This window comes from Zingiber officinale, chromosome 11B, assembly GCF_018446385.1.
Source record: "Zingiber officinale cultivar Zhangliang chromosome 11B, Zo_v1.1, whole genome shotgun sequence".
NCBI classification, from domain to species: domain Eukaryota; kingdom Viridiplantae; phylum Streptophyta; class Magnoliopsida; order Zingiberales; family Zingiberaceae; genus Zingiber; species Zingiber officinale.
The window spans coordinates 12,037,239-12,109,327 of NC_056007.1; the positions used below are offsets into that span (position 1 = coordinate 12,037,239).

At 39.2% G+C, this 72,089-nt stretch overlaps 2 protein-coding genes and 1 long non-coding RNA gene across 3 annotated transcripts; 1 reads left to right on the forward strand and 2 right to left on the reverse strand.

Annotated features, from left to right (window-relative positions):
* The first annotated feature begins 30,147 nt into the window (after window positions 1-30,147).
* On the forward strand, window positions 30,148-31,458 carry LOC122033784 (probable aspartic protease At2g35615). Its single transcript, XM_042592945.1, has one exon. It carries the CDS (start codon window positions 30,148-30,150, stop codon window positions 31,456-31,458), a length of 1,311 nt encoding a protein of 436 aa, XP_042448879.1.
* A 4,519-nt stretch (window positions 31,459-35,977) lies between these two features.
* On the reverse strand, window positions 35,978-36,933 carry LOC122033785. Its single transcript, XM_042592946.1, has 2 exons — window positions 36,432-36,933; window positions 35,978-36,381 (listed from the first exon to the last, which is right to left on the reverse strand). The coding sequence occupies exons 1-2, from the start codon at window positions 36,931-36,933 to the stop codon at window positions 35,978-35,980; spliced, it is 906 nt and encodes a 301-aa protein (XP_042448880.1).
* Window positions 36,934-41,512: 4,579 nt separating this feature from the next.
* LOC122033543 lies at window positions 41,513-48,826 on the reverse strand. Its single transcript, XR_006126576.1, has 3 exons — window positions 47,987-48,826; window positions 47,807-47,906; window positions 41,513-41,839 (listed from the first exon to the last, which is right to left on the reverse strand). It is a non-coding gene; the product is annotated as an uncharacterized LOC122033543 (long non-coding RNA).
* Window positions 48,827-72,089: the final 23,263 nt, after the last annotated feature.

Consider the following 72,089-nt stretch of genomic DNA (forward strand, 5'->3'; position numbering starts at 1 on the left):
TTTTTCTTGATTAATTTATGCCACTTAACATTAAGTATATCCTCAAATATTGGCATATTTCATATTTCCTCAAGAATAGCACCTTTTTAATTAAGGCCTAGATTGTCTTAAATTCCTAAGAGAGTACCAAGACCCCAACTTAGTATTTCTCTAGGTTTTCCTAACTTGTGCCAATAAAGATTAAAGTCGATATAATTTTTTTTTTAAAATATGGCACAATTTACTCTTCAAGGAGTAAATATTAATGATTATTCCATTTCATTTTCAAAGGTTCACAAAACCTTAAAAATGCTCCTTGAGTGTCAATTTCCTCAAAGTTGGGTTAACTACCCTTCTAATCGGAGTTGACACTCTCTAACCCATCTATGGGGTAGAGAAGATGCTCCTAGGAACCCAATACCTATTTGAGCTCATTGGGTTCACTAAATATTCACTAGGGATAACTTCCCTAGCAACCCTCCTAATGACCCTCCTAGGCTTTAAAGCCTTGGTCATTTGGGACTCATCAAGATCAACTCTAGGGGTGACTCCCCTTGTGACCTTGGCGGTGGTCTTCCTAGCCCTAGTTTTTGTTCCATAATCGAATGGAACATTATGATAGGTGGGCTTGACCATTTGGGACTTAGGTTTGTGACCCAAACCTTTCTTGTCCTTGGGCTTTGAAATTTGACCCTTAGACCCTAGAGTTGACTTCTCTAAATTCTTTAGGGCCTTTTCTAGAGTGTTAAGTCTTGACCTCAAGACTTGATTTTCTTTCTCTAAAACCTCAAGTTTTAATTTATCATTCTTTCTTGAGGTGTTCCTAGGCATATGTCTAGTTGTCTTGGGGTTTCTACCTAGGTTCTCCTTAGCCTTAGATGAGTTAATCCTAGGGTTGGCCTTCCTAGTATTGTTCTTATCTAGGCTAAGATGTTTAGCACCTAAGCACACATGTTGATTTCTATGATTATCATGCTTATCATTCTTGACAATTGCAATAAGACTACTAGCATATATCTTATTAGAAGTGCAAGAATGAACCTTAGAGGATACCTTAGGGTTTGCCTTCGCTCCCCCTTTACACGTGCTTGGTCTTTTGTCCTTGTGAGATTGCCTCCCCCTTGGACATTAACTCCTATAGTGTCCCCGTTGCTTGCATTGGAAGCACACCACGTGCTCCTTGCCCTTGCGTTTTGGGACTCCGACTTCCTTGATCTTTGGCGTCGGTGGAGTCTTCTTAGTCTTCTTTGGACATTTATTCTTGTAATGTCCAAATTCCCTACACTCAAAATATATTATATGCAATTTACTTGAACTTAAAGTGTTTGAGTTACCTAGGGTTGAGGATGGATGGATGCTCTCTTCTTCATCCCTCCCGGAGGTTGAATCTTCGTGCTCCGATCTTGAAGAAGAACTCACCTCCTCTTATTCTTTAGATGTTGAGTATCCCTCAACTTCTAATTCCTCACCTCCACGATGTGAGCTACTTGGCTCACTAGGCTCCTCTTCATGGCTTGAAGTGGGGCTCTCCTCATGGAGTTTGGCCAAGTTGTTCCACAACTCCTTGGCATTATTGTATCCTCCTATCTTACACAAAATATCATTAGGTAAAGAAAATTCAATGATTTTCATTACCTCATCATTGATGGTTGATTGGTGGATTTGCTCCTTGGTCCACTCCTTGTTCTCTAGGGTTTCTCCTTTCTTGTCCATCGGAGGCTTGAAACCTAATTGAACACAACTCCAATTTTCAAGGTTAGTCATAAGAAAATACCTCATTCTTACCTTCCAATACGCGAAGTCGCAGCACTTGTAGAAGGGTGGAAACGTGATGTCTTCTCCGAGTCGATCCATTCTCAAGCTTGTGCTCCTCCGGGTGTTAATCCGACAAAGAGCAACCTTGCTCTGATACCACTTGTTAGGATCCTTCGTACGGAGGCTAGAGAGGGGGGTGTGAATAGCCGACCCCAAATTCGCTTTCTTTCTACAAATCGAGTTAGCAGCAGAAATAAAACAGTAGAAAGGAAACGGTGAGAAGATCAAACCTCAAACTCGATGGATGTAACGAGATTCGGAGATGAACTCCTACTCCTCGGCGTGTCCGTAAGGTGGACGAAGCCTACCAATCCGTCGGTGGATGAGTCCCCGGAGAACCGGCTAATACAATATACTCCTTCTGGGTGGAGAAACCTCGCCATAATGTTTCTTGCACAAGCAAGATAGGAGTACAACAGATACAAGAAAGCAAAAAACAATATGAAACACTTGCTTGCCTTTCTTGTTGACTGGAGTGATGAAGCAGCAGCTGACGAGAATCCAATCGAGAAGCTCACGCGAAGCTTCAGCTGCGAGGAGCTCAGCAAAGCTCTGATAGCAGGTAAGAGCAGAAGCTCTAGAGCACAAGAACGAAGTTCTAAGGAGGAAGCAGAGCGAACGAAGCCTAGCTTCTTTTATACCGCCAAGAAAACACGGCGAATATAGCCGCGCGGCAGTGCCCTGATCGGTCCACGCCGATCGAGTGTGCCCGATCGGTCCATAGATCGATCCGCTCCCGAACTCCGCTAGCTCGATCGTGCTCGATCGGTCGTGGGGACCAATCAGAGTGGCCGATCGGTGGCGACCGATCGGGCTTATTGATCGGTTCCTCGCACTCAAGATCGTCACCGATCGGTCGGCACCGATCAGATACTCGATCGGTCTTGCGCATCGATCATGCCGATCGGTCCCCGCACCATCGAAGCTCCGTAATCGATCGTGTCTTCGTTGTTATCGATCGGTCACCGCACCGATCGATATAACGACATCGATCGGCGGCATCGATCGAGCTTGGTTTTGCCCAAACCAAGTCCCAAACCTTCCAAACCAATATCCGTCAACCTTGACCTATTGGTACATCATGCTTAGCATCCGGTCACTCCCTTGACCTGCTAAGACTCCCCACCAAGTGTTCGGTCAATCCCTTTGACCCACTTGGACTTTCCTCTTCGTGCCAAGTATCCGATCACTCCCTTGATCTACTTGGACTTCCCAACACCAGATGTCCGATCACCCTTGATCCATCTGGATTTTCCCTTGCTCGGCTTAACTCACCAGGACTTCCAAACTGCCTAGCTTCACTCACTAGGACTTTTACCTGACTTCACTCACCAGGGTTTTCCCTTTCACCTAGCTTCACTCACTAGGATTTTCACCTGGCTTCACTCACCAGGATTTTCCTCCTGCCTTCACTCACCGTGACTTCTCCGACCGCCTGGCTTCACTCACCAGGACTTTTCCCCGTGCCAAACTCCCTGTTTGGACTTTCCGCGTGCCAAGCTACCTGCTTGGACTTTTCCCCGTGCCAAGTTTCCGTACTTGGACTTTTCCAGTGCCAAGTCTCCATACTTGGACTTTTCGCGTGCAAAGCTCCCTGCTTGGACTTTTCCCGAATCAGGTCAACCAGGTCAACCTTAACCTAAGGTTGTACCTACAATCTCCCAAACACTTATTCTTGTCAAACATCGTCAAACATCAAAACACAACTCGAGTCAGGTCAACTCGAGTCAGGTCAACCAGGTCAACCTTGACCTAAGGTTGCACCAACACTTTTAACTAGTCGGGCATTCATATAGAGACCTGCGAGCCTTAAGGAGGCTAATCTATACCTTGACCATACTTATGGCTAATTGATTAGGAGATGGGTCTAACATTCCATCCGGCTTCTAAGGTCAAGCTCCCCAAGACCCGGTTAGCTATTAGATAACCGAACATGTTACCTTTTCTGTAAAGTACTAGATTCTTATGCTTGACCAACTTAAGGATTAGTCGACCTTTGATCGCGTGGCTTGTAATCTAGCCAGGCTGAACCCTAGAGGCCTAATGTTAGGTGGGGCATGCCTTCTTCCCCTATCTTTGGCTGCTATGTTATTTTGACTTTGACCGCCCTATCACCGTGACTTTGACTGCCACATCATCTGGTCCACTCGCTACATCCTGAATCACTAGCCTTTCCTTCAAGTCTAGTTGAAGGAGGTGTAGCTGACTGACTAGACTCAAGTCTTACTTTCACACGTTCATCCCCTTTTACTACGGTCGTCGACAATTCACACTCTCCTTTATGCCTTGAGGACTTAGTGATTTTTTCAAATAGGGTGTTTTGAGGGAGGCTTAAAAGGAAATATAGGTGCATTTTCTCAACTTTTCAACATGTTTTCAACATGATGATTTACTCTAAATTTCTAGTATATTTCTTTCTCTAATTACGTTGAAATACCTAGGTCCATGAACATTGTATTGTGTGTGTATACCATTTGCAGGGTACAGTTCAAATTGGTGGTTATGTTGGGTTTAGTAATGGACTCAAGTTGTGCCCATGAGATTTAGGGGCTATTTGGAGTTAAAAGGCATAAGTAGTTCATTTTGGGAGTCCATGAATGGATTCATGATTTTCTGTGAATTTGATAAAGTGAATTCTGTTGAAATTGATGGTTCAATTTCGGTAAGTAATGGGATGCTGACTTAACCCAATTTAGTGGATTTGGAGTGATTTCGGGTTTAAAATACAAGGTAGTGCATTTTTAGTTGTCTCCAAATTAGTGGATTTAGGGGTCAATTTAGGTTTGAAATGCGACAGAATTGCATTTTATGTCATGTGTTAAGCATTGAGCATCAACTTGGATTTGATCTTTTTGCTCCCTGACTTGAGTTCACTTTTTGAGCTTTCATTCCGATCTTAGGCCCCGGAGCACTTACTAAGTACTAGGCGGGACAGCAGTCCACTATATGTGAAGCACTATTGGGCAGAGCTTTTTCAATTAATTGGAATTCAAGAACGTGATCTTCTCATGTACATTCAGATATTCGATCTTATCTTTATATAACATGAAAAAAATATGAGACTGTGAAGATTCAGATTCAGATGATTCAATTCTATATACCACTAATCTTCAAATGAAGATGATTCTATTCGAGTAACTACAGAATTTGAGCGATGTGGAGAAGCAGGTAGTTTGTTTTTCTTACCTTATCTTCTGCTTAATTATATTTAGGATCTAAACATAGCTATGTTTTATTTCATACCCTTACGATTCAACTATGATTCCCCTTTCATTCTTCTCCTATGAACCCTAGAGGGGCTGACTAAACCCATCTCTAGTGGTACCTTGCTTTACTAGCAGAGACCATGTTTATAACACGACACCATTTGATTAATGAAAATTATATAAGTTTTCAAAAGTTACCGACTTTTGGAGCAGCTGATATTGAGAGTCTCCCCGAGCGAACAGTCATCCCTCTGCTATTAGATATGCACAAACTTTTTCATGTAATTTGTGCGCTTCTATTATTTGCCCTTGACTTGCCCGTCTCAACATGGCTAGAATGATAATAATAATAATCGCTCGGCCCTCAAAAAGAGACTTCCCCTATTGGGTAACTACTTAAATTAAAGGAAAGCTCAGGACTGCTACTGGATCTCTAGATAGCTAGGGCTAGGAAGGAGAAAAGAGTGATAGGAATTGATAGAGTGGAATCCAATCCGGAGTGCTGCTACAGAAGCAGCCAAGGATCAAAGCTACTCCAATTCAAGCAATAGAAGGAAACCGACTTTCCTTAACCCGAGAAGGGTGTAGGAGGAACTAGATCTATGGCTGATAGATGAGGAACTACCAACCTTCACAGGAGCCTCTAGCTCTCTAATCAAATCCAGTCCCCTCGAGAAGGGATGCAAATCAAGGTACTCTAATATAAGTAGAACTATCAAGCAAATAGCCACGACAACCAATAGAGAAGCACCTAAGAATCAAAATCTTGTTGCTTGGGTTCTTTGAAACAGAATCACTTTTCTTAGGTCTTTTATGATCCATGGGTCGCATTCAAAACAAGATCGATGGAGCTTTCATCTATTATTACTCTCTCTACATTGACAATATTGAAATAACTTAAACAGCCTAGTGGTACCAAAACAAACGAACGCTAAGACTTTCTAGTAGAGTATTAGGATCTCCTTCTCCTCGACGGTCTTCTCTTTGGTTGTGTTCTAAGCTGCCTACATTCACTAAGAAAGGAAATTCCATTGTTGCGTGATTTGTCCGATTGAACCTCCTTCAGTCGGAAGGCAGGCCTGTAGTATGTCTTACAGTCTTAAAAGTGTATCGACATTTCGAGCACCAAGTCATTCTTCTTTATATTGTTCTAGACCCATGATCAAATGAAGGCATCCCTCTAAACATATCCTGTAAAGTACCAGAATAGTAAATTCATCATAATGAATGACCAAACCCAACATAACCAGTAGCATCACAAACAAGAAGTTAATAGAAAGAACAGGGAGGCACTAATACAACTCATACAATAAAAAGGGCACATAAGGACATAAGCCTTCCCAACACTCCAAGACGTCCAGATAGTGTGTCGTGCATCCATCTCGTCCCCTCATCTACTCCATCCGCATTCCCCCTATCATCTCCTAGGAGGTATCTCCCTGACCTATAACATAAGAATCGTGAGTTTACGAACCTAGCAAGTACAATCCAATATGAAAGATATGATATCCATGAAGCAGCTGGAACAATAACTAGTAGAGACAGATCATAAACTCAATTACAGCATAAGTAAGGGAAATATGGTATGTAAAAGTGCCTACATAGCTAATAAGATGGATATGACACAATTGGTAACCATAATTTGAACCAGTCATTCAGTCCATAATCATGACCCTAAAGGTACCTCCTACAGAACATGCAATCATATACCCAAAACTAACATAAATAAATTATCAGTCACATTTAGGTCCTCCCCGGAGCTCATCCCGGGGTACCCAACCCGTACTGTCACCACAAATGCCCATACTCATCTAATTAGCCACCTAAGAAAACGTAATCTATCCACATTATACTTATATCAATAGTTCATTCCATAGGTATATACATTCTTTACATCTATCTGAAGTATACAGTAAAGTAGCCATGTTTAACAGTCTTGTATAATGAACCACCATCAATAAGCAAAAAGCCTTGATCATACATAGACAATTTTGAGAGGCAGATCACAGAAATTGACGCAAACATGGAAACCTCAAATCCTATAGAATTCCTACTACACTACCCAATATTACAAACCACCAAAAAGCCAAGACAAAAACCCATTCAACCACAAAGTTTGCAGTGGAAATCTGAAACCAAACCAAAATACCCACATAGAAGATAGAGACACTACAAGGAAATCCAAAGGAGCAGGAACCACATTGAAATTAATTCACAATCTACTAAATCTATCCACAAAAATTTGCAGCTGACTCGTAAGGAAACCAAGATCACTATCAAATCAAGCTCCAATTAGCCCCCTCTACATTGAGATTTATATCACCAAAAAGGGGCATGAACCCACAAATAGAAGATTGTATTAAAGTCTTCCAATTCTGTTCTCAATATACCCAATTAATTAAGAAACAAAATGAAGAAACCACATCCATTCATAGAAACAAAAATAGCATCAGATTATTCCCACACAAAATCGCAATAATTCACAGAAGCCGAGTAATCTTGAGTTGAATCCACACAAGGTTCATGGCAATTCCACAACAGAATACATCAAACATTTTCGAAGACACAGGTAAAACATCTTTGATCCATCCTTAGAACACCGACAAACTATCCAAACTTTCGGAAGCAATCAACAAGGTAAAACTCCTTCAGAAAACCAACCGAATCCATCAAGAACATCGTCTAGAACTCAAAACCATCCGAAAGAAACTGAACAAATCCAAATCCAATCTCAAACACCCAAATCCATTGGAAAGGAATAAAAACCTCAGTGTAGCAAGAACATCGTGGAAACCAGAATCGCGACTCTTTCAACCATTCAGCATCACTGACAAGCAATTTGTATCATCCTAGCTACCTATCCCGTACCTCTCAGATTCCATAGCAACATATGTGAGCGTACTTGCCTTTCACTTCTTGTGCCTCCGCCAGCCATCCTCGCCCTGGCTGTTGCACCGACGATGAGCTTCACCCGATCAAGATGTTCTTCATGGTATCGACTACGGGTTGTGAAGCTTGGCCCGAGCTCATGTCACGGTGCGGTGCTCCGTCGATGTGGCGGAGAGGATATGAGGTGTGAAATCGGCGATTTCGGGAAAGGAAAGAGTGAAGAGTCAGCGATTTAGGGCTGTGAGGAGGAGGCGTAAGTGACATCTCTTATACTTAGGTTACTTTAGCATTAGTTTAGGGTAATTAAAGTTAATCAACCCTTAGCTTAATTGAGTTTCATATGCTTCCATCAAGCTGCGTACCACTATCCCCTCGAAACGTGTCTCAAACAATTTCTAAAATTTATAAAATAGTTTTATGAGCTATTCTCTTAAAGTCCTTAATATATATATTTATATTTTTTACGTTTAAAGTTAATTCCTTAGGTAACGCTTGTGAGACCTTACAATTCTCCCCACCTAAAAAAAATCGTCTTCAAAATTTAATTTACAAAACAATCCAGGGTACCGGTTGCGCATATCCAGTTCAGTCTCCTACGTAGCTTCCTCCATCAGCTGATTTCCCCATAGGACCTTCACCATTTTGATTTTCTTGTTCCTCAACTTCCGGACTTTGCGATCAAGGATCTGTTTCGGCACCTCCTCGTAGGAAAGATTTGGCATCCACTGCACGGACTCATGACCAATCAAATGAGAAGGGTTAGAAATATGCCTCCTAAGCATAGATATGTGGAACACATTATGAACTCCTGACAGGTTCGGTGGTAGGGCTACTCGGTATGTTCGTGTTCCATTCTGGTCCAAAATCTCAAAAGACCCAATATACCTTGGACTGAGCTTCCCCTTCTTTCCAAACCTCAGCACCCCTTTCATTGGTGACATTTTGAGAAATACATGGTTCCCAACTGCAAACTCCAAATCTCTTCATTATTGGTCGGCATAACTCTTCTGGCGACTTTGCAATGTTTGCATTCTATCTCTAATCTCAGCCATCAAATTCACCGTATGGGTCACAATGTCCAGACCCAAAACTACCCTCTCTCCTATCTCACCCAAATGCAATGCTGTCCTGCACTATCTTCCATACAACACTTTATACGGTGTCATACCAATAGTGGTTTGATAGCTATTGTTGTACGTAAACTCTATTACGGGCAACTTCGACTCGCAATTTCCTTTGAAGTCTATCATACATGCTTGCAGTAGATCCTCTAAAATTTGAATCACCCATTTGGATTGACCATCAGTCTATAGATGAAAAGCAGTACTAAAGGTGAGTTTTGTACCTAATTCACAATGCAAACTTTCCCAGAATCCGGATGTAAATTTTGGATCTTTATCTGATACAATCTGATATGGTATTTCGTGTAACCATACCACCTCTCGTATATACAGCTCTGCATATTGCGTCATTGTAAAGGTGGTTTTAATTGACAACAAATGTGCTAACTTCGTCAATCGATCTACAATAACCCATACTGCATTTGATCTCTTGGGTGAGTTTTGCAATCCCACCACGAAATTCATGGAAATATCTTCCCACTTCCAAATAGGAATTAGAAGCAGTTCCAATAGTCCCGCTGGCTTTTGATGTTCTGCCTTCACCTTCTGGCAAGTAAGGCACTCGTGAACTACTTTAACTATGTCTCTCTTCATACCCGACCATTAATATAGTTGATGCATATCCTTGTACATCTTTGTACTTCTAGGGTGAGCAGAGTATGGAGTGGTATGTGCTTCAATCATGAGGTCCTCTCTGAGTGAGTCAACCTTGGGCACCCAAATGCGGCCCTTGTATCATACAATTCCATCAACCATTGAGTAGATAGTGCTACCCTTTGTTTCATCTCTATATATTTCCATTCTATTAACTGCTGATCTGATGTCTGTCCCATCCGGATCTATTCTAGTAGGTTTGATTTAATGGTCAGTGTTGATAAGCTAATCTACTCATTTGGTGCTATCACTTCCAAGTTCATCTATTGGAATTCTGCTATTAACTGTTATTGGGTGGTTAACTGCGACAGTGTCGCGGACTTGTGACACAGAGCGTCTGTCACCACATTAACTTTACTCGGATGATAATTAATGTTGCAGTCATAGTCCTTCACCAACTTCAACCATCGTCTTTGCCTCATATTTAGTTCCTTCTATGTGAAAAAATATTTCAAGCTCTTATGGTCTGTGTATATCTCATAACATTCCCCATAAAAGTAATGCCTCCAAATTTTTAGAGCAAAAATAACTGCCGCTAATTCCGGGTCATGTTTGGGATAGTTTTGCTCATGCACCTTCAACTGACATGAAACATAGGCAATAACCTTCCCATTCTGCATCAGCACAACCCCTAAACTCTTGTTCTCACATTCTAGAATAAAATGACTCTACTGAGAGAAAACATAGACATATAGTTAAAACTGCCTTAGATCTTCTTCATCATGCCTCAATTCCACATAAATTTTGGCATGAAACTGTTAGCACTACTATATATCTTATAAATCCACTTCCTACTCCATTGCTCAATCATAAATGTCCTTTTGAAAACTTTATAATCAAACTCCTAATTATACTTTTCTTTAATTTTTTGGTTGCGCATGTTATCCATAGTTACAGCCCTACTCTAAACATAAATTTGACTCTCGTTCACTACAATATGTTTTCCTTAGTTATAGTACTTTGAACCATGGTTATCGTTGTTTGCATATGCCAATAGGAGGAATTTATATTTTATGACATGTTGCTCCTATAACATAGGCATCGTGAATCCACGAACCTAGCAAGGATAATTCAATATGAAAGATATGTCATCTATGAGGTAGCAGAAACAATAACTAGTAGGCATAGATCATAAACTCAATTACAACTTAAGAAAGGGAAATTTGAAAAGTAAAAGTGCCTACATAGCTAATAAGGGCGAATATGTCACACTGTGGTAATCATAATTTGAGTCAGTCATTCAGTCTATATTCATGACCCAAGAGGTACCTCCTAGAGAACATGTAGTCATATAGCTGAAGTTAACATAAATTACAGTATCAATCATAAATTATAATATCAGTCATGTTTGGAAGGACCCTCCTCAGAGCTCATCCCGGGGCACCCATCCCGTACTATCACCACATATGCTAATACTCATCTAATTAGCCATATAGGAATTATAACCTATCCCCACTATACTTATATCAATAGCACATTCCATTCATTCTATAAGCATACCAATTCACAAGAACCTTTTCATATCTAAATCATGCATAACATAAGATCAGTGAATAGGTACCTAAATCATACGTAACAAAATAAAAGATCAGTGAATAGCTCATAAGAATTGAACTAGCATGGAAACATGAATCTGGTTATATGAATCAATACCACAAAACTACAATGATTCACACCCAATCTAGCAAATCTAACCCAATGAGTCTCTATTCCCCTTTTCAGTAGCTTCTTCGATCTCTCCTCCAAATATAGGTGACAACTTCTTGATGCCACCTACTATTGTAAGAAGTGATGGCATTCTAGGTTCTGCTCCAGAATTCTCTAATAACTCCCATATACCATTAGAATCATCTCAAGCTATTGATCCAATCTCTGAAGCTTCACCATTCGAAGATAATACAAGTCTATCATCAAAATCATCATGTCAGGCTACATCTTCATCGTCATCAACAAGTGATTCAGATGATAATACTCCTCGTCGCATGCTTCCATTAAGTGACATCTATGTATGTTGTTCACCAATGACAACTCGACATCCCCTTCCACGAGCTCTAGTGGTCTCTTCAAAATCTATTGAACTAACTTGTTTTACACAAGAAAATAAGGATCTATAGAATTTGATGCCCTTCTTCGTAATGGAACATGGAGACTAGTTCCATGATCACCCTCCATGAATATTGTGGGATCTAAATGGGTATTCCTTCTTAAGCATAGAGTTGATGGTTCTTTTGAGTGACACAAAGCTCTGTTGGATCGAGATCGCGCTAGAGGGGGGGTGAATAGCGCTCGCGGCTATTTCGTATGTATCGGAATCAAAAACAGCATTAGAGTAATTAAAGCAGCGGAAAAAAATAAGCAAGCACACAAGAATGCAGGTCGATTTTACTTCGTTCGGAGCCTAAGGCGATTCCTACTCGAAGGCCCGCGATCCTTGATTGCTTCCGGTGGGCAACAACTATAAGCTCGATTATTACAAACTAAGTATTACAAGAGATGCGATAAAAGAAATCTATACCGACGACGAAAATGAGAAATCTCGGAGCTCTGGGTCGTCGGGGACTTGTAGCAGCACTTCCGAGAGTCTTTCGGAGTAGCACGTTGAGTAAAGAAGACTTGGAACACGTTGGGTTGAGCTGCTGGTCGAACCCCCTTTATAAACAGTGTTCAAGGCGCCTTAAACAAGTAGGGTTGTGCAAAAAAACCGGGAAACCGAAAATTGGACCGGAACCGGTAGCTTACCGGTTCCGGTTAACCGGTTAACCGGTTTTAAATGGTTCCGGTTAACCGGTTTCCACCGGTTTGCCGGTTCCGGTCCAAGTTTTTTTTTGCCGGTTTAACCGGTAAACCGACAAACCGGTTAACCGGAACCGTTTAAAACCGGTTAACCGGTTAAAATCATCTTTTATCTTACAAAAGCTGGCAATCAGTGATCGAGTATGTGCTAATGTCTCTGCCATATTGCTTTTAGTTGCAGATGCTACGTTATTTTCATTAATTTCAACTTTCAAATTTTACAAGTGCTTTTGCTAGAGCTGAGGTTCCAAGTATGAGAGGAGTGGCAACCTGAAACTGTGGACAACAGTTTTAGGACCCATAGATAGTTCGACATCTGCATCTGGAAAGCTCTGCCTCCTTTTAATTTGAAGTGATGGAAATTCCTCTCTTTTAGTTTTAGGTAAGTCTGTGGACTGTGGTTTAACAAAGCTACTTCTAAGTTCTATCTCGATTAATAGTAGAAGATGTTAGAACTCAAACAGTCAAACTCCTCAAATTCCTATCTTGGTCTCTGATTAATTTATCCCTTAATCCAAATGCCATACAATTATCACCTACAGGAATGATAGATGACTATGATAAAAATTGTTAGGACCTTTGGATGCGGCTAGAGAGGGGGGTGTGAATAGCCGATCTCAAATTTGCGTTTCTTTCTACAAATCAAGTTAGCGCAGCGAAAAAATAACAACAGAAACGTAAATGGAGAAATCAAACCTCAAGCACAGCGATGTAACGAGGTTCGGAGATGATACTCCTACTCCTCGGCGTGTCCGTAAGGTGGACGAAGCCTATCAATCCGTCGGTGGATGAGACCCCGGATAACCGGCTAATATGAACTCCTTCTGGGTGGAGAAACCTCGCCACAATCTTTCTTGCAACAGCAAGAATGGAGTACAACCAATAGAGAAAGAAAACAAGAACAATATAAATGTAAAAACACTTTGCTTGCCTTCTCGTCGTCTGGAGTTCGATGAAGCAGCAACTTCACGATGTCAACAGCAGCTGATCACCCAGTCGAGGGAAGCTCACACGAAGCTTCAGGAATAGGGAGCTTAGCAAAGCTCAGATCGCAAGAGTGAGGAAGAAGAGTAAGAACTGTTACTGTAGAGGCCCTCGACCTCGATATATATCCTGCGAAGAAGAAGACACATAAACTAGCCGTTGTGTCGCAACGGCTAGGGCCTGGACCAATCAGGCACACTCCTGATTGGTCCAGGAGTGTTCTGATCGGTCTTGGGACCGATCAGGCCTTAGGCTGATCGGTCCCCAGACCGATCAGCCAACTCTCTGCGAGAGTTGGCCTCGTCTCTGATCGGTCTGTGGACCGATCAGGACTCAGATGGATCGGTCCACAGACCGATCCCCCCTCTTTCTTCTCCCGATCTTCTTCGCTTCTGATCGGTCACCAGACCGATCAGGTAATTCACAGAAACACACTGTTTGGTTACTGATCGGTCACCAGACCGATCAGTCAACCAGCGTATCACTGGATCGGTCACCAGACCGGTCCAGGTTTAGAGCTCCATCCGCAGGGTGTTGTTTGAACTGCTCCCATTTGCTAACTTGTACCATTGTGGAACCAATGTAGGCTCACTTCTCTCCATTTATAGTATAGAACATTATCTATAGACAGAAAATACCCTCTTATCTATCGACAGTGTATACAACCAACTCACAAATCAAAATAGTTTCTGTATTAAACATGCTTTCAAAAGATCATAGAGTACTTGGCCAAGAATGAAATGCAAATCAGCATCATCAGAACTCAGAAGACCAATCTACCAAACCCTTTAAATCCACACACGGCACACAGGACCCCCTCCAGGGAAGCACTTCTCTAGAAAGATCCAGGAGTTTAAAGACTAAAAAAATCCAAGTTTAACGGAAAAATTACAGTGAAGTCCAAACCCTGAAGGAGAATTCAGATCGATGAGAAGGAAGCGGAAATCTCAATTCAACACAACAGTTCATCTACCACATAACCATTAACCATCATAACTAAAATTTATCCATTCGAAAATATCTTAAAAATACATCAATAGTTCAACACAACACATGCTACACATCAAACATTGTCTTTTTGAGTTTTTGTCTAACACAAATTCAAGATTTCTAAAGGATTTAAAATTGAACTCTGCACTCTTCAATGATGAACCATATGCAAAGTGGCTTCCAGGTCAACACCTCAGCAAAGATGTAGCCAATGCTCCAAATATCGATAGCAGGGGTGTACTGCAAGTTAAAATAGCAAACCAACTTATATATTTAATTTGTTGGAAAAGTCAATATTCCAGCTGCATGAAATGAAATTAATTGTCCAAAACATATATAACCCAGTATCAATATTTAGCTAGTCACATAAATTAAAACCCTTCCTACACAATTTATTATTTATAAAGGAACTCTTGGCTAAAAATTTATGAAGTGTAAACTGTAAACCACAAAGCAAACTATCATCTAAACTTGAGCATCACAAATTTAGAATTTTTTAAGTGTTGATAGATACTACAGAAGCTTCAATGAATTGACGATAAGCAATGATTGACAATAGAATACGCAAAATAAGCATTTTTAGATAAAACTTGCCTTTCACTTGATTCGCTTAATCACTTCTCAATTCTGCATAATGATCTTAATAAAGAGAAGCCGCTACAAATTATCGAAGAAAGTACAATCCTTTTTTGATGGGTTCAATTCTACAACCAAAAATATGTGTTAACACTTTATTTCATATAAATCAAATATTACAAAAACTAAAATAGTCAAACATAATACCTTCTTCAAATTTTTGTAACTCTAATATATTTTCCTCAACTGTCATTGGAGACCCAGTAGCCCGAAACCAATCTTGAGCACAAATCAACGCTTGCATGATTCTAGGAGTTAAAGAACTCCTAAAAAAATCTAATACCCTACCTCCAGTGCTAAATGCTGATTCTGAGGCTACCGTAGAAATTGGTATTGCAAGCAAATCGCGAGCCATCTCAGAAAGTATAGGAAATCTTGCCTTGTTATTCCTCCACCAAGATAAGATATCAAACCCTTTTGTATATGGATGGTCTGGCTCAGCTAAATACCTTTGCAATTCTGAAGTTGATTCAGTCACAATATTGGCTTTCGATTTCTGATACTGCATTTCCAATCGATGTCTGACATTTTCTCTATTCCTTGCACAAACATAAGAATCTGTTGCATCTGAAACAGGAGCATCTCGTGAACTTGAAGAAACGGAAGGTGATGATGAAGTCATAGAAGAATCTCCCGACCCATACAATCTCTTGTAATCATCATACATCTCCTCCATGGCTCGCTTTACACTATCAAATAAGGTTCCACCTATATCCTTCTCATACATATTTGTAAGCATGAAAGAAAGGTATCCCAACTTTCGTCTTGGATCCATAACAACAGTCATAAAAACAACTTTGTTCATCTTTGATACATCCCCCCAATACTTGTCAAATTTCTCACCCATAGAATATGCCATTGCACTTGTGTTAAGATCAAGACTCTTCTTCAACTCTTTTATCAAACCATCAATTTCACTAATATGAGACACAAAATCATTTGAAGTGACATACTTGCTGGCAGAAACTTCATTAGTGACATGATAAAAACATTCCAAATAATCACATAAGTTCTTTGCATTATCCCAATCCTCATTAGAAGGCACATTATGATCATCTGCTTTTAGAGCTACTACCATATCACCATGCTTCTCAGCATAAGATTGAAAAACTCGAATATAATTTAAAGATGAAGAAAGCATGATGTATGTGGAGTTCCATCTAGTTGGAATATCCAAAGCAAGGTGCTTCTTGTACTCAATGTTTTCAAGTAAAGCTGTTTCTTTGAATTTTCCAATCCTAGCAGGAGACATTTTAATATACTTTATGGCTGCCCTTATGTTCTCCACTGATTCATCTGTTATTTTCAACCCATCTTTGACAATCAAATTAAGAATATGTGCTAAACACCTAACATGAGACATCTGCCCACCTAATATGCAATTAGGCCAATTCATAAATTTTCTTTTCAAATACAGAATTGTTGTATCATTTAAACTTGCATTGTCAACTGTCACGGTGAGCACATTATTAATGCCCCAATCTAGCAAGCATTTATAAATCAATTCACCAATATCATTGCCTTTATGACTAGAGACAGGACAAAAATTCAAAATTCGCTTATGCATCTTAAAGTCAGTATCAATAAAATGGGCAGTTAGGCACATATAGCATTCCTTTTGTTTTGAAGTCCAAGTATCAGTTGTCAAACAAATCCTACCACTTTCATTTTTAATAAACGACTTCAATTTAGCCTTTTCTTCCATATATAACTTATAACAATCCCTAGTAACAGTACACCGAGATGCAACAGAAAATGAAGGGCAAGCCACACTCATTAAGTATTGAAAACCCTTACCCTCCACAAATCTAAAAGGCAACTCATCTACTATGATCATATAAGAAACAACATTTCTAATTGTACTTTGATCAAATTTCCAAGCCTGTAAATTGGCTTTTACTTTGCCAGACACCTCATCAACTTGTCTTCCAACAAAAGTTAATTGACTTTGTATTACCTTTAAGTCCTTTCTGTTGAGAGGATTGTTTGGACACTTAGGAATATGTTGCCTCAGAGATGTAGTGCCATTTTTGCTTGGATCTGCATAGTAAACGTGACTGCAATGCAAACACCTTGCCCTTTGAATTCCATCATCTTTATCAATATAAGTTTCAAAATGCTCCCAGACGACTGAATGCTTCTTTCGAGAACCAACACCACCTCCAGCTCTTTTTCGTTTGCTTTTGATATCTTCAGTCGATTGCGAGCCAGAGCTACCGTCACTCTCAGTGTTCTTGTTAGATTCTTCAGTTGCCATGGACTCATTCTGCAATATATCAAGCACAATTAATTCTTCACGTTGCTTCTGTTTTGAAGTCCAAGTTTCAGAAAGAGAAAACAACAACTTTTTCAATTCTTCTACTACGGTGAATCAGTGAGACAGTGATAACGGCGCTACCTGTGTGGCTGGGATTGCTTCTACGCGCTCTAACGGAGTTGGTGACGATGACCGGCGGTAGCGTGGTGGCCTATGATTTGATGCGATTGGAGCTTCTTGCTCCTTCTGCTTGGAAGAAGGTCGAACCATTGTATGTCGGCAACACAGCAGCACACCCACGCCCGCATCGATCAACACAGTAGCACCAAATGGAGAGTGGCACCGTGGCGGAAACTGCTCTTGGACAGCGTCAGCGACTCGACGTGTGCCGGTGTGCGGCGATGCCTCCCAGTTGGCTAGGGCAGAAATTGCCGAATCGGCCGAGACACGGTCACGAGAGACTAGAGAGGGTCACGGGAGGAGTTTACTTTACTCAAAGGTAATTAATTTGCATTAAAAAAAAAACCAATACCATTTATGACTTACCCAGAAGAGTGAGCTGTGAGACGTGAGAGAGTAAGAAATAAATGACTAAATGAGATAAAGATTACAATTTCAATTTTTAAGTGCGGGCCAGCCTAGAATATAGTACATCTGTACATATATTATTATATATTTTATATATCGATTTGTTGCCTTGTTGGATTTGTGGTCCTTGTGGATGGGCCTGGATGCGATTTGGTTGTGACCAATCGGGCACAGTCAAATGGATGGGCTCGACATTGGGCCTCAGCCCATCGGTTCTCGGTTCAAACCGGTTAACCGACCGGAACCGGTTCAACCGGAACCGGTTCAACCGGAACCGATAAACCGATAAGGATACCGGTCGGTTAACCGGTTCTATATAACCGACGAGAAATCGGAATTAACCAGAACCGGTAAACCGATAAAACGGTTAACCGACCGATTGAACAGGCCTATAAACAAGCTCCAAGGCGCCTTAAACCTGAATTTTATCCCGATCTGCTCGCTGGGATAATCTTTTGACTGCCGCGACTTGAAGGCGCCTTAAACCCATTCAAGGCGCCTCCAAGCTGTCTAAGGCGCCTTAAACCCCTCCGAGGCGCCTTAAGCCTGCTCCTCGCGCCAGCTCAGGATTTTGAACCCGAGGCGCCTCCAAGCCCCATGGAGGCGCCTCGGATACTGTTCATCCGAGGAAAATCATCTTTATTTTGTACCTGCAAGATATGTTAGTCCCAAACAACATCCTGCAACACAAAGTTAGCACAAAATAACATCATGGATAATAAAGAATATTTAAGACAGTCTCCGGACTGTCCGGGTCTGACTTCGGATTTCCAACCGGAAACCCTAGGTCGACCCGACGCCTAATGTTCCCTCTACGAGGAACGCGTCCTCACCTACTCCACTCAGGAAATTTACCTGTTGCCAGTACGATCCTCCAGATCGACTGGACTTTTGCTCAGCACTCGATACTTCCGGACTTTTTGCTGGACATCTGCTTCCCGGCTAGTCCAGTCTTTCACCCGGCTCGCGACACCAGGACTTTCCACCTAGGGTTACCACCCCCTAGAACTTTTTACCTGAAGTCATCGACCTGCCAAGACTTTCCGCATAGGGTTACCACCTCCTATGACCTAGGGTTACCACCCCCTAGGGTTTTATACCTTTGCCTAACCGCAGTTAGGACTTTCCTGAAATCCTCAAGTAGACTTGTTAGAATACAAAATATCTTAACTTTGAATTCTTTGTCATTATCAAAACACGAGTTCGATCGTCGGATGCTTCCCGCACCAACAAGCTCGACTTGTAGCCAAAGGATTTAATCAACAGTCAGGTATTGACTTTAATGACACTTTTAGCCTAGACATCAAAATTACATTTGTCAAACTTTTATTATCGGTAGTTGTTAGTTCTAATTGGCTTGTACGACAATAAGATATTTCAAATAAATTTCTTCATGGTCATCTTGAGAAAACAATATTTATGGAACAACCACCTGGGTTCATTCATTCACAATTTCCATCTCATATTTGTCAACTCAAGAAATCCTTATATGGTCTTCAACAAGCTCCTCGTGTATGGTTTCATCAATTATCTAAATGGTTACAAGCTCAAGGGTTTTCTAGTTCAAAGAATAACTCATCTTTATTCCACAAATATAATGATGGAGCTATGATATTTTTTCTTATTTATGTGAATGAAATCATAATAACTGGTAATGATCACAAGGGTATCATAACTTTATTAAGTATTCTCAATCAAGAATTTCTTAGATTTGAATAATGCTCATTTTTTCTTGGTATTGAACTTATTCCACATGAGGAAGGTTATCTTCTCTCTCAGAGCAAATATATTACTAGGCTTTTCCAAAGAGCTAAAATGGATGGAGCACGTCCAGTTTCTACATCAATTGCTATAAACAACTTTACAACTTCATCCTCTCCTACTTTGTCTGATTCATAGATTTATCGAAATATTGTTGGAGCCTTATAATATGTCACTATCACATGACCTGATATTACCTTTATAGTAAATTGTGCTTGTCAATTTATGCATTCTCCAACTGAGCAAAATTGAGATAATGTAAAAAAACTATTTCATTATCTCAAAGGTACTATTTTACATGGTCTTCTTTTATATCGTCAATCATCTCGAGATTTACATGTATATAGCGATGCAGATTGGGCAATCTCTCCTAAAGATGGATGATCTACAAGTGGATATGCAATATTTCTTGGACAAAATCTTATCTCATGGAATTTGAAAAAGCAACCACTTACGGTATCTCGTCTAAACATTGAGGCTGAATATAAAGCTATAGCAAATACAACGTCTAAAATTATTTGGCTTCAATCACTTCTTTTTGAACTTCATCTTCCATTAAATATTGTACGAAAAATTTGGTGTGACAATATTGAAGCGATATATCTTACAACTAATCTTATCTTTCATGCTCATATAAAATAAGTGGAAATTAATTTTCATTTTGTTCGTGAACGTGTGGCAACTCAATAGTTATCCGTCTCTTATATTTCTGTTGAAGATCAAATCGTTGATATCTTTACTAAGCCATTATCCAAACAACATTTCAACAAGTTAGTAAGCAAACTCAACATCAAAGATCTCTCGTTAGGTTTATTGAAGGGTGAAAGAGGATCACCAGGATTGACCGGATCAAATCAACAAATCAAATTAAATTAGTATTCAAATTATTAAAATAATTTTGTTATAATTATTAGAATAATTTTATTATTTATTAATTGGAAAATTGACCAAATACTTTTAAAACATTATATATTGTACTATTCTTAGGACACATATTAATGAACATTAAGGTTTATTATTGCCCTCATATTATTTCTAGTTCTCTCCCTATTTTTCTTATTACAATGTTTTCCTCGTAGTGTTGTACGCCACCACCATTCCTTTGCACATCCTTCTTTTTTATTTTTTTTCCTCTTCTTCCCCATTTCCTTCTTCACTTTCCCTTCTCCAACAGTAGTAAACATATAACTTTTTTTCTCTCCTATTCTCAAGCACAAGAACTCTCTTTTCTTCTCCTTTCTCTTCTCTAGCAAGTAAGAAATGCAGCATCAACTGTTGCCCTCTTCTAGCAATAAGACCAACACTCACATCTTCTTTCTCTTCTCGTATTTTCTAGGATTTTGTTGGCACCGCAAGAATAGCCTTGTTTTCTATTTCTTTGCTCTCTTTGTGTCATTGCCAAGCTCACTGAATCTAGTCAAGGAAGCTAATGAAGAAGCTGAAGCTCTCCTCTTTTGCTTCTTCCATATCTTCTTCTCTTCTCTATTTTTTAAAAAAACAACGGTCTTCTTTTTTATTTTTTTCTAGTGAGAATTTCTTTACAAGTAGCTCTTTTATTCCTTTGCCTAACCACAACACAACAAGAGAAGTAAGTTATTCCTTTATTCTTTTAGGTTTCATTAATTAAAATTCATATTTCATTAATTGAAAGAGAGTTGTAAAATATGAATTTTATTTTATTATGTTTCTAGTTACGATGATTATTTAGATTGGAATGGAGGTCTCATATGTAGCAATGCTAAATATAATGAGAAAGTGAGAACATAATTGATTTTTTTACTTTGAGTCATAGATAAACTACAAGGATCAATGGATCATTGTTTTAACTAGACTTAACTAAGGGTTAAGGTCAAAATTTTTAAATTTAAGTTTCTTTTTAGCTCCTTAAATTTAAAATTTAAGATTTTCGATTGTTAAAATCCACCTACATTAATGTTTGATTTTTTTTTAAAAAAATAATTTATATTTTAAAAATATTTTTAAGTTTTTAAAGTTGAATAATTTTATTTTTTGTTGTATTAATTTTTTATTTATTTATTGAATTCGGTTCCGCCACTAATCATACGTATTGATCTATATAGGAGCTGTTGGATATTGGGGCCTAAATGGACCAATACGATTTTGAGGAGGAAAAATCGGAAGCCATCAATTGTTGAAAGTCGTAATTAACTTCAAAATTGAAATCTACGTTTCGCGTAGATAGATTTAGACTATTAATTTGCTCAAAACCGATTAAGGGTGAATGAGAAATTAATGTTCAAAGTCGGCCCAAAATAACGTTGGTTATTCATTAAGGAAATGCAAGGGAGAATAGTCCCACATCGGAAATTTTCGATGTGCATTCCTTACTTATTAATGATGTTGAGTTATTGGAGTTAACTTAGAAAAGTACCAGGTACTCTCTGCTCAGGGGCGAGCAGGTGCTCGCACCTGTGAGCCCGCCACCCGCCACGTGCGCACTGGGCGCTTTGTAGGCGCACTTTGCACTTCCTTTGCACTTTGCACTTTCTTTGCACTTTGCACTTTGCACTTTGCATCGTCGCGAGGAGCATTGAGGAGCTTAAATTTATGCTCCAGGTGACATTGCAGTGCCTACATGGCACTCGGGTGACGTGTCAGGCTAGTACCTGACATGGCAGTGCCTATGTGGCATCCTCGTGGGCAAAGGGAGATGACTGGAAAGTTGGTTGGGCGAACGGATGGCAGCCGTTGATCAACGTTGATCAAAGAAGTATGGTGGATCGCTTGTGATGCGATCTAGAGCGTTGGATCACAATGAGTCACGATCTGACGGCTTGGGATGAGACATGATCTGAAGCATCGGATCAATGGATCCAGATCCAATGGCTGATAGATCTGAGGGTCACAACTCTTAGATCTGATGGATGAGATTAAAGGGGCTATGTGAAGGGTTATAACTCTTCAGTCCGGACGGCCCAGATTAATCCACCCAAAGGTCACACCCCTCCCTAAAGCCTCTTCTTTCTGTATAAATAGAACCCTCCAGATTGGAATCAAATCACTCAACTTAATCTTCTCTTCCTCAAGTATTCACTCACTCATCTTGTGCATTCAAGAGTCCAAGAAGCCTACGAGAAGGTTCGCTGGTCTCGGAAGTCGGAGTGCTACGATTCCGAGACGATTGTCGTCGTTGTATCTTGGGAACGAATTGCAACAATCCGTTAAGCACCGTAGCGGAGCAATATCATTTACGGAGATAGTGTCGAACACTAGCCTCGACGATCAGTTTGCATACTCCGGAATTTACCGGAAACAACAGTCGTAAACGATATTCTGTACAAACTGATATGGCTACCAACGACGTTCCAACCGCCATTCCGACAGCTGTTCCGACGGCCGTTCCGACCGCCGTTCCGACATCCATTCCGCACGGAGAAAAGCCGGAGAAATTCACCAGAGCCGACTTCAAAAGATGGTAGCAGAAGATGCTGTTCTACTTAACAACGCTAAACCTTGTACGGTTTTTGCGTGAAGACCCGCCAGTCGCTACGGACGGTAGCAAGGCTGCTTGCGATACGTGGACGCACGGAGATTTTCTGTGTCGCAACTACATTCTCAACGCCTTGGACAACACGTTGTATAACGTGTATTGTTCATTGGAGACAGTGAAATCTTTGTGGGAATCGCTTGAGAAGAAATACAAGACCGAAAATGCCGGACTGAAGAAATTCATCGTCGGCCGGTTTCTGGATTTCAAGATGGTGGACTCAAAGAGCGTCTCATCTCAAGTCCAAGATATGCAATTAATATTGCATGATCTGGACGCCGAAGGAATGAAGCTGAACGAGTCATTCGCATTAGCTGCGGTAATTGAGAAGCTCCTCCGTCATGGAAGGATTTCAAGAATTACCTAAAGCACAAGCAAAAGGAGATAGGGCCGCAAGACTTGATCCCGAGGCTATGAATAGAGGAGGATAATCAAAAATTATCCGACTCTAGAGGAACCAAGCGGACTATTGACGAAATGTCCAACCTAGTCGAGCCAAACGCCAAAAAGCCGAAGCAGTTCAAGAAGAAGTCTCAAGCAAAGAAGTTCAAGGGCTCTTGCTACAACTGTGGAAAGTCAGGACACATGTCAAAGAACTGCAGACACCCGAAGAAGCCAACCAAGGGGCCAAAAGATGCTGCAAACCACGTCGCAACCTCTCTTGCGGACTTGGATCTCACTGCGGTCGTGTTTGAATCCAATACAGTGGAGGATAACCCGAAGCAGTAGTGGATCGATACTGGAGCAACTCGTCATATCTGTTCAGATAAGGCGATGTTCTCCAAGTATACTCTGATAAATGGAAGGAAGCTCTATATGGGCAATTCCACGACATCTCCGGTCGTCGGACTCGGAAAAGTTGTTCTGAAGATGTCTGGAAATGAGCTAACTCTGATTGATGTGCTCCATGTTCCCGACATCAGAAAGAACCTAGTTTCTGGAGCGGCACTAGTTAAGGCCGGATTTAGGCTAGTGTTCCAGTCAGACAACTTTGTACTTACGAAGAATAATATCTTCGTAGGAAAGGGGTACCTAGAAAAGGGTCTATTCAAAATGGTTGTAATGCCTGTACTCCGAAATATTGATGGTAATAAAATAAATGCTTCCAGCTATGTTGTTGAGTGTTTTAATTTGTGGCATGATCGACTCGGACATGTGCATAATAATACTCTTAAACGTCTCGTCAAATTAAATTTATTACCAAACGTCAATGTTGACGGAACACACAAATGTGAAGTGTGCGTGGAAGCAAAAATGACGAAACTACCTTTTCATTCGGTGGAAAGGTCAACGACTCCTCTAGAGTTAATACATAGTGATCTATGCGACTTGAAATTTGTGCAAACTAGAGTAGGTAAAAAGTATTTTATTACTTTTATCGATGACTGCACAAAGTTCTGTTATGTCTTTCTTTTAAGAAGTAAAGACGAAGCCCTAGAGGCATTTAGAACTTATAAAATCAACATGACAAACGAATTAAAATAATTCGTAGCGATAGAGGTGGAGAATATGGTGCACCGTTTAATGAATTTTGTTCAGAATCTGGCATTATTCATCAAACAACGGCACCTTACTCACCTCAATCGAACGGAGTTGCCGAACGTAAAAATCGGACACTAAAAGAGATGATGAATGCCTTGTTGATAAATTCAGGCTTACCTCAAAACTTGTGGGGGGAAGCAATATTATCGGCAAATCACATTCTCAACAAAATCCCTCATAAGAAAAGTGATAAAACTCCTTATGAACTATGGAAAGGCCGCGAGCCATCGTACAAATACCTGAAAGTGTGGGGGTGCTTGGCAAAGGTCGAAGTACCTAAACCAAAGCAAGTAAAGATCGGACCTAAAACGTTCGATGCGGTATTTGTCGGATATGCCCATAATAGTAGTGCATATCGTTTCCTAGTTCACAAATCAGACATTCCTGATATTCATGTGGGAACAACCATAGAATCTCGGAATGCAATATTCTTTGAAAACGTATTCCCAAATAAGAAGGGAAATGTTGAAAATGATAACAACGGAAGTTCAAACGAGAATGTCGTTACCGAACTTAGCTGTTATAAAAGAACTATTGACGATCAAAACAAAGAGCCACGTCGTAGCAAACGGGCTAGAGTTGAGAAATCGTTCGGGCCAGATTTCATGACTTTCATGTCAGAAATGGAACCAAGAACATTAAGTGAGGCTCTCTCTAGTCCCGATGCTCCAATGTGGAAAGAAGCTGTCAATAGTGAGATTGAGTCTATCATGAATAATCATACTTGGGAATTAGTAGACCTTCCTTCTGGTAATAAACCATTAGGTTGTAAGTGGATACTAAAACGCAAGTATAAAGTCGATGGATCAATTGACAAGTATAAGGCCAGACTTGTAGCCAAAGGGTACAAGCAAGAGGAAGGCCTTAATTACTTCGACACCTACTCACCGGTGACAAGGATTACGTCCATACGAGTGCTAATAGCCATTGCAGCACTGTATGACCTTGAAATACATCAAATGGATGTTAAGACTGCGTTCTTAAATGGTGAGTTGGAAGAAGAAATTTATATGGAGCAACTCGAAGGGTTCGTAGCTCCAAGAAATGAGAAAAAGGTGTGTCGACTTGTTAAGTCGTTATACGGACTTAAGCAAGCGCCTAAACAATGGCACGAAAAATTTGACAAAGTAATGCTGTCAAACGAATTCAGAATAAATGAATGTGACAAATGCATTTATGTCAAAGACACACCCAAAGGCTATATAATCGTCTGTCTGTACGTAGACGACATGCTAATAATGGGCAGTAATCATGATGTAATCATGACTACAAAGAAAATGTTGACCAAAAATTTTGATATGAAAGATATGGGTCAAGCAGATGTTATATTGGGAATTAAAATTCTCATGAATTCGAAGGGATAGTTCTAACACAATCCCATTATGTAGAATCGATTGAAAAGATTCAATGCGTACGATCTTTCTACCGTAAAACACCTATGGATCTAAGTCAACACTTAGCGAAAAACCATGGTGAGACCATATCGCAGTTGGAATACTCTCGAATAATAGGCAGTTTGATGTATCTTACAAACTGAACATGTCCGGATATTGCTTGTACGGTCAACAAGCTGAGTCGTTTCACCAGTAATCCAAACGACGCCCATTGGAAGGCATTGATGCGAGTTCTTAGATATTTGAAATATACTATGAACTATGGATTACATTATGGAAAATATCCCGCTGTGTTGGAGGGATATTGTGATGCTAATTGGATATCAGATACAAAAGACTCCAAATCCACTAGTGGATACGTATTCACGATCGGTGGGGGAGCAGTATCTTGGAAATCCACTAAGCAGACATGCATTGCTCGGTCAACTATGGAATCCGAGTTTATAGCACTAGACAAAGCAGCTGAGGAAGCTGAATGGCTACGGAACTTCTTGGAAGATATTCCGAGCTAGGAAAAACCTGTACCTGCCGTACTGATCCACTGTGATAGTCAATCGGCGATTGGAAGGGCACAGAGTAGTATGTATAATGGGAAGTCAAGACATATACGTCGTAGACATAATACCATTAGGCAGTTGATCTCGAATGGAGTGATTGCAATCGACTATGTTAAGTCCAAAGATAATTTGGCAGATCCTCTTACGAAAGGGTTGAGTCGAGATCAAGTATACTGCTCATCAAGAGGAATGGGATTAAAAAATCTACAACTGAAAACGACTGAAGTGGAAAACCCAACCTTGTTGACTGGAGATCCCAAGATCTTGGTTCAATGGGACAACAAAGTTTCAGAAGTTGTGGTTCAGCACAGGAGATAGTTTATCTCTATCCCAATCCTAGGATGAATTTGTGATGTCCTACCTCATGTAGTGAGGTTAAGCTTATGCTTTTAGTGACTTCTATACCCTATAAGGTGGAGTATGGTAGGATACTCTTGATAGAAGTGTCACCTATGTGAGTGTGAAGACAGGCCGCTTCAATGAAACACTCATGAATCCAAGATGGTGTCCATGGCCAAAACGGAACCAACCATGAGAACCTAAAGTAGGTGAGATAGGTCTCTGTGTGGGTGTTATTGTCTTAGTATACACAAACAGCTGAGCAGTTCAAGACATCACGTTCACTGTGCAGCCTAGTATACTCGATAGCATTCCACTACGGAAGGTTCAAAGCCACAAGCTACCTCTCCCGATGCAGTGACTTATCGATTGGACTCTTATAAAGTGTCAGCATGCATACACGCATTACATTAATTTCCATTCATGTGGAGGATTGTTGGATATTGGGGCCTAAATGGACCAATACGATTTTGAGGAGGAAAAATCGGAAGCCATCAATTGTTGAAAGTCGTAATTGACTTCAAAATTGAAATCTACGTTTCGCGTAGATAGATTTAGACTATTAATTTGCTCAAAACCGATTAAGGGTGAATGAGAAATTAATGTTCAAAGTCGGCCCAAAATAACGTTGGTTATTCATTAAGGAAATGCAAGGGAGAATAGTCCCACATCGGAAATTTCCGATGTGCATTCCTTACTTATTAATGATGTTGAGTTATTGGAGTTAACTCAGAAAAGTACCAGGTACTCTCTGCTCAGGGGCGAGCAGGTGCTCGCACCTGTGAGCCCGCCACGTGCGCAATGGGCGCTTTGTAGGCGCACTTTGCACTTTGCACTTTGCACTTTGCACTTTGCACTTTGCATCGTCGCGAGGAGCATTGAGGAGCTTAAATTTATGCTCTAGGTGACATTGCAGTGCCTACATGGCACTCGGGTGATGTGTCAGGCTAGTACCTGACATGGCAGTGCCTATGTGGCATCCTCGTGGGCAAAGGGAGATGACTGGACAGTTGGTTGGGCGAACGGATGGCAGCCGTTGATCAACGTTGATCAAAGAAGTATGGTGGATCGCTTGTGATGCGATCTAGAGCGTTGGATCACAATGAGTCACGATCTGACGGCTTGGGATGAGACATGATCTGAAGCATCGGATCAATGGATCCAGATCCGATGGCTGATAGATCTGAGGGTCACAACTCTTAGATCTGATGGATGAGATTAAAGGGGTTCAGTCCGGACGGCCCAGATTAATCCACCCAAAGGTCACACCCCTCCCTAAAGCCTCTTCTTTCTGTATAAATAGAACCCTCCAGATTGGAATCAAATCACTCAACTTAATCTTCTTTTCCTCAAGTATTCACTCACTCAGCTTGTGCATTCAAGAGTCCAAGAAGCCTACGAGAAGGTTCGCTGGTCTCGGAAGTCGGAGTGCTACGATTCCGAGACGATTGTCGTCGTTGTATCTTGGGAACGAATTGCAACAATCCGTTAAGCACCGTAGCGGAGCAATATCGTTTACGGAGATAGTGTCGAACACTAGCCTCGACGATCAGTTTGCATACTCCGGAATTTACCGGAAACAACAGGAGCATCATTCGATAATGGAGGTTGACCGGTAAATATCTAGTAAGTATCACGCCAATACACATTATCAGAGGAAGCTCCATTGTCGGCAATGAGAAAAAATCTTTGAGACACGCTCCACGGATACTGAATGCATCAAATACAATCAAAACAATTTAACTAAACTTGGACTGACTATAAGCAAAGTTCCTTCCAAATAAATATCAATTAGTCGGAAGGTTCCTTTCAGAATCAATTAATTATATAATAAAAAATTAGAGATATATTTTTCCCCATTTCAAAATTGATTTGGACCATTAATCGAATTGATGAGATGCCTAACTCCCATTAATTTCCAATTCCTCTCAGAATTACATTTTTAAGTTAAATGCATAAGATTTTGGATTGTGAAAATCCACCTACATTAATGTTTGATTTTTTTTAAAAAAAAATAATTTATATTTTAAAAATATTTTTAATTTTTTAAAGTAGAATAATTTTATTTTGTGTTGTATTAATTTTTTTTATTTATTGAATTCGGTTCCGCCACTAATCATATGTATTGATCTATATAGGAGCATCATTCGATAATGGAGGTTGGCCGGTAAATATCTAGTAAGTATCAGGCCAATCCACATTATCAGAGGAAGCTCCATTATCGGCAATGAGAAAATAACATAGAGACATACTCAATGGATTCTGAATACATCAAATACAATCAAAACAATTTAACTAAACTTGGAATAGGAGCAAAGTTCCTTCCAAATAAATATCAATTAGTCGGAAGGTTCCTTTCATAATCAATTAATTATATAATAAAAAATTAAAGATATATTTTTTCCCATTTCAAAATTGATTTGGACCATTAATCGAATTGATGAGATGCCTAGCTCCCATTAATTTCCAATTCCTCTCAGAATTTTTAAGTTAAATGCATAAGATTTTGGATTGTGAAAATCTACCTACATTAATGTTTGATTTTTTTTAAAAAAAAATAATTTATATTTTAAAAATATTTTTAATTTTTTAAAGTAGAATAATTTTATTTTGTGTTGTATTAATTTTTTTTATTTATTAAATTTGGTTCCGCCTCTAATCATATGTATTGATCTATATAGGAGCATCATTCGATAATGGAGATTGGCCGGTAAATATCTAGTAAGTATCAGGCCAATCCACATTATCAGAGGAAGCTCCATTATCGGCAATGAGAAAATAACATAGAGACATACTCAACGGATTCTGAATGCATCAAATACAATCAAAACAATTTAACTAAACTTGGAATAGGAGCAAAGTTCCTTCCAAATAAATATCAATTAGTCGGAAGGTTCCTTTCAGAATCAATTAATTATATAATAAAAAATTAAAGATATATTTTTTCCCATTTCAAAATTGATTTGGACCATTAATCGAATTGATGAGATGCCTATATCTCACTTCCTTCCAACTTTTATTGAATCAATCTTATCATTTTTCCCATTGATTAAACTTCTTTTTTTCTCCATTGAATCTCTCTATAAATTCACGCACCAGTTGAAAATGTATATATCTTCGTTAATATTATCGCAATGGCAGCCATTAGTACCATCTTCCGCCTCCTCCTACTAATCTCCTTCGTGCCATCCCTTTTCTCTCAGGACACTGTCTTCGATGTCGAGCTGGTCCACCGTGACTCTCCCATGTCACCACTATACAACAACTCAATGACACCCTTTGATCGCCTACAGGCCGCCGTCGTTCGCTCGGTCAACCGAGCTAGCTACTTTGACAAGCGCATCGACATGAACACCTCCATCGACATAGAGCTCGGCTTGACATACAATAACGGGGAATTCCTGATGAGGTTCGGCATGGGCACGCCAAATGTGCAATCTGTGTTGGGCTTCATCGACACCGGCAGCTACCTAAACTGGGTTGACTGCGCTGGTTGCCAATGCTTCAACTTATCCGGTGACCTATTCTTTCCTAGTGAATCCCTCTCCTACAAGAAGTTATCATGCTATTCTAATGAGTGCAACAACTTGGGTCGTTGCAATAAAGATAAGATGTGCCAGTACCATGTCACCTTCGGGGACGGCTCCAACATCGATGGAATTTTCTCCTCAGAAACCTTGAGTTTCACCTCATTAGATACGAACCAAATTACCTTCATTCCAAATATTTTATTTGGTTGCAACTTACGATCCTTGCTCACCAAATTTCATGACCCTGGTAGCTCTATTGGGTTGGGCCCTAATTCGCCATCTTTGATCCATCAGCTCGCACCGAAGTACATCAGCAAGTACTTCTCCTATTGCCTGGACTATCTCAATGGGGGAGTTGCCAGCAGGCTCTTCTTGGGACGTGGTAAACAGACAATCACCGGAACGACAATGGCCACACCGCTCATGACGCAAGACAACTTCTACGCTGTACAGCTTAACGCCATCTCGATCCCACAAGAGTTTGCTGTCTTCCTTCCTAAGAGGTCCATGTTGAGGGCCGGCAACATCATCTTCGACTCTGGCACCACCATGACCGTACTGGACACTGAAGTGGTGGACCGGTTGGTGAGGGAATTGACGAATTACGTTAGCTTGTCGACTGTGAAGGTGACGGGCCCATTTAAATTGTGCTTCAATGTGTTCTCGACAGAGGATGAGGATGAGTTGCCAGGGTTGTGGTTCTCATTTGCTGGGACATTGGGGAACTTCTGGGTGAGGCCCGAAAACCTGTTTGGGTGGTATAATCGGCATGTGAAATGCATGGTGATAATAGAAGCGAGTGGTCTACAAGTCTTTGGGAATATTATGATGCAAGATGTTTTGGTTGGACATGATCTAGATAAAATGGAGTTGACCATTATAGAGAAAAAGTGCACTGAGTTATACAAACCCTAATAAGCATGTATTTTGTATTTGATGTGCTAAGTTGAGCATTCAAATTTATATTTATGGTCATAAATCATGGAATTTCTATTAAAAGGAAATGTGCATTTTTTTTATTTTTTTTAATTATTTAATTAGATAATTTAATTGACTAGGAGTAGTTTGATTGAATATAATTTCCTTTCTATCTATCTCTTTTAAATGACACAAATTAACTTTATTTCTAAATACTAGGAGATGTTTGGACTTTTATATTTAGGTCATTCAACTTCCATATCCAACTATTGAGAGTGTTAGAGAGGGTGAATAATGACTCGCACGCTTTCATTTCGATTGTTGATAGTGTACTCGTCTATAAGATGTTAATACACAGTGAAAAATAAATAAATTTTACTTTGTCGGGTACTTATTCATAATAAAAAAATTCTCTCTACTTTGTTAATCAAATATCAACAAAGCCATCTATTAGTAACACTCAAGAAAATACGAACAGATTGGTTTGAAAGCTCAAGCCTCTATAAGACTCTTTCCTACCAGGATATAAATAAAGATTTAAAACTAATAAAATTTGAGATAATAAAGTTATTTAAGAAAAATAATATAATATAAGGGATAATTTAGATGGAAATAGATTTTGAAAATTTCATTGTGATAAATCTGGATTTCTATGCTATTTAAAATTGGAATTAATTGATTCAATTAACTTTAAGTTTAATTTCCTAAACATAAGTTTCTCTTTTATCCCCTCCACAGGAAGACCGTGTCTCTTCCCTCACCCCATGCGTTTGCGGCGTCGTCCCGTCGCTCGTTCGACCTGACTGCTACTCACGTACAACCAACTCCGACACCATGCTCCTCCTTCCTCTTCTCCCGTATCGCCACCACTGGCTGTCGTGTCTGAGCAGTCACTTTCTTCTTTTGCTGGCCGCCACCAGAAATCTCTGTCGACCACCTCGAGTGGACCCGAAGTCCGACATGTCCCGTGGCCACCTTCTTTTTGTTAAGTTTTGTTATGGTATCTGGATAACTCACAAGACCAAAAACTAACTGATAAGCTTGAAAAATTTTTCAAATGGAAAAATTTTTCCTCTACCCCCACAGAGAGACTGGTAGCCTATTTAACCTTATTACAAAATGACCTTTCGAGTTTCCTAAGTATCGGGACGGACAAACTAATTGAAAACAAGCATAAAGAGATTCTTCAACGTTAATGCAAGTGAACTAACGTTAATCATGCAGCCAATAAGGTGGATATGTCAACACTCCCCCTATCCTCCAGATTTGGTTGCATTTAGGAACCTTAGTGATTTTAGACCAATCCTGTCTCGATGATGAATAAACAAGGTTTTCCGAAGTACTTTGGTCAGCATATCAGCCTTTTGATTTTCGGTAGGGACATGTATGAGCTGAATTTCTTTGTCTTTGACGGCTTCACGGAGTGCATGGTAACGAACTTTGATATGTTTTGCTCAACTAAAGTGAGTAGGATCCTTTGCAATTGCTATGGCAGCTTTGTTGTCAATCATCAAAGGTGTTGCTGCCTCTGGTGTGAAACCAATGTCTGATAGCAATTGTCGTATCCATGTACATTGATTTCTAGCGAGAGCTGCCGCAATGAATTCCGCTTCCGCCGTTGATTGTGCCACAACATCTTGTTTCTTTGTGCTCCAGGAGAAAGGAGCGTTGTTGAGGTAAAAGATATAACCAGAAGTACTTTTTGCATCCTCTGCCCCGGCATAATCACTGTCCGAGTATCCTTCCAAATTTGTGAAGCTTTCGTTGTCGCCTGTTGCAGGGAAGAACAGGCCCAAGTCCATTGTGCCTTTCACATACTTGAGGTCTCGTTTAGCAGCTGCCAAATGTGCTGAAGTTGGTTGACTCATGTAGCGTGAGAGAAGATTCACCAGAAAACTTAGATCAGGTCGGTATGGGATAGATATATCAAACTTCCCACAATACCTCTATAAATAGCAGCATCAGGTTTTTCTCTTCCTGTAATAGAGGTTATTGCTCCTTTGTAGTCAGTAGGGAAAACAACTGGGTTGGCTTCATTCATCCCGTATTTATGCAGTAGATCCATGCAGTACTTGGTTTGTCCTACAAAGGTTCCAACTCCCTTCTTTTGATGAACTTCCAATCCCAAAAAATATGCCATTAAACCCAAATCTGTCATCTGGAACTCCTTCATGACTGAATCTTTAAAACTTGTAATTAGAGATGGGTTGTTGGCAGTAATAAGCAAATCGTCAACGTAAACAGAGACCAACAAAACCTCGTTTCCACTTCTTTTCACATACAGCGAGTAATCGGCATAGCTTCGAGTGAAGCCACTTGCTGTCAGATATCTATCAATGCAGTCATTCCATGTGCGTGGCGCCTGTTTTAGGCCATTCAAGGCTTTCTTCAGACGGTAAACTTTGTTCTCTTGTCCATTAACTATAAACCCTTCTGGTTGGTATATATATACTTCTTCCTCCAACACTCCATTCAAAAATGTCGTCTTGACGTCTATATGATGTACCTCCCAATCTTGGACTGCTGCCAAGGCTAAGATCATCTTGATTGTGTCCATCCTTGCCACTGGTGCATATACTTCATTGTAGTCGATCCCTTGTTTCTGAGAGTATCCTTTTGCCACAAGTCTAGCTTTAAACTTGTTAATACTCCCATCTGAATTTCTCTTAGTTTTGTAAATCCATTTTACTCCTACAACACTTCTTCCAGTTGGTCTGTTCACAAGCTCCCATGTATTATTTTGCTCGATAGATTTTAATTCTTCTCTCATGGCAAGCCACCATTTTTCATCCTTTGCTGCTTCAAAAAAGGTGGATGGATCTACATCCAATTGAGCCACATTAGTTTGGGCATATATGTCAGCCAGGCTTCGGGTTTTTCTTATAGGGGTAGCTGAATCATTTTCATCATCTGAATTCTGATCAGGAATTTCGTTTTCAATATTACCAGGAGTACCTGGTGTTGATTCTGCATCGTGGAGATCAGAGTTTGCACCATTTTCTCCTTGATCTTCATTTTGAACAATTTCTGGAGCAGATGGTGTGATCACCTGTTCATTCGTCATTGGCCAGGAGGGAGTGATTTTCTCCTTTGTCGCCTCTTGATCTGTTTTAGACAGAGCATTAAAAAATATAACACTAGAATTTCTAATACCATTTCCAATCCAATCCCACTCTTTGTCCTCCTCAAAAATTATATCTCTACTAATGATGATTTTTCCCCCAACTAGATCAAGCACCCGATACCCCCTTATCCCAGAGCAGTACCCAACAAGAATCCCAATTTTAGACTTCTCATCTAGTTTGGTTCTTTTCTCATCAGGAACATGCACATGGCAAATACTGTCATAAACACGTAAGTGATTCAAAGATAATTTTTCATTATGCCACATTTCATAAGCTGTTACTCCATTCAATACCTTTGAAGGTAAAGAATTTAACAAGTACACAGCAGTGGAAGCAGCTTCAGCCCAACATTTTTTGGACAGATTTTTTTCAAACAGCAAGCACCTTGTCATCTCGATGATCGTCCTATTTTTCCGCTCACTAATGCCATTTTGCTGTGGTGTGTATGGAGCAGTGTAAAGATGAGTGATACCTTCTAATTTGCAATAGTTGTGGAGTATGGTGGAGATGTACTCACCGCCATTATCAGACCGCAATGCCTTTATCTTCCTTTCAGCTTGCCTTTCTGCAGAAGCTTGAAAAGTTTTGAATACATTGAATGTCTCCGATTTGTTCTTCATGAAATATATCCAACAGTATCGTGTGAAATCATCAATAAAGATAATAAAATACTTACTTCCACTCCAAGATTCTTCTTTAATTGGACCACAGATGTCAATATGAATCAAATCCAATTTATTCTTGGCTCTTGAAAAATTTTGTTTGAATGGAAGTCTGGTCTGCTTCCCTTTTTGACACGTTGGGCAGCAATTGTCCACAAATTCAATGTCTGGAACATCCTTGGCCATCCCATTTTTTTTTAATAATCTCAGATTTTTTATTCCATAGTGACCAAGACGACTGTGCCAGAGTTGAGATTCTGTAGAAAATACCATTGAAACTTCTGCAGGTTGAACCGGATGAGTGTTGAAGATAAAAAAAATTCTTTTGTTGTAGCTCAGCATGAAGAACTGAGTGATTTCTTGGGTCTGTGATGTAAAGGTGAAGTCCTCGAACCAAGATTTCTATTTTTTGTCTCAGGATTTGCCCAAAACTTAACAGATTTTGGGTTAAACCAGGTGCATAGTAAACATCTTCCACAATCATGGGCTTCTTCCCTCTAGATAAGTATATGCTGCCAACACCCAGTACTGGAGTGGTGTGCCCTGTAGCTGACCTCACAGCTCTTCCTTTTTGAGTTCTAAAATTGAAGAGTAACATTCTGTCACAACACATGTGGTGAGAACACCCACTGTCAAGAATCCAACCTTTTATTGATTGTGTGGTAGTTTCATCAACAGAGTATGTTATTTCCACAGAATCAGGTGAGGTTTCAGTGCAGAATGCTATTTCTAAGTTGCATTCTTCGTCAAACAAAGAAAAATCCACCAAATTTGCGTGTTCTTTCGCCCTAATTTTGTGTATACAGACTCTTTCAACATGCCCTGTTTCCCCACAGTTTTGCAAATAGCTTTAGGATGGTAGAAACAGAATTGAGCTCGGTGGTTTGTCTTCTTACAGTGGGGGCAAGGTTCGTAGATTTCTTTACCATTTCCCCCTTTTTTTAGTGGATTTTGCTGCACATAACCTCCCTGGCTTGGAGCCTGCAAATTTGATGCACCTCTGCTGATTGCTAAATTACTGAGATCAAGATTTTCTGCAGATAATAAGACTTCGGTTTTCTCGTGCACACCCTCAACCTCTGGGGGTCTAATTTGCATTCGTTTTTCAGAAGCTTGCAAAGCACTGATAAGTTCTAGAAAAGTGATTTGTTTCAGTTTGTCAGTTTCTTCTAAAGCGCACAACTTTGCCTCAAATTATTCGGGAGACTCATAGTCGCCTTTTCTACAACCTTTCCTTCAGGTAATTCCCCACCAAGAGCTCGGATCTCATTTACTATTTCAATTGTGTGGTCATAGTAATCTTGAACAGTCTCCTTGTAACTCATCCTATTTGCTTCAAAATCTGAGATACGGTTTCGAATATGGATTTTCCGAATCTGATCACCACCTTCATGAATGGCCTTCAAACGATCAAATATCTTCTTTGGTGTGTTGCAGTTTGCAATTTTGGTAAACATGCTCTCAGTTAGAGCATCATGCAGAAGAGAAGCAACTTTGTGTTTGTTGATGGTGTGATTTTTGTAGCGAAGTTTTTCATCCTCCCTTGCATCTTCTCCGGGTATTGGTAGGTCTTCTTCTTCTACTGTATACCACAAGTCCTGAGCACGCATGTACGACTCGATCTTGATGATCCATGAGAAATAATTCTTTCCATCCAGAATAGGTGGGCCTTTGTTGAAAGACATTTTGGAAAAAATGTGGAAATATTTGAAGAAAACTGATCAAATAAGGGAAAGCATAGGTATTAGGAATCGAGGAGCTCTGATACCATGTTAAGTTTTGTTATGGTATCTGGATAACTCACAAGACCAAAAACTAACTGATAAGTTTGAAAAGTTCTTCAAATGGAAAAATTTTTCCTCTACCCCCACAGAGAGACTGGTAGCCTATTTAACCTTATTACAAAATGACCTTTCGAGTTCCCTAAGTATCGGAACGGACAAATTAATTGAAAACAAGCATAAAGAGATTCTTCAACATTAATGCAAGTGAACTAACTGTTAATCATGCAGCCAATAAGGTGGATATGTCAACACTTTTCCCCATTGTGCCCTCAACATCATGTTTTCATAGTCGTTGACGTAGTCGATGCCGATCTTACATCCACCCTTCCTTCTTGGACGTGAAACTAACCTCCCTCGCGGAGGCATCACCAGCGAGGTATAAACTAATCGTTGATTTTCATTAATTAAATGATTATAGTGCTGATTGACTAATATTAATTACAGTATTAATTGAATAGACAATTATTTATTTTTTTTAAGTATCCAAGTCTTCGGGTTAATTAATCTGGGTGACTGGTTTAGTCCACGGAAACTCTCCATCCATTTGGGTAAATCAGAAAAGTGCACATGAAGACCCATCTTGATAGTCATCGTCTGTCTCGGATTCGCTTACAATTACTTAATTGATTTGATGTAATCAGTGAAATTGATTAATTAAAGTTGTGATTACCCATTTAATAGATTAATCAATTAATTAATAAGGATTGATTTAGGAGATTAATCTAACTTAGGAATAATCATTATTAATGAATTTAAGTATTTAATTAATTAAATTTTGATTTGTTGGTTAATTAAATGATTAATTAGTGAAAATTAATGATTTATCATTTACTGATAGATGGTTAATTCATAATTAAGTCAAATAAATTATTTTGATTAATGGTTTGGATTATATAATCAATTGAAATAAATCTATCTCATAAATTAATTAACTAAGCTTAGTTGATTTATTAAGTTGTTAACCTATAAATTAATTTGGATAACTTAATTAACAGATGACTGATCTAGATTTGAATTATTTAATCAAGTAATTTAATATTTATCTATGAGAATAAATTGTCAATAAAATTAATAATTTAGAATTAACTATGTCAAAGGATTAATTAATAGATTAATTAATTAATCAATAGAATTTGAATATTATTTAATAAATCCTTAGATTCTTCGTATTATTTACGGGTAGGATTCGAGTTTGAGGTAGACCTTTGACTTGAAGATGATTCAGATATTCTCAGTATTGTACTTGAGATTTTGATGGCCAAAGTTGAACTTCAATAAAAAGAGTTCTCCTAAAATGTTTTACTATAATTTTAGCTTAAAAATCATCCACACATCAAAATATGATCCTCTTTTCAATGTGCGATCAAATTTTTTTTAGCGAACCTACAAAATATATAGTAAAATAAAAAGTTGAATAACATCAATATTTTAAAATATAATAAAAAAAAAGTAAATGTTACTAATAGTTATTTAATATAATATTTCTTACTTTTATTTTAGTTACAAAAGTGTAATGCATATTGCTGTCATTTTTTAATGAGCTTGCAAATGTAAAGTAAAATATGAAGTTAAATAACATTTAATATTATAAATATAATAAAATAAAAAGATAAATAAATATTAACAATAATCATTTGAATACAACAAGTCTTGTTGTTTTGACTATAAAAATATCAATTAAGCTTGTATAATCAAGATGTTTAACTATTTTTTTTCAATAGACAATATTATCAATCCATTTAATTTTTATTGTAACATGGTTGATCAAAGATATGTTTTAATTAACTTCAACTTAGAAAAGCTACTTTCTACATATGGCACTATAACTAACTAATCATAATCAATCCTTATAGCCTTAAGTAGCTAATCTAGGTAGTCAATTCTTTGTAAGATTATATCAATCCTTATAGCCATCAGTAGCTAATTGACTAAGGACTTTTGTGAATATGGAAAGCTCGGTCAATGTCATTGTTACAAATTGCAAGTGCACAGTTACATCGTCAGTAATACAAAAGGTATCAAACCTATAGGGATTATTGATTAAACACTAGTTAACTTTGCATGGTGAATTATCTAGACAATCTAAAGTGGTTCACAAATGCTAAAGACAAAGGGAAAAGAGAAGAGAGAGAGAGAGAGTAAAGAGCGTAAGTGAATGAAGGATGATATATACTAGGATTTTAGTTTCTTTATGATGCTAGTTAATGTCTCAATGTATTGTTCATCTAACAAACTCCATACTTACACTCATATAGGGGTTCTAACTAAAGTCTGGTACAATCCCACAAAGATCACACCGAAGAGTTTAACCCAAGTTTTAAGATTACACAAATCACTTCCTAACGGTAGATTAATACATTTAAGTAGAAGAGGTAACCTAGGAAGACCGGTTATAGGGCCATCCTTCAATCACAAGGGCCCCCCGATCATACATTCCTAGATTACACAAATCACTTCCTAACATTAATTTGGGAAAACCCTCTAAACTCTAATTAGTTTTCCTAATAAAGAGTCGATCCCCGTTTCAAGGAAATGCCGTAGAAAGTAAGGGATACCTTCTGTCACAAGGCTGCATTGTCTTACAATCCAAGATTTTTCCTCTACATGAATTGACCTCACACACATTTTGTCAAATACATACGACGCATAACACACATAGATCATGATATAAACACTTCATTGCATAGTTCATACATCACAACACATCACAACTACTTTCTACATCCTAGATCTAGAGATCTACTCCATTGCAAATGAATTACAACTAAGAGATGATAAGTAAAGCAATCTACGACTCAATACATGGAGATAGAGAGAAGAGAATGCTCATCCTTAAAGCATAGAGTCCTTGGAAGCGCTCCCTTACTCCGGAGGAGGACAGATTGTTGTGGATGAAGGAGAATGAAGCTCTAGGGTTTTCCCCTTACCCTTCCCCAAGGAGAGAGACGAAGTCCCAAACCAAAGATGGGTCCAAGATCATGGTTCTTGACCCTTTTATACCTCTTACAAACTACTTAGGAAAACTAGGATTACAAGGGTCTGGTAAATTGGGTTTTACACACATTAAACCAGGTTTTCTCATGATTGACCCTGAACCAAAGTTGTAGCTCTTGAAATTATCTACAATCTGATATTTGGATTGAGCTCTGGCTCAAATTGAGATGAAAGCTATTGTGGTTCAATGTTTGGTCTGTAGTCTGGGCAGAGGTCCAAATGAACTTACATTTGGGAAGAACAGTCATGCCTTTTATCATGGGTAGACTCTGCTATCTCTCTATTGGATCCGAAGAAAAGTTGTAGATCTTGAAGTCATCTATGTTTTAGTATAAAGAACAGTCCAAAACTCTAGCCCAACGTAAAGTTAGGGTTGTTTTATGATTGGTCTGCAATCTACCCAGAATTCGGCATGGCTCTAGCATGGCATGACCCCAAGTTCTCCACCACATGATCATGTGGAATCCACACAGTCTCATTTGACTTCCTCTCGGGTTGAGTCACACTGTCGTGTGGGTACACACGGTCGCGGTCTTCTTTTCTCTACCAAAGTCACACGGCCGTGTGGATTCACATGACTGTGGCCTTCTTCACCTTTGGAATGTTGGCGCAGTTGTGTGCTGCCTAGTCATGGGAGATTGACACGACTATGTGGGTCACACGACCATGGCTTGATTTTCCTCTGGTGGGGGAATGACCATGTGAAACCACACGACCTGAGCTTGATTTCTTCCAAAGTTGTTCTCGTGTGAATTTTTACTCCATTTTCGCTCCAATATGTATCCTGTCAATCAAAATATACAAAGAATATATCTCCGAACATAATATAATAGAAGCATGATATTATAATAAAATTGAGTGTAATAAGCATAAATTATATGCATGAATTTTAAGAAGATGTGCGTCAAAACATGACTAAAAGAGTATATAATCTACGTACATCACATCCCCAGACTTAAACATTTACTTCTCCTCAAGCAAAAACTATAATCTAGAGTCATGTTGTTAAATATTGAATCATAATCTCTAACAAGTCAATCTAATCCTCTCAAATAATTTTATTAATAAGCAAGATACAAAAATAGTTTGAGTATGACCTAAGTAGTAGTCCTCCGTGCTCAGTGCGATAATGGCCTATGTTTATCAAGTTTCAATCCCTAAGCCTAGTCAAGTCATCATAGAACCGTATTCCTTATACTCCCAGTGATAGACACTTACCTGTCACACTCTTGGTTCATCCTTCTCAATCTACCCAAGGTTTCAAAGGCGTGCTTGATATCAAGAGAAACATAACAGTTATTTTCCCTGTAACCTAACTCGGTCTCAAAGGGGTAACTCGCTAGTCTCTACTCACAACCCAAAGTTTAATAGATAGACATCACAATTGTCCTATCGCATTCTACCAAGATAAATCAAGTTACTTTGCTTTGGCAAAACCTGACTACAATTGATCGAGGTAAAAGTGAGTACTAAACTTTGGTAGACATATTTAAAAGAGACCTAATTATGATTAAACTACATATGCATCACATACAATCATAGCATATCATGGCATACATCACATGTAAGCAAAAATAAAACATTACATGGTTATGGCACCATTTTCTATGATCCTCTCAAGCTAATGAGAAGATCGTAAGGTCAACCTAGGTCAAAGCATCTTCTCCAAGTGCTTCATTAGTCGTCGTGTGTTATTGTCCTCCCTTTTTCACCGTCGTCCAATAGACTTGTTCTTCTCTAATTTGTTGTCACACCCCATAGGAGTCTTTGCCAGAGGAAAATTCGGCAGTATCTCCCGTGTACCTGTGTCAATCTGAATCATATATACATCCATAAGTTATATACATCAGCCCACATAGCTAGAATATACACAACCATGCAGTTATATATATATTAAACAACCCACACGACTGCACTAAAAACACAGCGAAAAATGAAACAAAGCCCATACAAAATAAAAAAAAATGAAGACTGCTAGCCGGCTAGGCTTACACAACCACAACAAAATAAATACAAACTCCACAAAGCAAACTCTAAAAACAAAGTCAAATTTATACAACACCAATTCTACCAAAAACATAAGACAAGTAAAGCAGAGATAAAATCGGAAATAATCCTCGGATGTGACATGGAATCAGCAGATAGGATACTCTAAGCGACATGACATATCTTTATGCTAACTTGAAATCAATAAGAAAAATAAGGGGTAGTGAGTATAACATACTCAACGAGTATCGAGCAGACATGCATAGTAAAATATAACTACTAGTAATAATCATGCAGTACAGTCTCCTGTTTAATAACAGGTAATGCAAAACTGAACAATAGAAGAAACTGTACTCACCAGGACCTCCTATCCTAACATAAAGGTGTGAACCATACAAACAGGTGCAGGGTCATCATACCAAATCCATAATGTCTCATGTATACATGTCAATCATATGTAACCACCAAAATGCAGCATCTAATATGTAGCAATCACAAGCAATAAATGTAATCCATGCATATGATGCAAATGACATGGTCACCCGTGACGCCAGTCAGCCACTTCACACGCGATGGTGTGGTTGAGTGGGTAGAGCTATGACAATTATGCACTCTGGCATCACTACTCCTAAGTGACCGATTGGACAGGATGCAGTCGGAGTACACCTATCCTCCTACCCCAAACATAGTGGGGGAGACTAAGCTCTCATCTCCCTATGTCATAGTCAAGAGGAGGGATCCCTGTCCGCTACCACGCTTGCAGTCACCACTACCCATGAGCAGACCAACGGAGCCTTGACAAAGCAAACTACACGCACCCTGCCTGATATACCACTAATCTATGAGTGGTTGTGTGTGCAGATCATGTAACTGATGATATACTCAATAACAATGGAGCCGACAATCACTCAGCATGCAATCATGCAAATTGGTGCATGACACTAAAGCATGTAACTCCTGAAAATATCAGCCTCCACATAATGTGTACCAAAAGGAAAACCAAGCATGTAACTCTTAAAAATATAAGCCTCCACATAATGTGTGCCAAAAGGAAGACCGAGTCCATAACAATGATCTAGGTATCATGAATCTAGGTACACATGCCAAGTATATCTCGTAGCTAGACTTTTATCCGGTACTGCATTGTATGTCACTACTTCTATGAACATAAATACACATGGCAAGAATCAAGAGAACATAAGCATAAATGCATAACAGATAATAATATGGGCATACTACGGGTATCAAATAATGACATACCATGGCAGATATAAACATAGCCATTACTACTAATTATAACCTACTATGCATATCAGAATGACAATATCAAAAGAGATAAGTCAAAGTTGTTGGTCCCTTTGGAGGCAGCAAGAGGGGAGGGGTGAATTGCCCTGAAAAAATAAATCTACCCTTTCTCAACTTATAACTAAATAAAGAGCACTTGTAATTAAAAAGTAAGAGACTAATTACAAAGAGAATAGACACAAAGGAGTTACTTGGTTTGCAATAAGAAGATTACTAATCCAAGGAGAATGTGACACACTATCTGAATATCTCCTTTAGGCAAAGTAACCTCTTACAGTGTTAACATCACAGAAGAAATAGTATAACTAAAAGAACTGGATTGCAAGTGAATTGAATTAATTATTGAAATCAGTGCTATATTTACAACATTGTTCTGGGTGCTTGGAAGGGTTTCGGGCGCCTGGGAGGGGATAAAACTTTATCCCCGACGCTTCGGTCAACGTCCACATCATCGCTGATAAGTTTTAGGTTCCGAGTGCTCAGAAGCGTTCTGGGCGCCCGAACCACATTAAAGGCTCCGAGCGCCCGAAATGGTTCCGGTCGCCTGGACCACATAAGACAACCTAGTTGGCTTTTTGTGGTTCGATTCCTCTACTCTGGTTCAGCTCGTCTCAGTCAGGGTCAGTCCGGGTCTTCCACTCTGGCTCCGCTAGCTTGGGTGATCTCGGCCATCCGGAATAGAGCTCACCCGAACCCAACTTCCGGCCTTCTCCTCGAGTAGTTTTCCTCCTCGGTTTCTCATCCCTCTAACGTCACGTACGTTCTTCTCGTCCATAGGTGCAATCTTTTGCGGCACCTCATCCTTCGGATACACCGAGCCCGTCGGCTCTCTCCCCATGTCGTCCTTCTCGTTAACCGCATTTTTCGCTTGACTTCCTGTGCTTCTAAACTCCTACACACTTAGACACAAGGGATAAACCAAACAGGACCTAACTTAACTTTTTTAATCACATCAAAACAACCTTGGGGTTCCAACAATCTCCCCCTTTTTGATGTGACTAACCCAAGTTAAGCTAGGATAAACCAACATAATATAAAAACAAAAGCTTACAAATAAGTGCAAATAAGATTTTTCAATGAAAAATTATACCTCCCCCTAGACTTAACATTCTTCTCCCCCTATGATTACTTAAAAAATCGGGTTTCTTAACAAGTCTAAGGTTAAATTTTTTAAAAAATTTGTAATAAATTATAAAATTTTAACTGTTAAAAAAATTTCTAAGTAAGAAAATTTCCAAAAAATTTCTAAGTATTTTTAATTTTCTAAGTTTAAAATAAGATTTTTATGCAATGGAAAAAATACAGTAACAGAAATAATTTAAATATTAAATTTTTATTTTTTGAAGAAATTTTAATTAAAAAATTTTGCAATAAATTAGAAAGTGTTAAGTGTTGCAAAATTTTCTAAGTATATATATATATATATATATATATATATATATATATATATATATATATATATATATATATAATTTTTTAAAAAAAAATATTTCTGCAAACATAAATATTTTTGAAAATTTTCTAAAACAAATTGAATTACCCTTTAAAGCATAATTTAATTTTAATTTAATGTTTTTTCAGTTAGTCAATTAAACTTTTTATTTCAATACTTGGCTTCTAGGCAGTGGCAAGGCACTAGGCCTTCTTGGTTATTGGAGCAACAACTACTTTCTAGACAAAGTCTCATAAAGAAATTAAATGTTTAATTTCCTTGCTAAAAGTGCTAAGTCTAATTTTACTTTTAAATTAAACAAGTTTTTGGAACCCAATAGAGGTTCCTTCCTATAGGGTTAATCAGATATTTTCTAAGTATATAAGCTTTTGATATTTTTTGATATGACTTTTGTGAAATCTACAGTACTAGTTTAATCCTCTTTAATTTCTAAAAGCAGAAATATTTGAACAAGCAGAATTTCTTGATTTTTCTATTTCTTCGTTTAATTTATCATTTTCAAGTATTACTTTATCAAAATCTTCTATCACACATGATTTTGCTAAAATTATTTTTATTTCTAAGTTTTTATTTTTTAATTTATTATTATTTTTTTTAATTTTTACATAGATTTTACAATGGACTTAATATAAAAATAAAGTTGATCAGGAGGTAAGAGGCATACCTCACTTACCATATCAGACTTGAAGCCTGACTCTCCCCCTACTTCGCTGCATTCATCTGAAGTTGCTCCCCATTCATCGATGCTGGCTTCTGATGTACTTTGCCCTTCATAGCTTGACATTAGTGCTAGTTCAACATATTCTTGTATTTCAGACTCAGATGATGAAGTGTCGTCTCAAGTAACTTTTAAATTCTTGTGCTTCTTGGGTATCTTGACTTTATCCTTCTTGAGTTCTGGGCAATTCTCTTTTAAGTGTCCTTCCTTTTGACACTGGTAGCAACGAACCCTTCTTCCATTCCTTGGATTTTTCTTATTCTGCATTTCTTTAAATTTATTATATCTAAAGAATTTTTTAAAAATCCTTACCATATAAGCTTTTTGATCTTCTTCTGAGTCTAACACGGGTTCATCCTTCTTGGTTGCATTTAGGGCCGTAATCTGGCTTAATTCTTTTAGTGTCCCTGTACATCTAGTTTCATGTAATTCAAGAGTAGAAAACAGTTCCTCTAAGGTACTTACCTCCAGGTCCTTTGAGATGTAGTAGGTGTCGATTATTGAGGTCCATTTTGGAGTCCTGGGAAAGGCGTTGAGTGCGTAGCGTATGGTGTCCTGGTTGGTTACTGTTTCACAGAGGTTCTCGAGTCTAGTAATTAATTCTTTTACCTTCGTGTGTAGATCAGCTACTTTCTCACCTCTTTCCAGATGAATATTGGCCAATTTGTTCCAAAGTATGTCTCTTCTTGCGAGCTTGGCTGCGGATGTACCTTCGTGGAGTTCCAAGAATTTTTCCTAGGGTTCTTTGATCGATGAGTAGCTTCCGATGCAGTTAACTTTTTGAGGCGGCAACACGCTCAGCAAGTGATATTTCACCCGATTATTTTCTATAGAATAATTTTGCTCCTTCTTTGTCCAAAGACTCTCTTCTTTTTCCTCTCCATTTTGATTCGTAGGAGCTACAAAATCATATTTTATTATTAAACGAATTTTAAAATTGGTTTTTAGAAATACCTCCATACGACATTTCCAGTGTGCAAAGTCTCCCTCGATTTTTGGCGAAACGATGCTTGGTCCAACCATTGGTTGCTTTGCTTCGATCAACGGTTAGTCCTTCTGAAGTGCCCTCACTCTGATACCACTTGTTGGTCCCTTTGGAGGCTGACAAGAGAGGAGGGATGAATTGCCATGAAAAAATAAATCTAGCCTTTCTCGACTTATAACTAAATAAAGAACACTTGTAATTAAAAAGAAAGAGATTAATTACAAAGAGAATAGACACAAAGGAGTTACTTGGTTTGCAATCAGAAGATTGCTAATCTAAGGAAAATGTTGCGCACTATCTGAAGATCTCCTTCGAGTGGAGTAGCCTCTTACAGCGTTAACAGTACAGAAGAAATAGTATAACTAAAAGAACTGGATTATAAGTTAATTGAATTAACTGTTAAAATCAGTGCTATATTTATAGCAGTATTCTGGGCGCTTGGGAGGGGATAAAACTTTATCCCCAATGCTTCGGTCAATGTCCACATCATCGCTAATAAGTTTTAGGTTTCGGGCGCCCGGAACGGTTCTGGGTGCTCAGAAGGGTTCTGGGCTCCCGGACCACATTAAAGGCTCCGGGCGCCCGGAATGGTTCCGAGCGCCCGGACCACATAAGTCAACCGAGTTGACTTTTTGTGGTGCAATTCCTCTGCTCCAGTTCAGCTCGTCTCAGTCTGAGTGTTTCGCTCTGGCTCCGCTAGCTTGGGTGATCTCGGCCATCCGGAATAGGGCTCACCCGAACTCAACTTCTAGCCTTCTCCTTGAACAACCTTCCTCCACGGTTTCTCATCCCTCGAACGTCGCGTACGTTCTTCTCGTCCACCGGTGTACTCTTCCGCAGCACCTCGTCCCTCGGATACACCGAGCTCGTCGGCTCTCTCCCTGTGGCGTCCTTCTCGCTAGTTGCATCTTTCGCTTGAATTCCTGTGCTCCTAAGCTCATACACACTTAGCCACAAGGGATAAACCAAACATGACCTAACTTAACTTGTTTAATCACATCAAAACAACCTTGGGGTTCCAACAAAAGGTACCCGCCTTAATCAGTAGTTTGTATCGGAACAAATCCCACTTGGAGATGCTCATCTTGAATCAACATTGTGCAAATCACATGATATACAATTTAGCTAATCACGTATACAACAACTAGCTAAACCCAAACCCAATCCTAATTCAATTAGGTAATCTCGTTTAATTCTACCTAACAATCCAAATCTAATTAGATAATGACTCCATTATTAAACCACCAATCAATTCCCTAATTCTCACCAATCTATCCATTAATCGTCAACTAATCAAATCTAATGTAGATATAAAATCAACTTTAGAACTCACCTATATCCATGTACATCGCTGTTAACTCACCGACGGAGCACCCGCTGCTAGTAAAATATGGCCAGAGCTAGAAAATTTGATAGTCTCCAAATCTAGCACCCTAAATCACAAATCAACACATCCCCTCTGAGCATCAACCAAATCACTAATTATATAACTTTCTTAAACAAAAGACTTTACCCATATCTGTGCCAACAGATTCAATTCATGTGGAGAACCCACTTCTGGCAACTAGGCGATAATCTGTGTCACCAGTGGAATGGAGGATGTAGGAGCTTCGGTGGTGACATAAAATCAGGGCCACGAGATTGGTGGTGGCTGTTGTGGTGTCAAGCCAAGGAAAAGAAGAGAACGACAACCATGTGGCGCTAGCACAATCAATCGGCAATGGCTAACCGGAACCTGATGCGATCGTACGGTGACACAAAGTAGGGATCCGGCAAAATCGAGCAACGATGTAGAGCAGAGGAGGAAGAGGTCGACCCTAGTAGATTAACCCTAAGATCGGAGACGCGATGTCGAGCAGAGATCCGATGTGACTAACAAATTCTAGTAGAGATCCATCACGCTCGGTCGGTTGGGGGTCGACATCTAGGACTCGGCTGAAGACATGGGATCAGATGCTTGGCTTCCGACGAGCACATGGTGTCTGCGACCAGGAGAGAGGAGATCAAGTGGCACTCGGGTGGCTGGCAGTCGACGTCAGGCAGTGATAGTCGATGGTGATGCAGAGAGAAGAGCAAGGGGGAAGAGGTCGTGGTCGAGCAAATGAAGAAGGAATCGGGATGCTCCGCAAGTTGTTTGTGTTGGCGATGAGATGAAGAGAAGGGAAACATGGTCGGTGATCGGTTGGCGCCGATTTGCACTTTGGGTGGTGGCACGAGGAGGGGAAAAGGAGTGCGGCGGAGATGGGGGAAGAGGAAAGAATCGAGAGAAGGGGAAGGCGTTAGGGATCGGGGGAAGAAGATGGAAATCGGTGAGGAATAAGTTTAGTTTTTGCTTCCAGGTTTAATTTCATTAAACCCTGAGTTGATTTCCCAATCAACTCCCATTTAATTGGATATTTCAAACAGACTTTTCCTAAGCGTATAAATTCATCCCCTCAAACTACAACATTCGAGCTCTGAAAAATTCCTAAAAAATCCTAAAAAATTCATTAAGGTTATTCATCCATTTTACCTTATTATAATATTATTATTCTATTATGATATTTTACATTATCCCTCGCTAATAATAATTTGGTCTCCAAATTTATATTATTTACCATCAGCAAGTACTAGCAATAGATAAACAATATAGATGTTGAATGAAAAATCTAACCCACATACCTCAAGTAAAAAGATGGGGGGTATAGAGCTCGGATTATATCCTCAAGCTCCCAATTAGTCTCCTCATCAGAATGATACTGCCATATGACTTTAACCAGCAGGATAGTCTTGTTCCGCAGCTGAGGCTCCCTGTGTAACACCCACGAAATATTTGAGCTATACATACGAGTATTCTATTTTAGAATAAAAGGGAAATGGAAATAGAACCAAAAAGAAATAAAAAGAAAGAGGAGTTAAGATTTGAACCATGAACCCCTCATAATAGATAAAGCTAAATTGGTGCATGATAACCACTAGAGTCATGAATGATATATGAATAGAAAAGAATGGAAATTGTAGTTAAAAGTAAGAGTATGATTAAGTAAGGGAACAAGAGAAAATCAAGTAGCTTTCCTCCTCTTCCTCTTGGTTAAGAGAAGAAGCAAGCAAAAGACAAGTTGCCTTTCTTCTTTCTTCTCTCTATTTCAGTGGGAATGAAGAGGGTGAGAGAATAGAGGAGTCAAGGGGATGAATTGAGACATTTTTCATCCTCATTGAGAATAAATATGAATGAGAAGAGAAAGGAGAGAAAGTTTGGCTACTTCTTCCTCCTTCTCCTTCTTCCTCCTCCACCGAGACCTAAACCTCTCCCTCTCTCATTTCTGAAATCCAAGCTAAGGTTTTCTTCCTAAGAAAACTAATTCACAAAAAGGAGTCCTCAAGATCTACTCCTTAGAAGCAAGAGAAGCAAAAAGGGAAAACTAGGAAGAGAAGCTTCTTCTTCCTCTTCACAAGAGTACTTTCTTTTAAGAAAAAACTAAGCAAGAAGTTGTAAGTATCCCCTCACCTATGGTACAAGTAGTTCATGTGTTTTTCCATGAGGTTAGATTGCTTAAAAACCTAGGGTTACTTCTTGAAACTTTCGGCCAAGACATGAATAAAAGACTTAGAGAAGTTTAAGGTCTAACTAAGCATGCTCACTATGTTCTTATGATATGTACCCTAGGATAGGAGGTTAGTTAATGTTCTTATGCTTGTATGCTTACTTAAAACTTAGATTCATGTTATTAAACTTTCGGCCAAGGTATGAATAAAAGACCTAGGAAAGCTTAAGACCTAAACCAAACATGCTCACTATATTCTTATGATATGTACCCTATGATAGGAGATTAGTTTGGTGTTCTTATGCTTGTATGTTGCTTAGAACTTAAATTCATGTTCATAAAGTTTTCAGCCATGATGGAAATAAATGCCTAGGAGAGGTTAAAAATTTAGTCTACCATGCTCATGACTTGCTTTATGATAGGGTATGAAGAGTACTTAGTGTTTTCACACTCGTATGTTGATTGGAACCTAAATGCATGCCACCTTAGGGAATTAGGGTTTCGGCCATGATAGAAATGAAGGCCTAGAAGTGTTTAAAATTTAAGCTATCATGCTCATGACTTTCCTTATGAAATGGTATGAAGATTTCTTAGTGTTTCATGCTTGTATGTTGCTTGGAACGTAGATGTATTCCAACTTAGGGTTTCAGCCATGAGGGTATTAAAGACCTAGGAGAGCTTAAAACTTAGTCTAACATGCTCATGGTTTTCCTTATGATATGATATAAAGTTAGCTTGATATTCTTATGCTTGTTTGTTGCTTAGAACTTATATTCATTTCCTTAAAACTTTCGGCCCTGATTAGATTTAAGGCCTAAGGAAGCTTAAAAACCAAATCTAATATGCTCATGGTTTTCCTTATGATATGATATGAAGTTAGCTTGATATTCTTATGCTTGAATGTTGTTTAGAACTTAGTTTCATGCTCCTCAAGTTTCGGCCACAATCAAGTTAAAAGACCTAGGAAGCTTAGAACCTAAACTAAACATGCTCATGATGTTCTTTGTGGTATATGATATGGAATTGGTTTAGGGTTCACATGCTTTTATGTTGCTTGTAACTTAGGGTTAGGCTTGGTAACTTTCGGCCATAACAAGACCAAGGACCTAGGAAGCTTGGAACTTAAACTAAACATGCTCATGATGTTCTTTATGGTTTATGATATGAAATTGGTTTAGGGTTCACATGCTTTTATGTTGCTTGTAACCTAGGGTTAGGCTTGGTAACTTTCGGCCATAACAAGACCAAGGACCTAGGAAGCTTGGAACTTAAACTAAATATGCTCATGATGTTCTTTATGGTTTATGATATGAAATTGGTTTAGGGTTCACATGCTTTTATGTTGCTTGTAACCTAGGGTTAGGCTTGGTAACTTTTGGCCATAACAAGACCAAGGACCTTGGAAGCTTGGAACTTAAACTAAATATGCTCATGATGTTTTTTATGGTTTATGATATGAAATTGGTTTAGAGTTCACATGCTTTTATGTTGCTTGTAACCTAGGGTTAGTACCTTGCATGTTTCGGCCACTTCATGGAATTAGGGTTAGAAACCTAATTATAATTTTCTATGTGTCTCACATGCTATGATATGAATTAGGAGATGCTGGTTAATGTGTTTCCATACATGATTATGTTTCTCTATGATATGTCATATGCTCATTTATGTATGTTTATGAATCATGCATGATGATGTCTCTTATGATGGGCTATATGTTCAAGTATGCATGCTTTATGATATGACAAGTAAAGGCCTAAGAGATGCTTCCCTATTAGTTGGGACTAAGAGCACTCTTTATGATATGACAAGTTAAGGCCTAAGAGTTACTTCCCTATTAGTTGGGACTAAGAGCACTCTTCATGATATGATAAATAAATATGACATATTACTTTACTTTTATGTGGCTTGTATCGGACCTTAGTGTCCAAAGGGATGGGCTCCTTAGTTCGCCCCTAGGTCGACGGACGTAGTATGGACCTAGTATCCCTAGTAGGTTCGGGATTAGCTACCCCGTCCTAGGGATTGCGTGCATTTATGTTATGTGGTACATAGCCGGGCCCCCCTCATGTTGAGATTATATTTAAGTATTATATGATATTGTTTTAAAGACATCCTGCACATGACATGATGCATGTTTTTGAAAGACATCTTGCATATACTCTTATGATATGATATGATTGGCATGATGCTCTTTTATGATATTTTATAATATGATATGATGCTCTTTTATGACATGATATGATATGACATGATGCTCCATTACGATATGATATGATATGACATAATGCTCTTTTATGATATGATATGACATGATGTTTTGTTTGTAGAATGTTATGATATGTTATGATGCTCTTTTACATGATACGATGTTTTAGATGTTTATGGCTCCATGCTATATGTTTATGTGATTATGCTATGATACATGGTTTTTGTGAGTAGAAAAGGATTTTACTAAGCATGTGCGCTTATAGTTACTTTCCTTGTACCGCAGATAAAGGTAAAGGATGGATAAACTAAGGGAGCAGCAGGAGGGGCAAGAGATGTATGTGGTAGTGGCTCGGCTAAGAGAAAAGATCTGCTTATGTTAATTTATGTTTGATATGAACCATGTCTATCTTATGTTTATGTTCTGCATGATTTCATAATACTTATTCATGTTTATGTTGGGAATGGATATCATGACTTTTAAAATTCAAATTAGGCTTAACATGTTCATATGATCATAAATGGTTAGTTTATAAACTTAAGAGAACATATATGATTAATTAAGATATTTCTGCTGCTTTAGAATTAATTTAATATGCATGTATGTATGTTTCCCCTTGTAAGTAACCCCGCCCTAGCAGAGGGGCGGGCGTTACAAGTTGGTATCAGAGCCAGGTTAGCCTTCCTACTACACACACATCAAGCCTCCATCCTACCGCTCCAAGTAAGAATCTCTATACTTACTCTATTTTTCTTTATGCATGATAAGAAATGCTTTTAGTATGCATGAACATAAGTATAACTGATATGAACTGCCTTTATGTATGATAAGCAATGTTTAATATGCACGGATATAAGTAGGGATGACTATGGACTAATGCTAGCCTTATTGTCATTCATGAAGATAGATATGGCTAGAAGACGCGGTAACAGGACCGAGGAGACAGTGACTCCACCAGATCTGACACAAGTAGTCACAGACCTCCAGCGTCAGATCAAGGAACAACAACAAGTAATCACTGCTTTGATGAATCAGCAAGGAAACTCTGTCACCCCACCAGCAAATCAGAATACATTACCCGTCATACCTACAGCTGCACCAGTACCACCGGTAGCCCCTGCCCCAGTGGTCCGACAGGAGACTTACTTAATATAGTGGCTAAGGCTGAAGCCGGAGAACTTCACGGGTACTTGTGAGCCATGGGACGCCCAAGCCTGGTTCAAGACGGTGGAAAGTATAGTGGAACTGCTGGACTGGCCCGTATCAGAAAAGATCAAGTGCGTGTCATTCTTCTTTTTCAGAGACGCAAGAATGTGGTGGGAAAGGGTTAAGGTCAAGAGACAAGTTAATCAGATGAACTGGGCGGACTTCGAAACAGAGTTCTTCGAGGAGTTTTTCCATATGCGGGTAAACTGACATTATGACGAGTTCACCGAGTTCCGGCAAGGTGACTTATCAGTTAACGAAGCAGTGAAGCGCTTCGACCGTCTCGCACGCCTCTGCCCAGAGTTGGTCAGCACGGAAAGAGAAAGGGTCAGACTGATGCTGAAGATGCTCCGACCCGAGATAGCTTTGAATGTGGCTGGCGGAATTAATAGACCGCAGACTACAGAAGAACTGGTCAGCAGTGCCCTGATCACCGAACACTATCAGAAGGCGATGAACGAGAGTAAGAATCAAGCACAGACAGAAGGAGAGAAACCTCAAGGTACCAAAGCAAGCTGGAAAGGAAACCCTAATGGAAAAAGAAAGCAATGGAACAACACTAAAGGAGGTCCAGCGAATAAGCAACCTAAGTACCCTCAGTGTACCACTTGTGGGAAGCAGCATTCCGGAGTATGCCACAAGGGTATGAGAAAGTGTTACAGTTGCGGACGGGAAGGACATATGGCTAAAGACTGCCCTATCCAGTCCCAAACACCATCTCAACATTATAACCAGAACAGGAGTGCCCCCTCACAGCTACACCAGATGCAAGCTGCCATTGAAGGGACTCCGATTAGCCAAGGGAGATTGGAAGCCCCGCTAGTTATGATGAATGTCAGGGTTTTCTCTCTCACCAAAGAAGATGTGGCGAGTGGTTCTACAGTTGTCACAGGTCAGCTACCTATTTTCAGTCAGTATGCTAATGTGTTATTTGATACTGGGGCGACACACTCGTTTGTCTCTACAGCCTTCATGGAAAAGTTAGAGATACCACCACAAGCCTTAAATGACAAATTCTTAACAACCCTGCCTTCGGGAGAAGTAATGCCATCTACTCATATGTTGCGGGTCGCGCCCATCAGAATCGTAGGCAGAGAACTCTATTGTGATCTGATAGTGCTTGACATGCAGGATTATGATAATATATTGGGCATGGATTTCCTGAGCAAGTATGGTGCTTCGATCGATTGCTGTAAAAGAAAAGTAGTTTTCCGACCTGAAGCTAAACCGATATTCGAATTTATTGGGGAACCCAAGGGAAATTGGTGCTACGGGGCCGAAGATGTGACCGGACAACTCTCTACCCTGACTATAGCACCGACGTTGTTCGATGATGTATTGGGGAAGTAAACTCGTGACCCAAGCGTCTAGAGGATAAAGCAAGAAGCCTTAGAGGGAAAGAATGATGGATTTCGTATCGCTGACAGTGGAATATTATACCTTAAGGATCGTTTATGTATTCCCGACGATCCAAAGTTACGAAAGAAGATACTAGAAGAAGCCCATGTAACACCCTATGCAATGCATCCTGGATCCACCAAAATGTACCAAGATCTGAAAAAGAAATTCTGGTGGTTCGGTATAAAAAGAGATGTGGCTCAGTATGTCAGTACCTGCTTGACCTGCCAGAGGATTAAAGCAGAACACCAGAGGCCTGGAAGATTACTGCAGCCAATCCAAATTCCAGAATGGAAATGGGAAGATATCTCTATGGACTTTATTTCAGGATTACCTAAGACAACAAATAGCTATGACACTATATGGGTAATCATGGACAGATTAACAAAATCCGCCCATTTCCTAGCAATCAAGATGACTTATTCAATTGAGCAACTGGTTCAATTATATGTCAAGGAAATTATTAGATTATATGGGATTCCTAAGACCATCATTTCTGACAGGGATGGTCGCTTTATTTCACATTTTTTGGAATGTGTTCAGAAGGCTCTTGGCACAAAGTTATTGTTCAGTACTGCCTTCCACCCTCAAACCGACGGACAAACAGAAAAGGTGAATCAAGTACTAGAAGACATGTTACGAGCTTGCGCCTTAGACTTCAAAGGGAGCTGGTGCTGATATTTATGCTTAGTAAAATTCGCCTACAACAATAGTTACCAAGCTACTATTGGAATAGCGCCCTACGAGGCTTTGTACGGAAGGAAATGTAGATCCCCAATATGTTGGTACGAAGGCTGTGAAAAGAAGGAGATGGGATTTTGAACATAGTTCATTAACAACACCACCCGTGCTATACAGAACATCCGCCAAAGAATAGAAACTGCTCAGAGTCGACAGAAGAATTACGCAGATAAGCGACGAAGGGCATTGGAATTCAGTGTCAGAGACTCAGTATTCCTCAAGGTAGCTCCTATGAAAGGAGTAATGAGGTTCAGAAAGAAGGGAAAGCTAAGCCAACGTTATGTGGGACCATATCAAGTTCTGAAAAGAGTTGGCAAGATAGCTTACGAAATATAGCTGCCTCAGGAGATGTCAGCCATCCACAACGTGTTCCACGTTTCGATGATAAAGAAATGTATTCCGAGCACGGACCAAGTGATCGAACCATAGACAGTACAAGTACAAGAGGACCTAAGTTATGAGAGCCGACCGGTTCAGATATTAGATCGAGATATCAAAAGACTAAGGAACAAAGAGGTACCTTTAGTAAAAGTCCTGTGGCAAAATCAACGGTTCGAAGAAGCCACTTGGGAACGAGAAGACGATATGAAACGGAAGTATCTGGAGCTATTTTAAGTAAGAGGATGAACTTTCTATGAGGTATGGGGTACTGTAACACCCACGAAATATTTGAACTATACATACGGGTATTCTATTTTAGAATAAAAGGGAAATGGAAATAGAACCAAAAAGAAATAAAAAGAAAGAGGAGTTAAGATTTGAACCATGAACCCCTCATAATAGATAAAGCTAAATTGGTGCATGATAACCACTAGAGTCATGAATGATACATGAATAGAAAAGAATGGAAATTATAGTTAAAAGTAAGAGTATGATTAAGTAAGGGAACAAGAGAAAATCAATTAGCTTTCCTCCTCTTCCTCTTGGTTAAGAGAAGAAGCAAGCAAAAGACAAGTTGCCTTTCTTCTTTCTTCTTTCTATTTCAGTGGGAATGAAGAGGGTGAGAGAATAGAGGAGTCAAGGGGATGAATTGGGACATTTTTCATCCTCATTGAGAATAAATAGGAATGAGAAGAGAAAGGAGAGAAAGTTTGGCTACTTCTTCCTCCTCCTTCCTTCTCCTTCTTCCTCCTCCACCGAGACCTAAACCTCTCCCTCTCTCATTTCCGAAATCCAAGCTAAGGTTTTCTTCCTAAGAAAACTAATTCGCAAGAAGGAGTCCTCAAGATCTACTCCTTAGAAGCAAGAGAAGCAAAAAGGGAAAACTAGGAAGAGAAGCTTCTTCTTCCTCTTCACAAGAGTACTTTCTTTTAAGAAAAAACTAAGCAAGAAGTTGTAAGTATCCCCTCACCTATGGTACAAGTAGTTCATGTGTTTTTCCATGAGGTTAGATTGCTTAAAAACCTAGGGTTACTTCTTGAAACTTTCAGCCAAGACATGAATAAAAGACTTAGAGAAGTTTAAGGCCTAACTAAGCATGCTCACTATGTTCTTATGATATGTACCTTAGGATAGGAGGTTAGTTAATGTTCTTATGCTTGTATGCTTACTTAAAACTTAGATTCATGTTATTAAACTTTCGGCCAAGGTATGAATAAAAGACCTAGGAAAGCTTTAGACCTAAACCAAACATGCTCACTATATTCTTATGATATGTACCCTATGATAGGAGATTAGTTTGGTGTTCTTATGCTTGTATGTTGCTTAGAACTTAAATTCATGTTCATAAAGTTTTCGGCCATGATGGAAATAAATGCCTAGGAGAGGTTAAAAATTTAGTCTACCATGCTCATGACTTGCTTTATGATAGGGTATGAAGAGTACTTAGTGTTTTCACACTCGTATGTTGATTGGAACCTAAATGCATGCCACCTTAGGGAATTAGAGTTTCGGCCATGATAGAAATGAAGGCCTAGAAGTGTTTAAAATTTAAGCTATCATGCTCATGACTTTCCTTATGAAATGGTATGAAGATTTCTTAGTGTTTCATGCTTGTATGTTGCTTGGAACCTAGATGTATTCCACCTTAGGGTTTCGGCCATGATGGGATTAAAGACCTAGGAGAGCTTAAAACTTAGTCTAACATGCTCATGGTTTTCCTTATGATATGATATGAAGTTAGCTTGATATTCTTATGCTTGTATGTTGCTTAGAACTTATATTCATTTCCTTAAAACTTTCGGCCCTAATTAGATTTAAGGCCTAAGGAAGCTTAAAAATCAAATCTAATATGCTCATGATTTTCCTTATGATATGATATGAAGTTAGCTTGATATTCTTATGCTTGAATGTTGTTTAGAACTTAGTTTCATGCTCCTCAAGTTTCGGCCACAACCAAGTTAAAAGACCTAGGAAGCTTAGAACCTAAATTAAACATGCTCATGATGTTCTTTGTGGTATATGATATGGAATTGGTTTAGGGTTCACATGCTTTTATGTTGCTTGTAACTTAGGGTTAGGCTTGGTAACTTTCGGCCATAACAAGACCAAGGACCTAGGAAGCTTGGAACTTAAACTAAACATGCTCATGATGTTCTTTATGGTTTATGATATGAAATTGGTTTAGGCTTCACATGCTTTTATGTTGCTTGTAACCTAGGGTTAGGCTTGGTAACTTTCGGCCATAACAAGACCAAGGACCTTGGAAGCTTGGAACTTATACTAAATATGCTCATGATGTTCTTTATGGTTTATGATATGAAATTGGTTTAGAGTTCACATGCTTTTATGTTGCTTGTAACCTAGGGTTAGGCTTGGTAACTTTCAGCCATAACAAGACCAAGGAGCTAGGAAGCTTGGAACAAAAACTAAATATGCTCATGATGTTCTTTATGGTTTATGATATGAAATTGGTTTAGAGTTCACATGCTTTTATGTTGATTGTAACTTAGGGTTAGTACCATGCATGTTTTGTCCACTTCATGGAATTAGGGTTAGAAACCTAATTATAATTTTCTATGTGTCTCACATGCTATGATATGAATTAGGAGATGCTAGTTAATATTTTTCCATGCATGATTATGTTTCTCTATGATATGTCATATGCTCATTTATGTATGCCTATGAATCAGGCATGATGATGACTCTTATGATGGGCTATATGCTCAAGTATGCATGCTTTATGATATGACAAGTAAAGGCCTAAGAGATGCTTCCCTATTAGTTGGGACTAAGAGCACTCTTTATGATATGACAAGTTAAGGCCTAAGAGTTGCTTCCCTATTAGTTGGGACTAAGAGCACTCTTCATGATATGATAAGTAAATATGACATGTTACTTTACTTTTATGTGACTTGTACCGGACCTTAGTGTCCAAAGGGATGGGCTCCTTAGTTCTCCCCTAGGTCGACGGACGTAGTACGGACCTAGTATCCCTAGTAGGTTCGGGATTAGCTACCCCGTCCTAGGGATTGCGTGCATTTATGTTATGTGGTACATAGCCGGGCCCCCCTCATGTTGAGATTATATTTAAGTATTATATGATATTGTTTTAAAGACATCCTGCACATGACATGATGCATGTTTTTGAAAGACATCTTGCATATACTCTTATGATATGATATGATTGACATGATGCTCTTTTATGATATTTTATGATATGATATGATGCTCTTTTATGACATGATATGATATGACATGATGTTCTTTTACGATATGATATGATATGACATGATGCTCTTTTATGATATGATATGACATGATGTTTTATTTGTAGAATGTTATGATATGTTATGATGTTCTTTTACATGATATAATGTTTTAGATGTTTATGGCTCCATGCTATATGTTTATGTGATTATGCTATGATACATGGTTTTTGTGAGCAAGAAATGATCTTACTAAGCCTGTGCGCTTATAGTTACTTTCCTTGTACCGCAGATAAAGGTAAAGGATGGATAAACTAAGGGAGCAGCAGGAGGGGCAAGAGATGTATGTGGTAGTGGCTCGGCTAAGAGAAAAGATCTGCTTATGTTAATTTATGTTTGATATGAACCATGTCTATCTTATGTTTATGTTCTGCATGATTTCATAATACTTATTCATGTTTATGTTGGGAATGGATATCATGACTTTTAAAATTCAAATTAGGCTTAACATGTTCATATGATCATAAATGGTTAGTTTATAAACTTAAGAGAACATATATGATTAATTAAGATATTTCCGCTGCTTTAGAATTAATTTAATATGCATGTATGTATGTTTCCCCTTGTAAGTAACCCCGCCCTAGCAGAGGGGCGGGTGTTACACCCTGTGGTCCAGAATCCATACCAGAACCTCCTTGTAGGTAACGTCAAACTGAATAGGAACTTATATATCTATCAGAACATGTGTTGGGTCGGATACGTATCTCCTTAGCATGGACACATGGAATACATTGTGAATGTCTGCCAGAGACGATGGTAGCGCCAGATGGTAAGCTACCGCTCCAATCCTCTCCAAGATCTAGAAATGCCCAATGTAACGTGGAGCTAGCTTACCTCGGAGACCAAATCTCCTCACCCCTTTCGTAGGCGTGACTCTCAGAAATACATGGTTGCTAGTAGAGAACTCCAGGGATCTCCATCTCCGATCAGCATAACTCTTCTGATGGTCCTGCGTCTCGAACATCCTCCATCTAATAGTGTGTACCAACTCTGCCTCCTGTTGAGCTCTATGAGGTCCTAGCAGCTGGGTCTCCCCAATCTCAATCCAGAGGGTGGGTGTCCTACAAGGTCTACCATACTGTAACACCCGTAAATTTCCTCTATTCCAAAAGAGCAAAAAGAAATAAAATAAGATAAAAAGAAATAAAAAATAGGTTTATAAATGGCCTTGGGATAGGATTGAACCCAAGACCTTTTGTTTAAGATTAGTTGAAGTTGCAATTAGGATGGTGGTAAAGCATCACATTGGTAATAGGAAATAATTCCTTATGAGCATATTTTTGTGTGAAGAGATGCTTTGACTTCCACTTGATATAAAAGGGAAAGGAAGAGATGAAAACCTAACTTTTCATCTCCTCTTCTTTCCCTAGCCGAATTTCCTCTTCTCCCTTTCATGTTTCAGCCAAGAAACCCTAAGGCTTCAATTCTTAAGGCTTTTCAAGGGGAGAATCCAAGGGAAGGTGTCCCCCAAGGAGGTAGTTCGTACGGGGAAGGGTACCTTGGAGCGTACAAGAGAGGTTGTCTTCCCTACATCTAGAATAGTAAGATCTAGATCTAACGAAAGCATGTAAGTACCTCTCACTTGCAGTATAAGTTATTTGATTTATGCATATAAGAACTTCCTTGTTGTAATTGGGATAGTTGTATGCATAGTTAAGAACTAAGCATGTACACATGTTAAAGAAGTAAACATGTTAACAAGTTACAAGCAATCATATGTAAGATGCCCCTCTAAACTTTTGGGATTAAGAGCACGTTTGGAGTATTTGATTTGCTTCCCATTAAGTTTTGGGACTAAGAAGCATAATCAAGTGCCCCAAGGTGCTTCCCTATAAGTGTGAGGGATTAAGTGCACACAAGGTGTTTGTTGAAATGACAAGTTAGTGCAAGTATAAGAAAGAAGTATTAAAAGAAAGTATTTTACTTTAAGATGGCATATACTGGACACAAGGTTCATGGGTGGGCTCCTAGATCGCCCCTAGGCCCCTAGATCTCCTAATAGTACCTTAATAAGTTAGGGATTAACTACCTCGGACTTTATTAAGGATGCGCGCAAAGTGGTACAATGTCGGCCCTAAAGCAAGTGATTATTATTTTCACTAATATGTAAGATAAAGTTTTTAAAGCTCATTGATTTGTTAAAGTGAAAACCTTATTAAGTTAAGAACTAGAGTTAGAGAGTGCAGGGTTTGATCTCTATAGCATAGCAAGTTCTATGTTTTTCATTGCATGGTTTTAATTGGAGGTTTTGCATGATAAATTGATTTAAAAATGCATGTCATATTGTGAATTATGGACAAGCACATGTTTTGGGTTCCGTAAGTAATTTGAAAAGCATGTTCTCTTTTAAAAAGCATGATATCTTTTAATGCAGTGTTTTATGAGTAGATGGTACTTGCTAAGCATCCACTTATAGTTTGCATTTTCTTATACTACAGATAAAGGTAAAGGAAAGCTAAAGTAAGGAGGGGCGGCAGGAGCAATATTTGCTGGTGTATGTGACGGAACAGTGGGAAGTGATCTTGGAACTTGCTAGTGCATGGAATATGTTAGATTTTGGTACTGATGGACCTATTTCCATATCCCATTTAGTATAAAAATACTATTAAGAGTTGTGTATGATGAAATTGACAGTTTGTTGGCAATTAGCATGTCAAAGACTCTTCCTAAAGAAATGGGAGGGAATTGTAAGCCAAGAGGGAGTACAAAGGGGAGAATCAACCCCCTTTGTAGTGTTGTGTGTGACCCCTGCATGACCCGTGACATGGTCATGTGGGCCACACGGCCATCACCTGCTCCCTCTCGGCCAGGGTGACATGGTCGTGTGGATTCACACGGCCATCACCTGCTCCCTCTCAGGTAGGATGACACAGTCGTGTGGTTTCACACAGTCGTGCCCCTCTTCCTATCGGCCGGAGTGACACGGCCGTGTGGCTTCACACGGTCGTGCATCTCTCTTGATCTCGGTCAAGGTTACACAGCCGTGTGAAGCACACGGTCGTGCACCACTTCTTCTCGGGTAGGATGACACGGCCGTGTGGTTTCACACGGTCATGCACTACTTCGTCACAACCAAGGTGGCACGGTTGTGTGAGCCACACTGTCGTGCCCCTCTTCCTCACTGCCCAGGTGACACGGCCATGCGGAAGCCACACGGTCGTGCCCTGCTCCAGCAGGTAAGGCCTTACACGGCCGTGTGGCGCACACGGTCGTGCCCAAACTTAGGTCTGCTAAGGTCACACGGCCGGCCATCACCACCACATGCCCATAGCATGCCCCTTCACGGGTAGGGCCACAGGGCTAGTTAGGGTCACATGGTCCAGACCCCTCAGCAACTATAGAGTTCCTCTCAGCTCTGCTTCTCTCCAAACCATGGCTTAATAGTCGAAACAAGCTCAGACTAGATTTCTGAATCGAGCGAAGTGCAAATAACAATGTTCTTTGAAGGTAAAAAAAGTAAAGAAGAAAAAGGTAACGTCTGTGCCCTAAGTTAGGGTATTATGAAAGGTGGTCGTTACCCATAAAATGCTTCAAATGGTGTCATTTGGATAGCCGAATGATAGCTGTTGTTGTAGGCAAACTCTACTAATGGCAGGTGGTCCTCCTAGCTGCCTCTGAAATCCATAACGCAAGACCTCAACAAGTCCTCTAAAGTCTGGATGGTCCGCTCTGACTGCCCATCTGTCTACGGATGGAATGTTGTACTGAAACAGAGTTGTGTGCCTAAGGCCTGCTACAGACTCTGCCAGAATTGGGACGTGAAACGTAGGTCTCTATTCGATATAATGCTCAAAGGAACACCATGCAATCTGATCATATCCTGACAATACAACTTTACTAATCAATCTAGAGAATCAGTCTTCCAAATCGCTAAAAAGTGTGCGGATTTAGTTAATCGATTAACGATTACCCAAATCACGTCATGACCTCATTGTGTGATAGGTAATCCCACCATAAAATCCATAGTGATGTGCTCCCATTTCCACTTCAGAATAGGAATCCTTTGAAGAAATCCGGCAGGTCTCTGGTGCTCAGCCTTCACATGCTGATAAACTAGACATCTAGCTACAACACCGCGATGTTTTTCTTCATGTCGTTCCAACAATAGGAACGTCTCAAATCTAGATACATTCGGGTGGGTTCCGCTTGGGTGGATAGCAAATCAGGATCAATGAGCCTCCTGAAGTAACTCCTCCATAATCGTATGAGATTGAGGTACATATAATCTGCCTCAGAAATAAATAATACCCTCATGATCATCTCGGGTGAACTTCGTCTACTGCCCGGAAGCTATCTGGCTACTAATGGGATGTAAGCACTGATCACCGGCCTGGGCCTCTCGGATCCTCGTCCTGATCGATGACTGAGCAACCATGGTAACCAAGATACCTTGCTTTATATGTCCCTGCTCCTCAAGGCCCAACTCAGAGAAACCCTGAATCAAGTCTGTGACTAAAACTCGGTGGTAAGCTAAAGTCCCTCTGGAATTCTGGATAAGTGCATCGGCAACTATATTAGCTTTCCCTGGGTGGTAGCTAATGGTACAATCATAATCCTTCAGGAACTCCATCCATCTCCTCTATCGAAGATTGAGTTCCTTTTGGGTGAAAAAAATATTTGAGACTCCTATGATCAGTGAGAATCTCATATGTAATATCATACAAATGATGCTGCCAAATCTTCAAAGTAAAGATAATGGCGGCCAGCTCTAAATCATGTACTGGGTAGTTTTTCTCATGCTCCTTCAATCGACGAGAAGCATAGGAGACTACCCTGCCGTGCTGCATCAAAACAGCGTGCAGACCCTATAGAGAAGCGTCGGTGTAGAGTACGAATCCTTCCTCTCCAGAGAGCAAAGCCCAAACTAGTGCCAACACTAATCTCCGCTTTAGCTCCTAGAAGCTGGTCTCGCAGGCTTCTGACCACATAAACTTCATGCCATTCCTGGTCAGGCATGTCAGCGACATAGTAATGCAGGAGAAACCCTCAACGAATTGTCTGTAATATCTGACCAATCCCAAGAATTTACGGATCTCCTGAACTGATTTTGGTTGTTCCCAGCTGGTGACAACCTTGATCTTCTGAGAATCTACCAAAATACCTCGGTTAGAAACCACGTGTCCCAGAAAATTGACTGAGGGTAGCCAAAAAGCACACTTGCTGAACTTCGCATATAGACAATGTCGTCGAAGAGGCTTCAAGACTATGTGAAGATGTTGTGCATGTTGCGCCTCGGAACGCGAGTAGATCAAAATGTCGTCGATGAAGATGATAATGAACCGATCTAGATACTCCAGGAAGACACGGTTCATCAAATCCATAAATACCGCTGGAACATTGGTAAGCCCAAATGACATTACCAAAAACTCATAATGTCCGTATATAAGGCATACTCAACCATAAGATTACTAGTAATGAATCTGTAATCCGATCACCAACTACATATCACCAAATCCATAAATATCACACATGACACTCACTATGTCACCATCAATGACAAACCCAAATAATAGATCATCAAAATAAATATCCACTAATAAATAATCAAAACAAATATCCACTAATAGGTCATCAAAATAAACATCCACTAATAGATCATTAGACAACCACACAACTCAACATTTAATCCAATAAATCATTAGAAATCAACATATCACAATATATGATCTCACAATATCCTTCAACCTCAAATCGTACTCAACAATCATCAAACATGATAACTCCCTAGTGACCAATTTTCATCATATCGGGTACCCTAATATCTAAAAGATATGAGTATAAAAACTCTATTAATCCTATCCAAAAATGTCTAAAGAGTATATCAACTATCATCTTTTAGATACTCAAATATCCACTATGAAAGAATCACAATCCAAATTTCAAAGGGTCACTCAACCTCCTGACTAAGTGTCTACCCATCAAAGAATATCACTATAAATCTCATACTCATACCCGTAAATGTCTTTTGACAAATGTCGACAAAAGATCGAACACTCTGGGCTGACATATAGACTTCAAGACCTTGGTAGAAGATCATATAGTCAAGGTCTTGACTACTTAATAGAGACAATGGTAGTTGAGTCGACCAACCATTGTCTTGTAACCCATCATACTACGATTGTTCCACCTGCGGTTCAGTAACCTCTAGTGACGAGCCATGAATACAATGGTAGAGGAGCACTATCACTATATAGCTGATCGAAATAACTGTCAATCGACTCACTGCTCCTTGAAGATCATCATAGGATATTTCCACTCAGTGATGGTGGAACTTCCTAGGTGTTAATCATCTCACACCACCTTTGTATCACTGCGGGTCATAAATTCCTAGATACCATCGAGGATATTGATACTCATCTTGATGATGATCTCAAAAAGGATTTTAAAGTTCTGAACCCCCTCTAACTACACGAATGCAATATAAAAATGACTCAGGTCGTCTCCTAACGAAATGCAACGATAGGATGGTAATTTAGAATTGTTTGTTATTTCTATTTTTGGGATTTTTAATATGGAATTGGGGGTTTTGGCTTTTGATTATAAATCCTATAAATGAAAAGCAGAACAAGAAGGAAACTAATCTAATGCTAAAATGAAATCTAACTAGGTGCCAACAATTAATCCACAATACATTGTCACACTACACTATGGATTAACCATCAACACAATTAAACTAAGAAATAAAATGACAAAGCATTAAATGAAACCTAATCTAATAAATGAAAAACAATGCAATTAATAAAGCTAAGTCTAACCTAAATTACAATTGCTGAAAATAAAAGACAACATGAAATAAAGTAAGCATTTAATGAACCCTAAAGCATTAAAGAAATATAATCTAACCTAACCTAATTGCATTCAATCAAAACTAGAACTTAAAGAAATTGAAAGAACAAGACAAAGCAAGAATTAAATATGCTAAATTGCATCAAATTGAACCTAACTACTTAAATAAACATTTCATCGAACACATGATATACATGAAACAAATTAAATGAACTACATGCAATTTAAACATGGAAATTCAAGTTAATACAAGCATTCAACCACAAAACTAATAAACATGCAAATTGACACAATTAACAAATATTAACATGAACAAAACTAAGGTAATCCAACCACAATTCATACATCCACTTCTGATTACCAACGATTACCCTCGTAGTCACACGAAGACTTGGCTCCGGAACCCCCAAAGCTGGTGGATAGTTGCTCACTACCGGAATGCTGCACGCTTCAACACGATGATGGTGAACGGATCTTCCAACAGAGAACCCTCCATTGGAAGTGGCTGGAAATGATGGAATGCCTGCTGCCGCCTCCTCCTTGCTCCACCGCCTGAACCCCAAGAAGTGGAGTTGCCAGAAGAAAGTCGGACAGTGGAGATCACAATGGAGAACCCCTCCAGTGAGGTAGTTGAACGGACTCGTCGCCGAAGCTTTCTGCCCATGTCGAGTTTGGCTCTGTCATCATTGCTGGAATCGAGAAGAAGAAGAGAGTGGGTTGTGGATGGGTGACCGACGGTAGTGAAGAGAAGAAGAGGTTAGGAAGAAGGAAGAAGAAAGGGAAGAAGTGCGGTGAAGAAGTCGCAAGCCCTAGCCACCGAGAGGAAGAAGAAGTGGACTGTAATGACCCAAATTTCCTCATTACGAGTCCTAATAGTGCTTAAAAATATTTATAAATGCTTTATAAATATTCTAGAAATTTTTAGAAATTTTTAGAGTATTTTTATGCAATTTTTGGAGTTTGTTTGGTATTTTTACAAAAAGAAACAAGTTGTAAAAAATTAAAGAGAATAAGCCGAGGTTCGAACCGAAGATCTCTGATTAAAGCAAAGCCTTTAGTTGTCTCGGCTGATCGAGTGCCCAAGCGAGGTGCAGATTAAAGAAGGGGTGGAAATATTTTAAGTAGTAGTAGTAAATAGAAAATAATTAGGAATAAAAGGGTTTCAACTGAGGTTCGAACTCGTAACCTTCAACCCGGTCCACGACTTAAGCGAAGCACGATAGCCAAGTGCCCAAGCAGGCGGTGCTGATTAAAGAAGGAGTGGAAATATTTTAAGTAGTAGTAGTAAACAGAAAATAATTAGGAATAAAAAGGTTATGAATGAGGTTCAAACCCGCAACCTCTGACCCAGTCCACAACTTAAGCGGAGTGCAATAGCCAAGTGCCCAAGCAGGTGGTGCTGATTAAAGAATGAATGAAATTTATTTAAGTAGTAGTTAATAACAGAAAATAATTAAGTATAAAAGAGATGCAGCCGAGATTCAAACCCGCGACCAATGACCCAGTCAGAGATTTAGGTGAAGCGTGATAACCAAGCGTTCACCAAGTATTTCATGAATAAATTAATGACGAATTAATCTTAAGCCATAAAAGAAATACTAAGTTATAAAGAGGGATAAGTTGATATTCTATTTTTCCTGTGACCTAAACCATCCTCTCCTCTCCTCTCACTCGCGACGGCGGTGCTTGGGCGGGAAACAAAGCCGAAGCTAGGACATTGTTTCCGGCGGCTGGCCAAGGACCAAATCCGAGGGCTTCCTCCACCATCATGATCACTTTGGCGAGGAGAACAAGTAGATGCGAAGAAGTTGCCGAGAGCTTGAGTTTTTCCGAAGCCCTAGGAGCCTTCTTCTTCGGTAGTGAGTCCAAGAACGCCAAGGTAAGTGCTACTCACCTGCGGTAAGGGTAGTTTCGAGCTTTGATTTAGTGTTTCTTTTAGTTTTCGGAATATGTTGTAAATGTTGAATATATGTTCTAAATGTATGATAGATGAATTAATTAAATGCGGTAAAAACTTACAGCGATCTCCCGCAGATCTGCAATCGACAATGACGAAGCTCGCTATCGGAAGAGCGATCACAGGATCGGAAAGCCCTCCGCAATTCCACAAACCAAATCTCGCCGCTTTGGATGTTCTCCTCTTACTCTCGTCGCACGATCGTGATTTCTCACCCTGAGCCTTGGACGGACCCCCTTTATATAGGGAAATACCCTAGGGGCATAATGGACATTTCTATTATGTGTAGTGGGGAACATGGGCCACGTTCCCCACTATCCCCATTTCTAACATCTCCCACTCGTCCAAGGTAAGTCACTAAGACTAGTTCATTCAGGTAAGTCACAAAGACTTAATAAGTCACATAGACTATTAGAGAGTTTGGTCCCATAGACCATATGAGAACATCCAATCCATACTTAGAGAAAATGGTTCGTGCGACAGCAAGCACACTGAGCGATAGTTGCTAAGAAAATTGTTACACCTTGACTTAGCCGCTCGTTGAGCAATCAATGCTAATAAAGTTGTTACACTTTGCTTAGCTGCTCAAATAAATTAGAGACACACTCTTTATGGCACATAGTCTCTTTCCTGGTGGCACATAGCCTTCATCCAGGATTCATCCAATCTTCAAATGACACACAGCCATTATCTTGAAGATATCCATGTCTTGCTATTTACCCAGATTAAATAATTTTCATTTACATCGATATGAACATCTCTAATTCCTTATAATGACCACTATGTCATGAGCATGTTCCATATCCAATATTCACATTCATTTATATACATAATAAATGGGTCGACCAATGAATAACAACAAAAGATGTAAATATATTTAATCTTCCTTTTAGCTAGAATCAATTCATTTTAATCACCGCTTTCCTAGTTATGCTCCATAGACCGAATCATCCATAGCCATAGGATACACGCTAAAGTAGCACCGATTAAAACTTCAAGTAGACAGACTAAATAGTCACTAAGGCAAAATTGAGATTAACATATAATCTCAAAGGTCTCACATAGTAGAGAAACAGGATTCATTCTCCCAACCTTTATTGTTGCAATAGCACATGTGGTATGAATCACATGCTACGATGTTATTCTCTTTACGAAAAAGAGTGCATGTTGTCTTCAAATTTAACATCGTACAGATTTCGATCTAGACATACCTAACGTCTAATCCCGAATTCAACATATGAATTCTAATCGCTTTCAACAGTTCAGAAATGGTGGGTTTATTTACTTCGATCATTATTTACACATAAATGATCTCATCTTGACACAATTATCAAGACGACCTCAACTTATGAATCTGTCTCTAATTTCATAATTTCACTACGTAAGTTGTTTCATAAGTAACGGTCTTACCCCTATTTGTACTTAACAAAGAGATGATTGTCCATGTGAGTGGACCAATCTTCACCGCCAACATGCTCACCGAGATCTTACATGAATGTAACAAATACAACATATACATCGAATAAATTATGGCAAATGACATAATCATAACACAAAGTCTGATTGTTATTTCAATATTGTTACATTCTACGAAGTCCCAAAGACTTTACATGTTCTTTAAATGACTCTTTAGTCATTGGCTTAGTAAAAGGATTCGTAAGCATAACACGTGTAGGGACATACTCAAGAATGACTTTTCTTTTCAACAATATCCCTTACAAAATTATATTTAATTTCTATATGCTTGCCTTTGCTATGATATTTGGGATCCTTACGAAAAGCTATTGTAGCTTGACCGTCATAGGAAATAATAACAAGACTCCTATTATTTTTAGCAATCTTTAAATGCTTCATAAACCATCTTAACCAGATGACTTCTTGCACAACAACTGAACGAGGTACATACTCAGCTTCTATTTTCGATAATGCTACACACGCATGCTTCTTATTGTTTCATGAGATGGGTCCACCATTCAAAAAGAAGGAATAGCCAAATGCGGTTTTCTATCATCCGTGTCCTCAGTCTAATCTGCATCCATGTACCTTTCAGACTCTGATCCTTGAAAATAGAGACAATAATCGTTGTCGCCTTCAGATATCTGAATATCCTTTATCGCCTTCCAGTGTCTCGGTCCTGGTTTGACTGGAAACGACTGACCAAGCCCACAACATAGCCGATATCGGGACGTGTACACAACATAGTGTACATCAAACTACCAATAGCACTGGCATATGGTTTTTATTCATCTCAACTATTTCCTCTGGAGTTTTAGGACACATACTCTTGCTCAACACAGTACCTTTCACAATAGGTGTATGTTCTATGTTGCAATTAGACATGCTGAAATGATGTAGCATCTTATTTATATAAGACTCTTGTGTACAGACCCAAAAGTCTTTTAGGACGATCTCTCATGATCTTCACCAAGATGTATTCAACTTCTCCCATATCTGTTGTATCAAATTGTGATGCGACCACTTCTTGACTTCATTCACATATCCTATGTCATTTCCAGCTGACATATCATCAACATATAATGATAAAATGACATATTTTCCTTTTTCCTTTCAGAAAACACAATGATCCTCATTGATCATCTCGAAACCATAAGATAAAACGACTTCGTTAAATCTTATGTTCCATTGTCTTGACGCTTGCTTTAGCCCATATATAGACTTTCTAAGTCTACATACTTTTTGCTCTTGGCCTTCAGCAATGAAACCTTCTGGTTGAACCATATAGATTTCTTCATCAAGATCACCGTTAAGGAAAGCGGTTTTTACATCCATTTGATGTAATTCTAAGTCATAATGTGCCACAAAGGCCAAAATAACTCTTATTGATACAAATTTCACTACGGGAGAAAATGTCTCTTCAAAATCAATACCCTCCATTTGGGTATATCCTTTTGCAACTAAACGAGCTTTGTATCTGTTAATCGATCCATCTGCTTTCCTCTTTATTTTGAGAACCCATTTATTCCCAATAGCCCTTCGGCCCGGAGGAAGATCGACTAAGTCCCAAACATGATTTTGAATCATGGACTCCATCTCTTCAACCATTGCAGCTTTCCATTTTTCTCTAACTCTACATCTCAATGCATCCTCAATGGATTGAGGCTCGTCGTCGTCAATTGGAAGTGTAACCAATGCCTCATTCTCAATATCAAACCTCTTCTTAGGTTTGATCTTACAAACACTTCTTCGTAAGTTGGGCTGTTGAGAAGTCAACTCATGACTCGGCATATCACTCCCACTCGGTTGACTAGACTCAGGTATCCCTTTTGACACCTCTCTTGTTGATAATATCTCATCCTCCTCAAATAGAGGAACAATTTTATCAACATCACCTCTGATTGGGAACTCTGTTTCGAGAAAAGTCGCATCTCTCGAGTCTATTTCGGAGATGGTTCCATCTAGTGACTCACCTATGAAAACATAACCTTTGGAGGTCTCATGATATCTTATAAAGATACATTTCTTACCTCTAGGCCCTAGTTTTCCATACTTGTGAGAACTATCATGAACATAAGCAGCTGACCCCCAAGGTCTCAGATTACTCAAATCTGGTTTTCTGCCTGTCCAACGTTCATATGGGGTAGATGGAACTGACTTTGAAGGCACTTTGTTAAGTATATAGGCTGCAGTTAATAATGCATCTCCCCAATAGGAAATTGGCAAATTAGCTTGCGCCATCATAGACCTAACCATTTCAAGAAGAGTCCTATTTCTTCTTTCAGCTACCCCATTTTGCTGTGGAGTTCCAGGGATTGTCAGCTGTCTAATAATCCCTCTATCATTACATATTGTCTTGAACATATCAGACAAATACTCCCCACCACGGTCAGTGCGTAAAGTCTTAACTTTACATTCCGTTTGATTCTCAACTTCGTTCATATAACGAATGAAGCAATCTAATGCTTCGGATTTGTGAGAAATCAAATACACATGACCGAACCTAGAGAAATCATCAATAAATGTAATGAAATAGGAAGCTCCATGTCTAGCCTTCACATTCATTGGACCACAAATATCCGAATGAATTAACTGCAATGTTGATTCAGATCTAATAGCCTTACCAAATGGTTTCCTAGTTGCTTTTCCAGCAAGACAATGCTCACATATAGACAATTGAATCTTAGCTCGAGTGC

Excerpts from the sequence above, each read along its gene's own strand:
- LOC122033784 (XM_042592945.1), top strand. The coding sequence starts at position 30,148 with ATGGCAGCCATTAGTACCATCTTCCGCCTCCTCCTACTAATCTCCTTC.
- LOC122033785 (XM_042592946.1), bottom strand. The coding sequence starts at position 36,933 with ATGTCTTTCAACAAAGGCCCACCTATTCTGGATGGAAAGAATTATTTC. Across the intron at positions 36,382-36,431 it reads CCCGAATAATTTGAGGCAAA|AACTTATCAGTGCTTTGCAA; the intron begins GTTGTGCGCTTT and ends TCACTTTTCTAG.